The sequence below is a fragment of the Saccopteryx bilineata genome, chromosome 1, assembly GCF_036850765.1.
Source record: "Saccopteryx bilineata isolate mSacBil1 chromosome 1, mSacBil1_pri_phased_curated, whole genome shotgun sequence".
Classification (NCBI taxonomy): Eukaryota; Metazoa; Chordata; class Mammalia; order Chiroptera; family Emballonuridae; genus Saccopteryx; species Saccopteryx bilineata.
In genome coordinates, this window is record NC_089490.1 from 86,701,879 (window position 1) to 86,773,812 (window position 71,934).

General features: G+C 44.1%; 1 protein-coding gene, 1 long non-coding RNA gene and 1 other non-coding gene across 3 annotated transcripts in view; 2 read left to right on the forward strand and 1 right to left on the reverse strand.

The window, feature by feature from the left end:
* Positions 1-15,843: 15,843 nt before the first annotated feature.
* On the reverse strand, positions 15,844-18,256 carry MCHR1 (melanin concentrating hormone receptor 1). The gene is made up of 2 exons (XM_066253076.1): positions 18,160-18,256; positions 15,844-16,889 (listed from the first exon to the last, which is right to left on the reverse strand). The coding sequence occupies exons 1-2, from the start codon at positions 18,239-18,241 to the stop codon at positions 15,922-15,924; spliced, it is 1,050 nt and encodes a 349-aa protein (XP_066109173.1). The 5' UTR covers positions 18,242-18,256; the 3' UTR covers positions 15,844-15,921.
* A 21,940-nt stretch (positions 18,257-40,196) lies between these two features.
* On the forward strand, positions 40,197-40,387 carry LOC136321455 (U2 spliceosomal RNA). The gene has a single exon (XR_010728685.1). It is a non-coding gene; the product is annotated as a U2 spliceosomal RNA (small nuclear RNA).
* Positions 40,388-46,867: 6,480 nt separating this feature from the next.
* LOC136324431 (uncharacterized) overlaps positions 46,868-71,934 on the forward strand; it is an 85,536-nt gene continuing 60,469 nt past the window's right edge. Inside the window, exon 1 of the long non-coding RNA XR_010729093.1 lies at positions 46,868-47,009. This is a non-coding gene — a long non-coding RNA (uncharacterized lncRNA). The remainder of the gene's footprint in view (positions 47,010-71,934) is intronic.

Here is a 71,934-nt window from a genome sequence, read left to right on the forward strand (position 1 = left end):
CCTTCCCATATCCCAGCACCTAACATAGTTCTTGACATATAACAGGTACTTAATGTTTACTTAAAGATTGTTTCTTGTTTGTTTGGGAACCATGAGATTCCCCAGAGAGGTGGCAAGCCCATCACTAGATGACCTCCTCCTGATGGCCAGGGATAGACATATCCCTTTCTAATCTATTCTGCTTTGTCTTTGTCTCAAGCAAACTGTTCTGAGGGACCTTCAAAAATATCTTTATAAGTGTTATCATTTTCCATCAAAAAAGCAAATCATGCTTTTAAAAAGGGAATTTGAACATTGCAACAACTTTGAAAAATGAAAATTCTTCATAGCCTGCCATTCCAAGTGTGGTTCTGGTTTGGCTTACCTGGGAACTTGTCAGAAATGCTGCGTCTTAGGCATCTCCCACCTTGACCTGCTGAATCCGCACTTGCATTTAACAGGATCCCACTGTGACTCACCTACAGCCACCTGAAAGTTCAAAGAGCTGGCCACAGCCCTCCTCCTCAACCCCAGATAAGAAAACAAGTGTCACCAGTTTGGTGGGCATGTGAGAGCTTTTTTAAAAGTATACTCTTCTGCCTGACCAGGCGGTGGCGCAGTGGATAGAGCATCGGACTGGGATGCTGAGGACCCAGGTTTGAGACCCTGAGGTCGCCAGCTTGAGTGCAGGCTCATCTGGCTTGAGCAAAAAACTCACCAGCTTGGACCCAAGGTCGCTGGCTCGAGCAAGGGGTTACTCGGTCTGCTGAAGGCAGAGGCACATATGAGAAAGCAATCAATGAACAACTAAGGTGTCGCAACGAAAAACTGATGATTGATGCTTCTCATTTCTCTTTGTTCCTGTCTGTCTGTCTGTCCCTGACTATCCCTCTTTCTGACTCTTTCTCTGTCCCTGTAATAAATGAATAAATAAATAAATAAATAAATAAAAAGTGTACTCTTCTAATCTCTTTCAGTAATTCAAGTCATTCAGCAGGAAGCCAGTAATGACCTCATTATCTTGTCTGTCTGCTTCTACTCTTGTCCCCTCTCCAACCCAATCCCCAATAGCCTAGTGATGGTCCTAAACATAAGCAAAATCAAGTCACTCTCCGACCTAGAATCCTTGGGTGCCTTTCCATTGTTCTGTGAAAACGACCTACTTCCTCTTCACTGCACCTGTCACCCACCCTTTCCTTCTCGCTCCTCACTCTTGACACATTGACCTTTTCTCTTGTCCACCTCTGGGTCTTTGCAACCTCTGCTCCTGTGCCTGGGTCCCCTTTCCTCCCACTCCCCTGGTTGGTTCATATTCATCCTCAGTTCTCAGCTTAAATGTCACCTCTTTAGAGGCACAACAGGAAATAGGGAAGCAGGACCTTGCCTTCCAGTGTTCTAGGCGTCTTTCACTGTCTGTGATTAGGACTGTCTCCTGAAGGAGTGCAAGCCCCATGAAGACAGGAACTATACTGCCTCATTCCCGCCCTCTTCTACCTCAAAGCCGGGTACAGTGCCTGTATATGGCAGGTTAACACTCTGTGTACGTCTGTTAAATGAATGCCTGCTTCCTGGAGATCAGACATATTAATATCATCACTGTTTTTATTAGCTTGTTGAAATTATAAAAATAATAGATGCTAATTATATTTTTAAAAATAAAAGTAACATTATTTTTCCCCCCTCAATTTCTTTCAACTGCAAAAATAACTACTGATAACAGCTGGTTTTGTCTCCTTCCAAAATTGTATAACCCTTAAAAACACACACACAGATAAGATCGTGTTATAAGTACTAATTCTATTCTGCAACTTGCTTTTTTTTAAATTGTGGTAAGTAGTGGATAGACCCTCCACCTGGAATGCTGGGGTCACTGGTTTGAAATCCTGGGCTTGCCTGGTCAAAGTACAGATGACAAGCAACCAATAGACAACTAAAGTGAAACAACTATGAGTTGCTGTGCACTCCCCTTCCTTTCTCTCTAAAACTAATAAATAAAATCTTTTTTAAAAATTGTGGTAAAGCCTGGCCAGGCAGTGGCGCAGTGGATAGAGCATCGGACTGGGATGCAGAGGACCCAGGTTCGAGACCCCGAGGTCTCCAGCTTGAGTGCGGACTCATCTGGTTTGAGCAAGGCTCACCAGCTTGGACCCAAGGTCGCAGGCTCGAGCAAGGGGTTACTCGGTCTGCTGAAGGCCCACGGTCAAGGTACATATGAGAAAGCAATCAATGAACAACTAAGGTGTCGCAATGAAAAACTGATGATTGATGCTTCTCATCTCTCTCCGTTCCTGTCTGTCTGTCCCTGTCTATCCCTCTCTCTGACTCTCTCGCTGTCTCTGTAAAAAAAAAAAATTGTGGTCAAATATGCATAATATAAAAGTTACCCTCTTAATCATTTTTAAGTATATAGTTTGGTAATGTTAAGTATACACACATTGTTATACATCCAATCCCCAGAATTTTCTCCATCTTGCAAAACTGCAACTCTATACCCATTAAAAAACACTTCCCAATTCTCCCTATCCTGAGTCCCTGGCAACCACTATCCTACTTCCTATTTCTATAAATTTGAACAACTTGTTTATTATTATTATTATTATTGATTGGATTTTTAGAACAAGAAGAAGGGAGAGGAGGGGAAGAAAGAGAGAGAAAAAGAAAGAGAGAAAAAGAAAGAAAGAAAGAAACATCAATTTGTTGTTCCACTTATTATGCATTCATTGGTTGTTTCTTGTATGGGGCCTGACTGGGGATTGAACCTGCAACTGTGGCTTATTGGGACGATGTTCTAACCAACTGAACTACTTGTCCAGGGCTGAACAACTTGGTTTTGAACTTTACAATACATCTTTCCATATGGGCTCCTCCAATTTAACCCTTTATTACATTAGCTATATGTGTCTCACAGTTGCTACAGCTGATATTTAACCCTATTAGTGATATGAAGATTGTTTCCAGTGTTTTGCTGTTACAAATGATGCTATAATGCCAGAATTAAATCCCTAGAACTGTAAGGTCAGAGAGTGGCCCTTCCATTTTGCCAAATTGCTGCTTAGAGAAGTACTAGTTGACCCTCCCACTCACAAACGATGAGAAGGCTCTTTTCCCTGCACATGACCAAATGTAAACCAAGTAAATCCCAGCCCACAGAGACAGATGGGACTGGCCTGAATGGGGGTCATTGATTCCCTTCTGAGCACGTTTTACTGGGAGAAGCCTAGGAGGTGAGCAGGTGGTGAGCTGGAGGAATCGAGTTGCTATATAGGTACACAGGAGGAAGTCTCATTCAAAAGCTATATGATGAGGGGACTTGGAAGGAGCTCGTTGCTGTGGCAACCCCATTCCCCTGCTGCCAAGAGCAGGCTTTCTTCTTTCTTCTGTACCTGGCAGGAGCTCCTCTCCCCTCAACATTACTTGAGAATAAAAGATAGAGTTTGTCATTCTTTTATTGAGGTCGGTGCATGGTTTCTGACAGTGACCACCCTGTCACTGACACAATGTGATTCCCTCAGGAGCTGGCTGAGTCCCATCCCTGCAGCACATAGATGAATCTGGGTATCTCACCTAAAACACCGATGCAGTGGACCCCAACAACCTGTGCTGAGGTGCTAGGGAAGCCAAGTTCCCCAAGAAGACTGTTCTGTTTCCTTCTCAAGAAAAGATTTTTCTAGGCCTGACCTGTGGTGGTGCAGTAGATAAAGCATTAACCTGAAACACTTAGGTCGCTGGTTCAAAACCCTGCACTTGTCTGGTCAAGGCATGTATGTATATCTGCTCCTCCCCCTTTCTCTTTCTCTCTGTCTTCTATAAAATAAATTAAAAAAAAGAAAAAGTTTTCTAGATTTTTGTCAGGCACCTATGGGAAGCAACCAATGAGTGCACAAATAAGTGGAACAACAAATGACTGCTTCCCCTTCCCCTCCCCTCTTCCTCTTGCTTTTTCTCTCTCTCTTTCTCTCTCTAAAATTCAATCAATAAAAATAATTAAAAAAAAAAAAGAAGAAGAAGAAGAATGCCAAAGATGAAAGTCAGGAAGGCTCTCTTGAGTGGGCCTCTTGAATCAGTCCCTGGTTCCTCCAGGGCATTCAACCCTGAAAATGCTGATTGCTAGAGCTGAGGGAGATACAGCAGATGAATGGGCTGAATTAAATTATTATTATTTTTTTTTTGTGAGACAGAGAGAGATAGGAAGGGAGAGAGATGAGAAGCATCAACTCATAGTTGTGGCAATTTAGTTGTTCATTGATTGCTTCTCATACGTTTCCTTGACTGGGGCGGGGGGTGCTCCAGCTAAGCCATTGACCACAGGATCATATTGATGATCCCATGCTCGAGCCGGTGACCCCAAGCTCAAGCTGGCGATCTCGGGGTTTTGAACCTGGGACCTCAGAGTCCCAGGTCGATGCTCTATCTGCTGTGCTACCACTGGTAAGGCACATAGAAAATTATTATCCCCGTTGTTATAACAATAAAATCTGAGGTCTTGAAGCTTAACTGATTTGCTGAAGATCTCAGTGCAGGAATGTGAACAGTGCTCTGCCTGGGTCCCAAGGTTATGCTCCATCACCATCGCCACCACCCGGAGATAATTTGGCAATGTGAACTAGACAAATAAGGGACGGTCCCTTCTCTTGGATGTGATGGCACCCAACTCTAAATCTCCCTCTAAGCAACGAGGTCTGTGGGGACTTGACCCAACAGCATTACCTGGTCCCTTCACCTGACATTCTCCTTCTCCTTGACTTCTACCTGCCTCCTGTAATGAGGTAGTGAGCTGCAGGGAAAACATGGGATGTGCAGGGCAAAATCCATACTAGCTGTGGATCCTGACCTTGTCTGACCCACAGCCTCAAAACTGAACTATGGGAAACCAGTGCCTCTGGGTTTGTTTCTTGTAAGAAAACCTAGCACTGTTGGTAGGATTAAGTGAACCCAGGGGAAGGATCCAGGACGTGACCTTTCTATTAAACTCAAACAGCCCAGCCGCTAGGAAGCTTTTTCTGCTTTTTCTTATACAGACTCTCCTGTGGGAAGGTACATCCCTTAGCCTCCGGGGTATATGACAGGATTGATTTGTACCCTTGGATTTGATTTTTCTACCTCCTCTCTCAGAGGCAGCCATCCCTGGAGCCATTCCCAGGAGGCTCTGGTCCCACTCTCAAAAATGTAGTCTCCATATTCCAGACTCCCAGGAGCCCCTTTTGCAAGCCCACTGGCAGGCTTCAGGAAGGTTGCCCTGGGCACTCTGTGCTTCCCAGCCTTTGTGAGTACTGCCTGGGTAACAGTGGCATGAGCAGCAGGAGCACAGATTAACACTCAAGGAAAAATGCAAAGACATGTTGCTTCTCTTTTTCCTATGACTGGTCTGATAAACCCCTGACCCACTGCCAGGCAGTGGGAAAAAAACCTAATTTGCCTAGTCAAGGTACTACAGCAGGGGTCGGGAACCTCTGGCTTGCAAGCCAGATGTGGCTCTTTTGATGGCTGCATCTGGCTCGCAGACAAATCTTTAATAAAAAAAATGTTAAAAATATAAAACATTCTCATGTATTACAATCCATTCATTTCCTACCACTCATGTTCATGGTTGCCGGTGGCTGGAGCCAATCACAGCTGTCCTCCGGGACAACAACAAATTTCTATTGGATAATGTAAACGTACATGGGTCGTTGTGAGGTCAGGAAGTAAACTTTCCTCCTTTTAATCAAGTAGTCAGCTAGCTAATTGCAGAAACCCTTTTGACAAAGAAGACGGCTAAAAGAAAAAAAGATGAGGAATATCGTACTTTTCAGCAGGAATGGACAGAGGAATTCGCTTTTGGGGAGAGAGCAGGTTCTGCAGTGAGTCTAATATACAATGATAAAATTGCATCGATGAAACGGTCAAATGTAAAGCAGCACCTTGACACACGCCATACTACATTTGCATTGAAATATCCAGCAGGGAACAGCAGGAAGAAAGCATGTCAAGAGCTACTGTGCAGAGTGCAAGCTAGTCAGCAGCAACTCCATGTTTGGACCCAAAAAGGTGACTGTAATTCAGCTAGCTTTGCTGGTGCTTTAGCAATTGTGAGAAATGGAAAGCCATTCACAGATGGGGAATATGCCAAAACATTCATGCTTGATGTTGCCAATGAACTTTTTGACGATTTTTCGGAAAAAGACAAGATAATCAAACAAATAAAAGATATGCCTTTATAGGCAAGAACTGTTCACGATTGTACCATCATGATGGCAAATCAAATTGAGGCAACACAAGTAAAGGACATAAATGCAGCACCATTCTTTTCTCTCGCTTTGGATAAGTCAACAGACATAAGCCATTTATCCCAGTTCAGCGTGATTGCAAGGTATGCTGTCGGTGACACACTACATGAGGGAAGTCTTGCTGTTTTGCCTATGAAAGAGACAAGAGGGGAGGATTTATTCAAGTCTTTCACTGAGTTGGCTAAAGAAAAAAATCTACAGATGGATAGACTTATTTTGGTGTGTACTGATGGTGCTCGTGCATGGTGGGGAAAAACAGAGAATTCGTAGCGCTTCTTCGTGAATATGAAGAGACCCATCTTAAGTTCACTGCATCCTACATCAGGAGGCGCTTTGTGCTCAGATGTGTGGTGAGCAGTTTGGTGAGGTGTTGTCGTTGGTCATTTGGGTGGTCAACTTTATTGTTGCCTGAGCTTTAAATGGTCACCAGTTTAAAACACTGCTGGATGAAGTTGGGAATAATTATCCTGGTCTGCTTCTGCACAGTAATGTGTGTTGGTTGTCAAGAGGGAAGGTGCTCAGCCGTTTCGCGGTTTGTCTGAGCGAAATCCGGACTTTTCTTGAAATGAAAAACGTCGAGCATCCTGAATTAGCTAACACTGAGTGGCTCCTGAAGTTCTACTATCTCGTGGACATGACTGAACATCTGAACCAGCTCAATGTGAAAATGCAAGGCGTTAGAAATACAGTCTTATCCCTTCAACAAGCAGTGTTTGCATTTGAAAACAAGCTAGAACTTTTCATCATTGACATTGAAACAGGTCGTTTACTACACTTTGAAAAATGGGGAGAGTTTAAAGATCCATACACAGCAAGTGACCCTGCTCAACATCTTGATCTCCAGCAGCTAGTAGGCTTCACATCTAATCTCCTACAGTCATTCAAAGCACACTTTGGAGAATTTCGTGAGTGCACTCGTCTTTTTAAGTTCATCACCCATCCACATGAGTGTGCAGTGGACAGCGCTGACCTGAGTTACATTCCCAGTGTCTCTGTCAGAGATTTTGAGCTACAAGCTGCTGACCTGAAGGCCTCAGACATGTTGGTGAATAAGTTCAAGTCACTGAATGAAGATTTGGAAAGACTTGCACGACAGCAAGCAGAGTAGGCGAGCAAACACAAGTGAGGAGAAATGAAAAAACTTCAACCCAGGCCCTGGCCGGTTGGCTCAGTGGTAGAGCGTTGGCCTGGCGTGCAGAAGTCCCGGGTTCGATTCCTGGCCAGGGCACATAGGAGAAGCACCCATTTGCTTCTCACCCCCCCCCTCCTTCCTCTCTGTCTCTCTCTTCCCCTCCCGCAGCCGAGGCTCCATTGGAGCAGAGATGGCCCGGGCGCTGGGGATGGCTCCTTGGCCTCTGCCCCAGGCGCTAGAGTAGCTCTGGTCACGGCAGAGCGACACCCCGGAGGGGCAGAGCATCGCCCCCTGGTGGGCAGAGCGTCGCCCCTGGTGGGCGTGCTGGGTGGATCCCGGTCGGGCGCATGCGGGAGTCTGTCTGACTGTCTCTCCCCGTTTCCAGCTTCAGAAAAATACAAAAAAAAAAACAAAAACAACACTTCAATCCATGGATCAGCTGATTGTCAAACTTGGAATGCGCTTCCTGTCACATTCCACACACTGCAGCGTGTGAGTATTGCAGTACTGGCAATGTTTGGCTCTACGTATGCATGTGAGCAGTCTTTCTCACATCTAAAGGACGTTAAGACCATCCTACAATCACATTTAATGGATAGAAGTCTCAACGCCTGCATGTAGCTTAACCTCACCACGTATCAACCAGACTACAAAGCCATCAGCAAAACCATGCAGCACCAGAAGTCGCATTAATGGTAAGAAGTACTTTATTTATCATTGGTTAGCAACAGCATAACAACGTTATTAAAAAGAATTCAGAGACTTACTGTACTTTAAAAGTGTTGGTCTTACATAAAATGCACACATTTACTTGTATTTAGTGTTAAACATATTGTATGGCTCTCACGGAATTACATTTTAAAATATGTGGCATTCATGGCTCTCTCAGCCAAAAAGGTTCCCGACCCCTGCACTACAGCATCTTCCAGTTTAAATGGCCTCTCTTAGATGACTCAGTCTCTGTAGAGTAAATACTCAGTCCTTTAAATTTTCTCTCCTTCTTACTGCCTCTCTCCAAGTCCACTGAGTGGTCACTCGTGGGCTGCTGACACCCAGTGCTGGAACAATTCCTCAGGTATGTGGGCCCACAGAGGGTGGTCTTTTTGCCTGACCTGAGGCCAAAGCCCTCCATGCCCTCGGACTCCATGTCCCCTCTCCAGATCCCAGAGGAACTTCAGAATCCCCTGCAGTGGCAGGGAGCAGGGCCATTTATCTAGCCATTTCCTCACCTCGTTGCTGCGCATATGCCCTGCTGACTTATGGACGCAGAGTCTAGCCCAACATGGGTCTTCTACTAGGTTTTCAAATAGGAAAGAGGGCCAAGGCTCCAGTGCTTTAGGCTGTCTCCTCCACCCTTCTCACAAGTCCTTCCCTCAGCCCTTGGCCTGAAGGAGGAGATGAAGACCAGGTGTGGGGTGACCTGTGTCTCCTGCCTCTGCCTTCTTTCATGGTTGTCCTGAAGGAAGGCATTGCATCATATCCTGAGTTCCTTCCACTGAAGGCTAATAACAAAATTTAGCGAACTAGTCCAGCAGGCCTGGCTCTTGATAAGTTGATGTGTGTTTATATAATTTATTTATTTATTCCTTCTTCTTCCTTTTTTTTTTTTTTTAAAGAGAGTAAAAGAAAGGGGGAGGAGCAGGAAGCATCAACTCTCATATGTGCCTTGACCAGGCAAGCCCAGGGTTTCGAACCAGCAACCTCAGCACTCTCAGTTGACACTTTATCCACTGTGCCACCAACGGTTAGTATATTGATGTGTGTTCAAATTATTTAGAAAATCCTTTTCTCTTCAGGTCAATACTGGCTTTCAAGGCAATTACCTTGTTTACAGAAGGAATTTTTTTTTTTTGATGTCCAAAGCTGAGTTGTGCTCCTTTACTTTGCATTTTCCATCCTCTCCCAGGAAACAGTTGCCTCTGGCAGAAGAAGAGGGAGGTTACTTAGAAATGGAGTAAAAAGAGGAAAGCACATTAACTGGTTCAACACATATGCTCCCCAGTCTATGCACTTATGACTAGACATGTTTGAAGGTCCTTCTAGCTCTGAAATTTGGTGAATTCTGTCTTTTCAATCTTGTCAGTGCAGGAGCTACCCCTTTTATGAGCACTTTTGTCTTGTTTTTAAAGATCTTAATTTTTATTTATTTATTTTATTTATTTATTTTTTTACAGAGCTAGAGAGAGAGTCAGAGAGAAGGATAGATGGGGACAGACAGACAGGAACGGAGAGAGATGAGAAGCATCAATCATTAGTTTTTCGTTGTGCGTTGCAACACCTTAGTTGTTCATTGATTGCTTTCTCATATGTGCCTTGACCGTGGGCCTTCAGCAGACCGAGTAACCCCTTGCTCGAGCCAGTGACCTTGGGTCCAAGCTGGTAAGCTTTGCTCAAACCAGATGAGCCAGCGCTCAAGCTGGCGACCTTGGGGTCTCGAACCTCGGTCTTTCACATCCCAGTTCGATGCTCTGTCCACTGTGCCACCGCCTGGTCAGGCTAAAGATTTTTAAATTGATTAGAGAGTGCCCTGGCCTGATGGCTCAGTTGGTTAGAGCATTGTCCTAAAGTGCAGAGGTTGTCAGTTTGATCCCTGGTCAGGGCACATAAAGGAACAGATCGATGTTCCTATCTCTCTTTCTCCCTCTCTCTCTCATTTCTTCTCTTGCTAAAATCAATAAATAAAAAGTAAAAAAAAAATGATATGAGAGAGAAAGAGAAACATCAACGTATTGCTCCACTTATTTATGCATTCATGGGTTGATTCTTGTATGTGCCCTGACCAAGGATGAAACCTGCAACACTGGTGTATCAGGGATGACACTCCAACCAACTGAGCTACCCAGCCAGGGCTAAAGACCTTTTCTTTAAGTGCATTGTTTTAGTTACTGCCATAGCTCCCCTCCCTTTATAGTCAAGCTTCCTGGAAAAGATGCTCCTCCTATTAAGAAACCAACAAGGTCAACCAACAACCTCTTTATTTCTAAATCCAAGGCACCTTGTGGTAGTTTCCTAGGACTGCCATAACAAAGAACCACAAGCTTGGTAGCTTTTAATAGCAACAACAAAAAAAAAATTAAGAGAAATTTATTCTCTCATAGATCTTGTGAAGGCTATATATCCAAAATTGGCTGTTTTGCTCTGACAATGGTCATTGTGCCCGCACACTTGGTCACAGTCCTCTAGGGTCTGATATCTGACTTTGCCTTCAGATACCTAGATTTCACATCTCGGGATTGCTTCATTACAATGGGTCTTTCCTCGGGCACCTGGGGAGGAGGTTATAAACCCTCTAAACTTATTTGTAGTATTTTATATGCATAAACCAATGTGCATTTAGAATGGGGAGTTGTCCAGAGTGTTCATCAGATTTGAGGTTAAAAGTTCTTTCCTGTGCAATCACTGGCTTAACAGCAAAACCCTTAACAGCAATCACTGGTTTCCTTGCTGTCATCTAAATCTTCCTTGATCCTTCTTGCCTGCCCCTTTGCCCATTCTGTTTACCATGCCACCTCTGTAACTGTTGAAACCTTACCTGGTGTGATATTATTGTTTTTCTCTGCCCATCATCCTTCTCTCTACTTAAGGTAATATAAATTCTCTTCTTCTCTTAGGAACTAACACACACACACACACACACACACACACACACACACACACTGAGGCTGTTTAGGCCCCATTAGGATGAACACATGACACATACTAGTTAATAAGAGTGTCTTATTTCCTTAGTTTTCATGCTAGGCTAAGCTGGCTGGAAATGGGAAGGTATATAACTCACACAGTACCAATAAGAGGCTTTTTTAGGTTTTAAAAAAGATGGGGGAAAGATGGCAAGACAGAAGTCCTGGCTAATTCATAGAGCTGCCAGTGAGGACAATGCAATTTCACATACCTGCTAGTGGCCACTTTTGCTACCATATGGGAGGACATCCCTTGAGAAGGACGCCCACAGAGGGGAAAGCTGAACCAAGCAATGGAGAAAGACAGAGTGTCCTGATGGCAGAGTTCGAGCCCTTGGATCCAATCATGACTTAAAGCCTTACCTAGCCCTGAGCTTTTCCACTTGATAGGCCAATACATTCTCCTTTCTTGCTCAAATCTGTTGGAGTTGGATTTCTATAATTTACAACCAGAAAAATCTTTTACCAGTTTCCTCAGTCAACTCAGGCTGCTGTAATAAAACACTGTAAACAACAGACCTTCAGTGGTGTGTGCAGATAGAATGAGAAGCAAGCTCTCTGTTGTCTCTTCCTGGAAGCCACTAATCTCATCATGAGGGCCCTCTCCTTATGAAGTTATCTTTTTTTTCCTCTGTTTTATTTTTTTAAAGATTTTATTTATTTATTTTAAAGAGGGGGAAGAGAGAGAGAGAGAGAGAAGGGGAGAGGAGGAGGAAGCATTAAATCCCATATGTGCCTTGACCAGGCAAACCCAGGGTTTTGAACCAGTGACGTCAGCATTCTAGGTCTACGCTTTATCCACTGCACCACCACAGGTCAGGATAACAATGTTATCTAACCCTAATAAATTCCCAAAGACTCTGTTATCAAATACTATCATATTGAGGGTTAGGTCAGAGCTGACTCAACAGCACATCATATACATGTTCGTAGCAACATTCCCAATAGCTACATGGTGGAGAAAGCCTAAATGTCAGATGAGTGGATAAACAAAAGGTAGTATATACAATGGAATATTATCCAGCTTTAGAAGGGAATGAAATTTGATAGGTGCTACAGTGTGGCTGAACCTTGAAGACATTATGCTAATTGAAATAAGCCAGATACAAAGGGACAAATACTGTATGGTTCTACTTCTGTGAGGTTTCTAGAAGTAGTCAAATTTATAGAGACAGAAAGTGGAATGGTGGTTGTCAGGGGCTGGTGGAGAGTAGAGAATGAAAGGAGTTCATGTTTAATGGTTGTAGAGTTTCAGTTTTGGGAGAGAGAAAAATTCTGGAGATGAGTAGTGGTGATGGTTGCACAATAATGTGATTTACTTAATGCCACCAAATTGTACGACTGAAAATGATTAAAATCATAAATTTTATGTTATATAATTATATGTGTCTTTTTATTGTGGTAAAATACACATAATATAAAATTTACCATCCTGATTATTTTTAAGTGTTTAGCTTAGTTGTTATGTATTTTACCACAATAAAAAATGAATAAAATTTAAAAAATTCTTATTTATTGATTTTAGCAAGAAAGGAAGGGAGAGGGAGAGAGATAGAAACATATATCTGTTCCTGTTTGTGCCCTGACCAGGCATTGAACCAGCAACCTCTGTACTTTGGGATGATGCTCCAGCCAACTGAGCTATCCAGCCAGGGCAAAAATAGAATTAAAACCTATGATATAGGAAAAAAAAACAAGCCAAAATATCACAGCTAGTCTCTTTACTCATCATTATTTCTCTAGTGACTATCAAGGCTTTCCAAGCATTCATTTGTGAGATTGTAAATCCCTCAGCTGTGGAATCTTTCTATAGTAGGGATTTGAGGGACATAATCCTCACAGTTGGAGAGAAAATATCTTCTGGGAAGCAGACGAGGGAGAGGAAGCTGTATGTGAACATACAGGGTGATGATTTGAGGGGGCCTATGTGAGAGACAGTATTTGTCAGAGGAGGAAAGGGAGAAAGAAGCAGAGATAAATTGTATGGTATTTGTTCCCTTCTTGCACTCTATCTGGATCCCACAGCAGCTCCCCACAGCACCCCAAAGTTCCCACTATCCAAACCCCCTTGGTTGAATGAGGAGGACAGGAAAATTCCATTCATTCCTCAGACCCACCTACCAGCCTGACAATATTCTCCATTCCACCAACAATATCAGGAAGATGGTCTACCAACCTACCAGCAACCCACCCCTCCCCTCTGTACACACTGCTTCTTATCCAGTGGCACCTCAAATGCGTTCAGGTTACTGTGGCATCAGGCTGGGGACAGTTCCTCTACCCCCAGTATAGCCTCCTTGCCCCTCTTCTCCTTGACTTCTCCATCTCTCCTCTAATCTGCTCCCCTCTGCTCTGCTTACATCACCACCCCCTCCCTTTTCTGGCTCAGCCCACTTTGCTTTCATTTCAGGTTTCATTAATGAAGTTGGGAGCTGAAAGAAGGGGTATTCCCCTCTAAGAGTTGCTGGGCTTTCAGCACTGCTGTATGCTCACTCACCTATGGAGCTGTTGTCTTGGTCACTTCTATTTCCTGGGAGAGGCTACCTCACCGATTTCTTCTCCCAGATTCCTGGGGCTGGGGGTTGGAGGTAGACCGCTGGGCAAGTCTTTCATAGGCAAACCAGATTCAGGAAACACTCCAGTGGATAGGAGTTGCCTCAAGGTTCCCGTAAGAATATTTCTTCTTTTGTTGGGTGTGCATCTAAAATATATTTGGAGTTTACCTGTGGCAGCTAAAGACACTACTGTTAGTGAGTAAGGAAAAGGAACCATCACTTCTTTGCTGGGTGGAGGGGAACTCAAGCTAAGCAATACTATTGCTGATAATGATGATAAAAGAGCTCCCAGGACTCAAAATAGCTGCCCCAAAGTCTGCAGAACAGGCTACCTGCTGCAACTCTGCAAAACAAACAAACAAACAAAGAAAGAAACAAACAAAATCACCCGCAAGAAGAGGCCATGCAGCTACACCTGCTTTAAGGATACATTCGGACACGTTGGAGGCTCAGAGGTTCACGATTATCTCATCAACGTATACTGAGTGGTTCACTGAGAACTTCTGGCTCCCCGCTCCTTGCTCCTTTCAGTGAAGCAGTTGAGAAGCAGCAGCCTTGGCTGCCGCCCAGCGGTTGTCTGTAATCTTCCTGCTCAACATGGCTCACACTAGATTTTAGTAAGCTGCAAGAGGCAGGCTCAGGCTGCCCTAGAAGCCAACCCTGCGACCAGTGACTCAGCAGGGAGGTGGTGTTGGGATTTGAGGCCTGAGGGGCCAGCACTGGTGAAAACCTTGTGCTTTTGAGCAGAAGACAGGAAGCTGAGTTCTGAGAACAAACCCAGTAGCAGAATTGCAATCTAATGAATTCACAGTAATTTTATTGTCACCAAATCCTCTCTGTGGGTTTAGATAAGCAGATCCCCTGTTTTCTGTTTCCTAAAATGTAGCCTGGACCAAGATCTAGATTCCAAAGCCAAGTGATCCCTTTTTCCTTTTTGCCACCTTCCTTCACCCCTCACCCAAGCCCAAGAAGTTATACAAGAGCAGCTGGAGAGATGTGGGTGGAGATTATCCTTTATTCGTTTTTATTTCAGAGAGGAAGGGACAGAACACAAAGATGGTGCCAACACACCAGGCATCAGAATGACCCCTGCACATGCAGGGCACTGACGGGCATTCTCTCTGGATCTGGTGATTAACAAATGTGCCCCATTATGACAATGTGCCCATAGCTGCACAAACCCCCTTGTTTCTCCCTATTTCTTTTTTTATTTCAAGACCCCACCCACCCCAGTTAGCTTTGTCATTCTCAGTTGGCTTTCCTAGCAAATTGGGCTTTATCTCCTGTAGGTTCAACACTCCCCTCACCCTCAGATAATAAACATGCATCCCCTAGAAAGATAGGGAAATTGACAGGATGCTGGAACAGGGAGAGAGGGCATGCTTCATTTCTCATCATCCTCCAGCTTAGGAGGAAGACTGCCTTCCATCCTACCAATGAGACGGAAAGGGCTTGGGGGCCGCCCCACCTTCCCCATCTCCCCAAGGCCTGTGTCATTCTGTGCGGCCCCCTGCTCACACCCTGGTCCTGCTTGATTTTAAACAAACCTCTTCTCTTGGGAAAAAGACATTTGGGAGCTAGCCGATGCAGGAATCTACTGAACATGTAAATCAAAATTTTCTTTGTGCTCAGTTTCTGTTCAACCCAAAGGTCCCATCCCGCTCTCTCAACGGAGTTTCTGATGCTTGAAGCCCCCTCCCGGCTTGGAGCCTTCCCAGCAATTGTGGGCCCTGTGGCAGGTGTTTGGTGGCAGCAACCCCTCACCACCCAGTCTCCCTGCATTCTTCCCAGAGCGGTCTTGGGTTTTGGGGGGTTTTTTTTGGTTTTTTATTTTTATTTTTGTATTTTTCTGAAGCTGGAAACGGGGAGAGACAGTCAGACAGACTTCTGCATGCGCCCGACCGGGATCCACCCGGCACGCCCACCAGGGGGCGACGCTCTGCCCACCAGGGGGCGATGCTCTGCCCCTCCAGGGCATTGCTCTGTTGCGACCAGAGCCACTCTAGCGCCTGGAGCAGAGGCCGAGGAGCCATCCCCAGTGCCCAGGCCATCTTTGCTCCAATGGAGCCTCGCTGTGGGAGGGGAAGAGAGAGACAGAGAGGAAGGAGAGGGGGAGGGGTGGAGAAGCAGATGGGCGCTTCTCCTGTGTGCCCTGGCCAGGAATCGAACCCGGGACTTCTGCATGCCAGGCCGACGCTCTACCACTGAGCCAACCAGCCAGGGCCCGGTCTTGGGTTTTTATCAACATCTCTCCCCATGGTCTGTTGTGGTGTCCTGACTTGGTGGTGCCCAGGGTGGCAGGGGAAGTGTCAGGTGCCCTTGCTTTCTGTCCTCTCCTCATCGTTGCTAACAGCCCGAAGCTGTCCCTGGGCTGCAGGCTTCACCGACAGGACTAAGCGTTTGCGGAAAGTCTCGCAGAGCACGATGTACACAAAGGGGTTGAGGCAGCTGTTGGCATAGCCCAAGCTGATGGCCGCATTGTAAAGGTAGACAAAGGTGAGCGTCGGGCGACTGATGGACAGCTGGGTCAGCTGTAGCACGTAGTAGGGTGCCCAGCACACAAAGAAGACGAGACAGATGGCAATGGCCGTGCGGGTCACCCTCTTTGTCCGCAGCCGGATGCTGCGTTGAGAGGCAGGAGCCACGGAGGACGTCATGCGCTGCAGGATCCTCACATATGCGGCTGTGATGACCACAAAGGGCAAGGCAAAGGCCAGGAAAAACTGATACAAGGTGAACCAGTAGAGGTCAGTGTCCGGGTTGGGCAGGCGGATGCCACAGCCCACGGTGCCCCCCTGGAAGGGGATGAGCCTGGCGTAGAGCCACACGGGGGTGATGCTGATAAAGGAGAGGGCCCACAGGAGGCAGATCACCAAGGTGGCCACAGAAGGCTTCCGGAACTTGGTGGAGGAGATGGGGTGGACAGTGGCCAGGTAGCGGTCTATAGCCATGGCAGTCAGAATGTAGGTGCTGGTGAACTGACTGTTGGCGTCCATGGCTGTGATGAGGGTGCACATGGTCTCTCCAAAGTGCCAGACACCATTGCCCATGAGCTGGTGGATCATGAAGGGCATGCCCAGAAGGAAGAGGAGGTCCACTACTGAGAGGTTGATGATGAAGATGTCTGGGACGTTGCTGCACCAGTGCAGCTTGGACTTCTTTACCACTGCGAAGATGACTGTGGAGTTCCCCACGATACCCAAGAGGCAGATGGTGCCAAACACTGAAGGCATGATGATGTTGATGTAGGAGACACTCCCTGAGCGAGGAGGCGGCCCTGGGGACCAAAGGGGCAAGTGTTAATCACTAGACACAGACTCTGCTCTTAAACGGCTGACATCCTACTGGCACTCTTGGCTTCCAGTGACACTCCAGTTTACCTCTTCATCCTCCCTGCCATTCCAGAAAGGGTCCACCATTCATCCGGAATTCTTTTCTACTATTCTCCCTCCCCACACTGCTGCTAGCCAAGCCTGTCCCCTTGCCCTCCTCCACCAGTTCCCTGGTCAATCCTACTGGGTTCTAATGTACCACTTATTAGTCAAAGGACCCACTCCATTGCCTATTGCATTGTTTCCGAAGACACGGAGTCAACAAGCACAGCTGTCTGCAGAGAATTATTCTGTGGGCTTCACCAGGAAACCGCATTTAAATAGCCAGAAGGACATGAAAATGTGTGTGTGTATGTGTGTATGTATGTGTATGCACGTGGGCGCGTGCATGTACTTTCTCTTTTCCTATTTGCAGCTCTGATCATTTCATTTTGGAAATTGCTGGTTGGAGCTGTGCACTGATTCCTGGGCGTCTCTGTGGGCAACTGTCTTGTGAAAGCTTCTGCCAGTCAGGCCCGCAGCCCACCCCTCTCCTATGTTCTTATCAGGATTTCCTTGGCCCTACGGCTTCTGAGCCTGGGCTTCCCAGGGAGCAGAAACTGAAGCTGTGTGTTGCAGCTCAGCCACTTGAGAATTTTCTTCACACAAACCTTTCCTCTTTTTCCTTCTTTCCCTTCTCCCTCAAAGCTAGAATTCCAAGGCATCTCTGCTCTGGAAATGTCAGGCAGCTTCAGTCATCAAGAAAGTTAATCCCTGTGAATTACCCCTTCTCACAGCCTTTTCCAGAGTGAGGGGGGCAGTCAGGATGGTTCAAATCCCTGAACCGTAAGTAGTTGGAGTAAAAAACCAAGAGGGTTGGTGAATGAGGGAGCCCCCAGTTGCCTCCCCACATTCTATCCTCCAGCTTCTCTTGCTAGCTTTTCCAGCCTGCAATTTTTCCTGCAAAGCGTATTTGGAACTCATTAGCAAGCCTTCACCTCCACTGGCCACCATCCCTTGCCACTTCGGAACTTGCCTTTACTCCAGCCCCTCCTGCCCCTGCCTGCCCCACCCCCTTCTCTCCTTCCCCTCGGAGCAAAGCAGACTGCAGATCTTGTCCTCCAAGAACTGTAATAAACTTTCCCAGGCAGTTTGGCTCAGAGGTGAAATCTTCCCATTTACCACCCCCAGCGCTGAGGAAGGAGGCTCCACTCCAACACCCCTCAACCCACTCACCTGCCGAGGTAAGGTTATCCGGGCCATCCGAGGTGTTGCTGGCGTTAGGACCAGTGGGCAGCTGCAAGGCGTCCAGGTCCATCCTGCCAGTGCCTGTCGCCTGCTGGCCCGCCCGCCCACGCAGGCTGCGGCAGCCTCCAGCGCGTGCCCGCCCTGTCCTGGGGCACAAGCCCTGCCCTCCGGAAGGGGGTCTTCCTGGGCAGCCTGGCAGCCTCTGCTGCCTTCAAGTCCCACTGCTCTTCCCACTCCCTCCTTCCCGGTTCCCACTGACATCACCTAGATACATTAACATTCAGAGGCAGATGAACATTAACCTCTTCAGTCCCGCGATGCAGCTCCCACTTCTGACTGTCTGCAGAGCCAGCGGCCCTGGCGCATCCTGGAGGGAACGGGTCAGGCAACCCCAGCAGGGAGGGGCTTCCTTCCCACTGGCTCAGGGCTGGGTCTCCTGTGCTCACACGGGGTGCTACTTGCCTCATGTGAGGTGTCTGCAAAGGCCAATGGGCTGCCTCCCACTGGAGGAAAGACAGAGCTGGGCCTGTCCCCCTAACCCCAGGTCAAGGTGTCTGAGCCATCTGGAGTGGACAGTATGACTGTTCACAGAGCTTGGGAATGGAAGGCTTGGATTACAGCACACTTGCCCCACAGGCCTTCTGCATGCATCCGCAGCCCCTTCCTAGAACCCCCATGGACTCCAGCAGTCTTGCTGGTGAGACTGCCAGTGTCCTTTGGAAGCCGAGGAGTTGCTGGCTGCTGAGGTCTTTGGCTCTCAGAGGTGACTTAGGGTGTTCCATGCTGATGATGGCCAGAATCTCAGGGACCAGGAGGGGATAAACTCCTGTCTGCACAAGATCAGCATGAACTAAACTCACAGCAGTTTTATTTTTCTAAATGCTCTGAGTTCCTTGGGGTTCTTACCTGGAATTCCTTGAGACAAATTTCAGAGATCATCAACCAGGAGCAGCTTTAGAGGGCAAAGCATGGAGTGAATTCTCTGCAGAGGCATCCAGTGGCTCGCCTCCAGGATCCCTCACAGCCAAGAGTTGCCACCACACTCACTGCCAGTCAGGAGCTGGGGTTCAAGGTAACCATGGTCAGATCTCCACACATTTCTTCAATCTTATTTATTTATTTGCTTCATCCGACAAATATTCGTTTAGCACTTACTACTTGCCAAACACTGTTCTAGATTCTGTAGTGAAAAAACAACAACAACCCAATAAAGTCCTGGAGGGCCCATCCTCATGGAGATTACATTCAAACTGAAGAGGAGACAGAAAACATGCCAAAATATGAAAAAGACAAATTATGGCCCTGGCTAGATGGCTGAATCACTTGGTTCGTTAGAGCAACATCTGGATATGCAAAAGTTGCAGGTTCGATCTACAGTCAGGGCACATACAGTAACAGATTGATGTTCCCGTGTCTCACTTTCTCTCTCTTTTTCCTGTCTCTTTAAAAACAATAAATAATTTTCTTTAAAAAAGAAGAAAAAGACAAGTTATAATGTTGGTGATCAGTGCTATAAAAAACTTAAAGCAGAGTGAGGGCCCAGGGAATAGCCAGGAGGTGGAGGTTGCTATTTTACATGGAAAGGCCTCTTTGAGAAGTGTTTTATTTTGTTTTAATTGTTTTTTAAGACTTTATTTATTCATTTAGAGAGAGAGAGAGAAAGCAAGGTGGGGGGTGGGGCAGGAAGCATCAACTTCCATATGTGCCTAAACCAGGCAAGCCCAGGGTTTAGAACCGCCAACCTCAGCATCCCAGGTCGGTGTTTTATCCACTGCACCACAACAGGTCAGGCTCTGAGAGGTATTTTGAGAAGAATCCTGAAGGAAGTGAAGAACATGTTTGGAAATATCTGGAGGAAGAATATTCTAGGCAACAGATATAGCCAGTGCATAGGCCCTGAGGTAGGAGTATGCTGGGTGTCTCTGACGATAAACCAGTGTGCCTATAGGATAGCAAAGAAAAAATTAACAAGAGATGACATCAGAGAGGAAGGGTGGGTTCTGTCAGGCATTGTCAGTCATTGTAAGGACTTCGGCTTTTCCTCTAGGGGAAATGGTAGTCACTGGAGGGTTTTCAGCTGAGGAGGTATATGATCACATGTTTAAGATCAGTCTGCTTCCTGACAACAATGAAAACTAATTGAAAAATATACTTTAGCTTGGGTTCCTTTAAAAACAGAGGCTGAGACAAAGACTTATGTCCACATGGCTTTTCTGAGAGATGACACAAAGAGCAGGCATGAGGGAGCAGGGGCAATGAGACAGCAAAGGAGAAAAGTTAACATAAAGGTTTATTGTCAGTGTTCCTGCTGTGGGCAGCAGGAGCTTGAGTTTACCAGGCTCCTTAAAGACCACAGACTATTCCTCAGAATCATTTCCTCAGTTACCCTATTCCCCAGTGGTTGAAGGTTGCCCCTGGGGTGTTAAGTTGGCACATCTGGGTGCCTGGGTGGAGCAGGCTTTGATCGGATCGCATCAAGATTCAATGGGTAGCTTACAAGAGAAGCAAGAGGCTGTCAGCACCAGTGAATGTTGTGCTAGAGCTCCGAGGGCTCTGGCAGCATTGAAATTCAGAGCAGAAGGCAAACAGACACAAAATGCACACTTGAGGCAAGACAAGATTGGCACAAGAGCTTACCCACAACCACCTGCTGCTCCTGGAGCTGAAGAGGTGGCTGAGGGAAATGTGACACAGGTCACCAGAAACATCCAGAATAGAAAACTATTGCAATTATCCAATTGAAAGATGATGGGAGGTGGGGCTGGAGAGAAATGGTGGGTTTCTATACATTATGTGGAGACCAGAGGATCTGCTGAAGAATTGGATGGAAAATGTATGAGAGAAAAAGGCACCAGAGATAATTCCCAAGTTTTGGGCCCAAGCAACTGAAAGAATGGAGTTGTCACTTACTGAGATAGGGAAGTCTGTGGGAGGCAGAGATTTAGAGGAGAAATGAAGAGTTCTGTTTTGGATATGTGACATTTGAGATGCCTATCAACACCTGAGTGGAAATGTGTAGTAGTTGGATATGAGTTAGAAGTTCAAAGGAGAGGTCATGCCTGGAGACATTAAATTAAATTGATGACACTGGATGAGCTTGTCTAGGGAGTGAGGGTGAGTTGTAAGGACTTCGACCAGGGCCATTCCAGAGTTGACATGTTTGGAAAATGAGCCTCATGGCCCACTATTTCCTCCTCATCCACCTGACATAGTTTCCTCATATCCATCCATTCAGCCATCCATTCATCCAGCCAGCCAGCCATCCTTCCAACAAGTCATTCTTGAGCCCCTGCTATCTACCAGGCACTGTGCTTGGCTCTGTAGATATAGGGAATAAAAACAAGTGCTGGACATCAAGTAGCTTACACTAAAGTGGGAGAGGTAGGTAATAACAAGCAAGTTAATAAGTAAAGAAGATGTCCTATTAAAAAAAAAAAAAGAAGATATTCTATTTAAGATTTAGAGCCAGACAAGTCCAGGTAACTTAATCATGCAAGGATTTAGGTGTTTATGAAAGCACAGCTCCAGAATTATGCCACCCCTGACATCATCTGCACTCTGCCTGGATAGAGGAATTTAAACCACAACAGTGAGTGCAGCAAGGGAATCTGGGAAGGGTAGGCTTTAGCTTCCCAACCTTTGCATGCTAGATGGGGGCTGGAAGGGTGACCACGGAGCCACAGTGTCAACCACACAAGCTGATTACTCCTTGTCTTAAGGGTCACCAAGGGAACCAATGAGGGGATGGGAGTGACTGGGATCCTTTAGAGAGGAGAGTTAGGATGTCCTCTTTGAGGAAGTGTTCAGATGGAATCCTCAGCATCCATTTCACTACAGATGATTAATTTAAACTAATCACAGCAATCTCATTTCCCTTGCCAGTGACTGTTTTAGAAATGCCCATGTCTAATGGATGCCCACATACACATCTTCAAATCCTGTTGTTCTTTCCTAGTTTATATTCCATCTATTGCTTCAATGACCCACTCTACACAGTCCTCCATTGAGTTCAGATACACAGGTACAGTGCTGTGTCTCAGGCCTGCACCATGTGCCTTTTACCCTTTGTCCTGGGTCCTCTCCATTGCCGTCACAACTTAGAATGTGGGAACCCACAAAATGTTCATATGTGAGCAACTTACAAGTGCAGGGCGAGTTAGTACTCCTTAGGGAAACCTTTGACCAATGAGGGATGAAGCCACAGAAAGATGTTTTTCCCTTTGTTCCTCAGGGCACTTCTCATATTACTTCTCAGTGGTCCCATGGGATAGAGCCATTGGTCACTGGTAGTGGCGGCCAACTCAAAATCATTACTCCCAGCTTCTCTGCTTTGCTCCTTTATCCTCACTCATGAGTCCTAGAATTGCACATCCCAGTAAATGACCCAAACACACTTTGGCTCTGTTTCCTGGGAACCCAAAGCTAAGGTAGCGTGTGATCCATTCCTCCCAACAACAGGAAAGGGGAGTAGTATTGGGATGGCAGGCAGTTGGCAAAGTTTTCTTTGTTCTTACAAAGAGGACACAGGAAAAGCTGTTCGTCTTGGCCTCCTCTGAACTTACTTGTGTCTGAGCCTGATGATGTGATGCCTGGAACACTTCAGCCATTTCTCTTACTTGCAGCAGGTGAAAATCTCCTCGCTGATTGAGTCAGGAGGACACGGAACACGCTCGAATGGAAAAGTGGAGGAGCTTTTAGTAAAGGGCCTATTTTCCACGGTTGAGGCACAGTTAAGGGAAATGAGAAGGATGGTGTGGCTGGGCCCTGGTGAGGCTGCTCTACAGCCTGAGGACTAAGAGGAAGGGCGCTGTCTCAGGAGCTGTAGCCTCAGGAGAAGGAGGCTGCCAATCCGTAGCAACCTGGCAGGGAAGGAGCCAGAAAGAAATAAGCTGACCTCACTCTCATCTTGCCTTCTGGTCTCTGCTTGCTGGTGCTGTCCAGGGGCCCAGAGCAGGGTGGGTAAAGGTGGAAAGTGGATTTCAAAGGTGCAAATAGAAAATCAGTCCACTAAGCCCAGGGGATGCAGTTAAGCTGAGACGAGGTATTTAATGTATATCATTTTGTTATTAATCCTTGAAACAACTAGGTATTTAAGGATCCTCCTTTGATAGGTTCAGTTGTCTGGGAGCAGAGGCTGGAATGGAGAGAGGCATGTAAAACGTTTATTATGGAGTAAACTCCGGGAAAGGAGGAAGGGACATGCATTGGGAAAGGGGAGGGGCCATAGATAGTGGCATAGGCCTGGCAAGGGCTCTACAGCCATGTGGAAATTCTGGGCACAGCAGTGCAGCATTGGGGGTAACAGTAAGGCCCTTGTCTACCTGCCCAATAGGTGGCCAGAAGCTACTCAAAGAGTATGAGTCCAGCTGGAAAGCTGAGGCCAAGCCTGAAGGGACCAGGCTGTCAGTTGAACCACAGTCCTTGCAGCTGAACAGCAAGTCCTTTCTTGCCTGACCAGGCGGTGGCGCAGTGGATAGAGTATCGGACTGGGATGCGGAGGATCCAGGTTCGAGACCCTGAGGTTGCCAGCTTGAGCGCAGGCTCATCTGGTTTGAGCGAAGCTCACTGGCTTGGACCCAAGGTCACTGGCTCAAGCAAGGGGTTACTCAGTCTGCTGTAGCCCCATGGTCAAGGCACATATGCGAAAGCAATCAATGAACAACTAGGGTGTTGCAATGAAAAACTGATGATTGATGCTTCTCATCTCTCTCCGTTCCTGTCTGTCTGTCCCTATCTATCCCTCTCTCTGACTCTCTCTCTGTCTCTGTAAAAAAAAAAAAAAAAGTCCTTTCTTGAAGAGAAATCAGTGGTGCATCAGCACCTTGGCTGCAGCGTGGTCCCTGCAGTTACAGGAGGAACCAGGCCACCAGCTTGTGGTTTACTTTCTTTCTCTACACAAAGGGCTAATGATGCAGCTCAAAGGTTTTGGGTGAATGTGCAGAGACTACATAACAGGCTGTTCCTGGCTTTGCAAAGAGACATGTGGAGAGCCACAATGCAGCATCCTCCCTAGCAGATGTTCCCAGCTTTAACTATCCTCATTCTTCTCCCATTGAACATGGTGCAAGCAAGATAGTCCAGCCTATTCCTGCAGGCTACAGCTTACCGCAAAGCCAGGTGCTGAGATTCAGAGCTTTACAGTCAATATCACCGACCCCTCCCCACCCCACAAGGCCATGCTGTCAGCAAGCTCTTCCTGAGAATGGAATCTTTGACTTACTCTCCTCCAAACCATCTGGCTCTTGCTCTGTGGCTTAGCCTTGACCAGCAGGGTCATGAGGAAGACCAAACCTATATAAAACAATAAACCCTTTTCTCCCCAGCCATGTGCCCTAATGTGCCACTCACCAGGCCTCCCCAAGGGTTTGGTGTAGCTCCCTGACTCTCGGCTTTTGATATCTACCTGTCCTATAATTTTCAGGACTTGGCTGCTATCTCCACATTTTTTTGTTTGTGTTTTTAAATTTTTATGTATTGGTTGATTTTAGACAGAGAGAGTTAGAGGGGAGGGAGAGAGAGAGAGAAAGAGAGAGAAAGAGAGAGAGATTTGTTTTCTTCTACTTATTTATGCATTTATTGGTTGTCTCCCTTATGTGCCCTGACTAGAGATTGAACCTGCAACCTTGGCATATCGAGATGATGCTCCAACCAACTGAGCTATCAGGCCAGGGCTGTCTCTATGTTTTGAGGCTCACTGGAGGGTCAATGTTTCAGATTCCCACTTGTTCCTCACTATTGCCTTGCCTCTTCCACTACATCCTCCACCAAACAGCAGGAGTATTCTTAAGACAAATCTCAACATCCTACGCCACTGTTGAAAACACTTTAGGAGTTTCCAGTGGCTTTCAAAATAAAATTAATTTAATAACTTACCAGAATGTACTGGACATGACATTTTTATCATTACCCAGAAGGTGACACCCCAGAAAACCCAGGCCTTGACTAATTTTTTGGGAGTAGAAGTACCAGCACCTCTAAACAGCCCCAGGTGGGAGTGGCTGGTAGGAGAGCAACAGTTGTAGAGGATTTTCTTATTTAAATGGATTGTGCAGACCCTAGGGCTGCAGAAATCAAGTACCAGCTTTGAATTTCCAGAGGAAAGTGAGCATTATTATTATAATAAGCAGAGCCAGTGGAGTTACCAGGATGTCTAACCTGCAGAGACTGATGTGGCTAATTGATCATGGAGTCTCTAAACCAAAACATATGAGCTGCCTACCCGCTAAATTTCTACTTGATTTTGTAGATCTGAAAAAAACCAACACTTCAGGTCTGGTAAACATAGGTCTGACTTTAGCCACAATGAGTGACAGCATAGTCCCTGCACGGATCCCAAGCCTGACTCAGTCACTAATCTGAATCCTGAAAGGAAGTGGAAGCTAGCCCTGGCCAGATAGCTCAGTTGGTTAGAGCATCATCCCAAACTGCAGAGATTGCCAGTTTGATCCCTGGTCAGGGCACATACAGGAACAGATAGATCTATGTTCCTCTCTCTCTCTCTCTCTCTCTCTCTCTCTCTCTCTCTCTCTTTCCCTCTCTCTCCCTGTCTCACTAAAATCAATGGATAAAAATTTGAAAAGAAAAAAAAAAGTGGAAGCTGGGTAGTACTCTCAAGAAGGGGATGTAATAACATGGTAAATATATACAGTCAACCCTTAGTATCCACCAGGGATGGTTCCAGAAGCCCTGCAGATAGCATAATTGAAGGATGCTCAGTCCCTTATGTAAAATAGTGAAGAACAATGCACACAGTTGGCCCTCCACATCTGTGGATTTGCAGCTATGGTTTGAAAATACTGCTTTGATCTGCAGTTGGTTCAATCCTCTAATGTGAACCCTGGGCATCTAGAGGGGAGACAGTATGTTTATTGAAAACTATCTGTGTATAGAGAACTAAGCAGTTCAAACCCATGTTGTTCAAGGGTCAACTGTATTGTGAATCTGCCTCCAGCCTTCTCCAGAGGAACCTGAGGCCATCTCTCAGGGTAACTATGCACGATGAAAAGATGAATATTCAGACCTTCTGGTGATCGCTAGGCAATGGCTCTGGCTAATAGGAATTCCCGAGGACCCAAAACTCTGCTGGTCTCAACTGGTCAGAGTGGGAGTTCATGTAGGTCAAACAATAAATGGAGTTTGAAGAGAATGACTTCACAATGGGCCATGTGGATCTTCAGACTTATTTATCTACCTGCTCTGATAGATAGCCAGGTCTGGTAGAATTACTGTATTGGCTCTTGGACAGGCAGAGTAAGGGGTCTGATGATGAGAAGAGTCAAATAGAAACCCCTCATGATCAGGTGATAAATCAACAGCAACACTGAACCCCTCTGGAGAGTTGGAGAGATTAATAATGTCACCAAGGTCTGACCAGGTGGTGGCGCAGTAGATAGAGCATTGGACTATGACATGGAGGACTCAGGTTCGAAACCCTGAGGTTGCCGGCTTGAGCATGGGATTATAGAAGTGACCTCATGGTCGCTAGCTTGCAGCCCAAATATCACTGGCTTGAGCCCAAGGTCACTGCCTTGAACAAAGGGTCACTTGCTCTGCTGTAGTCCCTGGGTCAAGGCACATATGAGAAAGCAATCTTGCAAAAAACAAAATAAAATAAAAGGCACTGGCAGGTTGGTTCAGTGGTAGAGTGTCGGCCTGGTGTATGGATGTCCCAGGTTTGATTCCTGAGCAGGGCACACAGGAGAAATGACCATCTGCTTCTCCACCCTTCCCCCTCTCCCTTCTCTATATCTCTCTCTTCCCTTCCTGCAGCCAAAGCTCCATTGGAGCAAGTTGGCCAGGGGCTGAGAATGGCTCCATGGCCTCCGCCTCAGGCACTAGAATGGCTTTGGTTGCAACAGAGCATTGCCCCTTAGTGGGCTTGCTGGGTGGATCCCGGTCAGGCTTATGTGGGAGTCTGTCTCTCTGACTCCCCACTTCTCACTTCAGAAAAATAAAAAATAAAAAAATAAAAAAACACAAAAAGGCCCTGGCCGGTTGGCTCAGCGGTAGAGCGTTGGCCTGGCGTGCAGGGGACCCGGGTTCGATTCCCGGCCAGGGCACATAGGAGAAGCGCCCATTTGCTTCTCCACTCCCCCTCCTTCCTCTCTGTCTCTCTCTTCCCCTCCCGCAGCCAAGGCTCCATTGGAGCAAAGATGGCCCGGGCGCTGGGGATGGCTCCTTGGCCTCTGCCCCAGGCGCTGAATTGGCTCTGGTCGCGGCCCGGAGGGGCAGAGCATCGCCCCCTGGTGGGCAGAGCGTTGCCCCTGGTGGGCGTGCCGGGTGGATCCCGGTCGGGCGCATGCGGGAGTCTGTCTGACTGTCTCTCCCCGTTTCCAGCTTCAGAAAAATACAAAAAAAAAAAAAAATACAAAAAACCCCATCAAGGCCTTCAAAGAGGCAGAAGTGGTGACTTTATCACATTTCTACCCCACTCTTAGTTTGGCCAGTGGAGAAGGCAGACGGGCCTGAGACAATGACAGTGGGTTACCATAAACCTCATTACATGGTGACTCCAATAGCAGCCACTATTTTTTCTTTATTCCAAGAAGCAGAAGAGACTAGAAACCCCGGCTGTATTTGCAAGGGTCATCAGTGACCCTTGCTATCTTGCATTAGGACTTGATTATCTCTTTTGACAGCTCTTTAGTTCTCAAACTTGGAGCACGACATCATTACACAAACATTATGTTAGTGCACTAGGTTGATGACATCATGTTGCTAGGGCCTGAAGGGCCGAAAGGATTGGGTGCCTAAGGTGTGATATAAGTGTTGTGAAAATATAGGCCTGACATCTCAGGAAAGGCTTTGGGGTTCACTATTCTGAACATGTAATCAGTTTTCCTCCAAAGAAAAGAACAGCTTACATAACATCCCCTACCATAACAGAGGCACTCCCAGAGACACACAACTGGAAAGGGGGCAACAATTCCCCAGAGGAAGGGGAGCAGTGTGGTGCCAGGATCGCAAAACCAAGGGGAGGCTCTGACTGGGTAGCTCGGTTGGTTGGAGCATTGTCCCAATATGCCCATAAACTGAATGAATAAATAAAATATAGTCTATCTATACAATGGAATATTTTTCAGCCATAAAAAAAAAATGAAGTAGCCTGACCTGTGGTGGCGCAGTAGATAAAGTGTCGACCTGGAAATGCTGAGGTCGCTGGTTCGAAACCCTGGGTTTGCCTGGTCAAGGCACATATGGGAGTTGATGCTTCCAGCTCCTCCCCCCTTCTTTCTCTCTGTCTCTCCTTCTCCTCTCTAAAATGAATTAAAAAAAAAACTTAAAAAAAATAAATGAAGTACGGTGTATGCTACAACATGAATGAACCTTGGAATCATTAAGCTAGGAGAAAGAAGCCAGACATTCAAAGAACACATATCTTATGATTCTATCTATATGAAATGCTCAGAATAGGCAAATCTACAGAAGTACAAGGTAGATTAGTGAATGCCTAGTTCTAGAAGGAAGGTAGGGGTGGGGTAAAGGTAGTGATTGCTAATGAGTGAGAGTCCTTTTATGGAGTGATGAAAATATTCTGACATTTATTATGTGATAGTTTCACTACTCTGTGAATATAATAAAATAATCAGCTCTGGCCAGATAGCTCGGTTGGTTGGAGCAGCGTCTGGAAGCACAGAGGTTGCTGGTTAGATCCCTGGTCAGGGCACATACAGGAACACCATTGATGCCCCTGTTGTGGTAGGGGATGTTATGTAAGCTGTTCTTTTCTTTGGAGGGAAACTGATGACATGTTCAGAACAGTGAACCCCAAAGCCTTTCCCGAGATGTCAGGCCTATATTTTCACAACACTTATATCACACCTAAGGCACCCAATCTTTCTCTCCTCCTTCCTCTCTTGCTGAAATTAATAAATAAAAAAATTTAAAAGATACATTAAAAATCATTTAATTGTATACTTTAAAAGGCTATGCTTTTTGATATGTGAATTATAACTCAAAAAACCTGTTTTTGAAAGGCAGTGTGGGGAGATAGAGAGAGGAAGCATTGAGAAATGCACAGTCTACTCTCCAGTCCTTCCAGTCCGCAGGGCACACATCTTCCTTCTGCCTTCCTTTTTGCCCTGCCTCCTGGGAAGCTCATCTAACTACATGTTGCCAACCATTCGCAGGATCTTGGGGCTGCCCATTGGGAGCCACCTGGAACACTCTTTGCTGAAAGGGACTTCCTGGAAATATCTCTGACATCTGAACTGCAGCGTGAAGTTGTGTTTCTGCTGAGTTTGCTGACGATGTTGGCATCAGCAACATGGGTGAGTTTACACCTTGGCTCTGCTGCTGACTTGCTGTGTCATCCAGTACGTCCCCCACCTGCTCGGGGCCTAATGGTAACTGGAGTAAAGCGAGCCTTCCTTGAGGTTCTCCTTATTATTTTTGTTTGTTTTTGAGGCACACTTATAGTAACTAACATTTGTGCAGACATTTTATACACATGCTTTATATCAGCTGACCCCATGAGACAGATATGATCTGCAGTGACAGATGTGGAAACAGTGGCTAAGAGAGTGGGGTGACTTTTCCAGAGCCACTTGGCTGGCACAGTCGAGCTTTTCTGATGGCAAAGTCTGCATTTGTCCCTCTCCGCAGGGTTCCCTTGTGATGACACTTTCTTTCTATTTCCAAAATGCCCACTCAAGAAAACAAGTTTCAGTTAAAGCACCATCCCAATATACCAAAGTTGTGGGTTCAACCCCTGGTCAGTTCATATACAAGAATCAATCACTGAATGGTCTCTCTCTCTCTCTCTCTCTCTCTCTCTATATATATATATATATATATATATATATATATATATATATATATATCTCAAAATTACAAAATAAAAAGTTTCAGTTGGTCTCAACCCCTGTGTTTGCAGCCTTTGGAAATGGCTCCTCTCCGGCCATCCCTCTTTGGCCATTCACCTGCTGGTGGCCTCTTCCCTGCTTCAGTTCTGCAGCATCTGGGTCCCGATTTCACCCAACCACACAGGGCTGTGACAGTGGGTAAATATTTGCAGAAAGGACTGGTGTGGAGCAGAATAAGAATCCAGTTCTTTTTAGAAGAACTTTAAGCCCCCCCTTTTTTATTAAGGCACACAGTACTATTCATGATTTGGCCTCTGCCCACCACCCACTATGCCCACCCCATGCCCAGTGTTATACTTAAATATCTCAATGTGTCCAGAAAGCACTGCAAGCTCCTACAACTCTTACACTGAGTCACCTCTTGGGTCTTTCTTTGCTTGGCCGCTTCCTAAGCTGTTCTTCAAGATGCAGCAGAATGACCCTCTCCTCCAGGAAGCTCCCCCTGCCTTCCCTTCTGCTCCCTATTTCACCTTCCACCAAATACCCAGCATGGCACCCACTACAGCAGATGCTGTTGGCACCTCCCGGGTAGCTCTATAGGATCAGTGCGCCCAGCTTCCAGGTGACTCACAGCTACCCCAGCTGTCCCTTTGCGTGGAGGATTGCCCTTGGCTGACAAGAGCCTCCTTGCCAGGAAAGTTGTCATCCATAAGCCTTCAGCCAAAGCCTGAAACAGAAGTGGAAAAGGCCATCAGGGAAGCTGCTCTGGCGTGCAACTGAGCTCCAGAGCCCAAAGATCCCCACCCTCTGGGCTAGGCGGAGGTGAGACTTGACCTGAGACCTCCTACTGGCAATTTCTCCTTAAATGACTGGCTTTATTCCTCCCTCAGGAATGCTTTCCACCTGGTCCCTGCAATCACATTGTATTGTAATTAAAGATTCCCTTACTGTCTCCCACACTAGATTCTGCAGGCAGGGATCATCACATCCTGTTTATTTTTGTGTCCACACCTCTCAGCCGGGATCCCAGCAGAGAGGAGGTGTTCTGTGTTGAATTCCATCCAGCTCCTGAGTGGTTGTGAAAAGCACCCCATGAGATTCTGCACCATCCATCCCCTTTCTGTTTCCATCTCCCTCATTTCCTCTCCTCTGCTTTCTGATCCCCTCCTAACTTGGCCTCCCTCCTCTGTTCCTCCCCTCTGCTCTCTTCCCCAGTGACAGAATCCCTCTGTTCTGCTGCTTGCAACTTACATTTGAAGGTGAAACATTGGCAGCGCTGGAATAAGGACTCAAAGAAATGGCTGTGCTAGCCACAGGGCAGACCTCACTGGCAGAGCTGGGGGCTGGGGGCTGTGGCAGCTGTGAGCACACCCTCAGGGACTGGGCAGCATGGGACCTTCAGCAGAAAGCACCTACTGCAGCCTTTTCCAATCACTGCTCTTGACTTTCCCTAACTGGTTCATTCGGTACATCCTAACTTCATAAACGCTTTAGGAGCCCCAGTGTTCCCACTCTTTCTCATTCATTCCCACCCACTCACAACCAACCCACGCCCCAGGAGGAACGTCTTGCTTCAAAGACTTATTAACTTTCTGGGCAGCATCCAGCTCACGTAGGAGCTGAGTCAGTGTCATCCCAGACAGCAGAGAGGCAGGTGCACAATGCTGACTCAGACAGAGCTGGGGCAACTTAGCAGAGGCCCTCTCTGTCTGCACAGAGTAGGCAGAGGAACAGGGATCAAAGCTAGCCTCCAAGAAGCTCACTCTGAGCTAATGCTCCAAGGGGCTAATCTCATCTAATTCCACACAGCCAGCCTGTATGTCACATCTATTGTTTTTGCTGCCCCTACCTAGTCTCCTCATTTTCCTAGGCTTCCAGCAAAAGAATTTAGCACTAGTGTCCAGGGGTGTCAGAGACAATGAAAGCCACTGAAGCTCAGGTTAAAAATTCTGGGACAAAGACCCTCATTCCTTTTTGCTGGACTTGAAAACAGAGAGGATAAGTGGGTTAGAGCTTCTGGCTCCAACTTGTGACCATGTGAAACCTGAGACTAACGCCATCCCTAGAGAAGAGAGAAAAATGGCCAGAAACTAGTCCTGATTCTCTCCTGGAGTTCTGGATCCAGCCATACCTGAAGCTGCATAATACAAAGACTTATGGATTTCTGTGGCTGAATAGACCCATTTTGCTCCATCAGTCTGGGTTTTCTGTCACAGTTGAAGTAATTCTAATCAAACCAGAATTTGCTACCATATTTAACTAATCCTAAAATACACATTTCCCCCCAGTTTTAACAACTCTGATGTTAGGAGTGTATCTTGTCTTCAATGGCATCATGATGGAATCACAATTGTTTGGAAATTTGAGATATTAAGCACAGCTGTTCATTGTCTTTAACTGAATTAGGTACCCTGCTGGTACTGCATGTATTGAATTTAGTGCTATTTAAAAGATCTTCAGGAAAATCATGTTGTGACTTATCTTTTAGATAAAAAGTGATAATATAGAGAAAGGCAGGGAGACAGGAGCAACAGGGAGTAAAATTCGTATTAGTGAAGCAAAGTTTTCTCTTTAGGGAATGACTACGCTTTTCTAAAAAGCAACAGCAAGTGCTTTGCAGAAACTAAGATAGGAAGATAAACCAAAAGCAGAACTTGTATTAGATATTGTTCCTAAAATATGGGTAGAAAGATTATTCATATGCCAAACAATGCAACTGAAGGCAGGAGAAACTGCGAATCCCATGAGGGGATGAGAGGAATTTCAAAGCAATGAGAGCTGCTATGACTGGTTTATGGCTTGTCCAGGACTGTTGTTAAGAGGTATTGCGGTAATGCAGTTGTTGTATTGTCTTAGAGGTGCATTTTATGACCATGGGAATACATTGTCACTCTCATGTCCCGAAAGTGCTCTTAAAGTCACTTGCTCAAGGTCATAGGCTCATTACCATCAGATTTAGGTCACAGCTTTAAGTTCTTTATTGCAATTCTCTGTAACTGCCCCAACTCCTCATAAAGCATGAAACACACCATGGTGTGGGGAAATAGAGACCAAAGGTGAGAAGGGGAAGCAGAGACCTCTGGCCTGGGGCCTCTGGAAAGGAAGCAACACACTTAGAGGGGACTGTAGCTAGAAGTCCAGGTACTGACCCATAGCAATGGGAGTGGTGGCCCCCAACAGCACTACCCACCACTTTGTGTGAGTGGATACACAAAGGCAGTGAGAACTCAGGAGATACCTGAGGGAGAACTTCCACTCTCCCACTTCATGTCATGTCAAAGGTAGCTGAGTCCCACAGCAGGCAGAGGTGGAGGTTTATTTGCAATAGGACCAGTTAGCGCTAACTTACACATGACAAGACTGAAACTCTGGGGATGGGGCACTCAGTAAATTACCTAAGGTTGCCAGGCCTTGAGACGATGCCTGTCTTTCTACCACCCAGTTGCCCACCTCCCTTTGTTGTGTTTCTTGTGAAGTCTGTTTTATTCCTGCCTTCACAAGTCATATTTTGTTCACCTGCAAGGAGCTAGTAACTATTAGTGTAATATAATCATTTAGGTTAAGTCTAATCAGCTTTTTTACTGCTGCTGATTTTTTCCACATTGTATTTTTCTAAGATGGGGGAGGGGGGGAAGTGCAGCATTGAGTATCCCTGTCCATTCAGGCAAGAAAAAATAATTACTTCAGAATGAATGGGTGGGACAGCAGCACAGAAAGGCAGGGCATAAAATGAGAATGAACAGACTATAACTACACACAAAAATATGGCCTAGGCCTGACCTATGGTGGCGCAGTGGATAAAGCATCGACCTGGAATGCTGAGGTTGCTGGTTTGAAACCCTGGGCCTGCCTGGTAAAGGCACATATGGGAGTTGATGCTTCCTGCTCCCTCCCTTCTCTCTTTCTCTTTCTCCCCTTTCTAAAATGAATACAAAATTATATATATATATATATATATATATATATATATATATATATATATATCTTAATCTCACCAACACAGTTTTGAGCAAAACTAATCTCTGCTATCACATATCAATTTGGAGGTACCTTAGGGTGGTAGTGAATGGAAGGGGGCATAAGAGGGACTTTTGGGGTTCTTGTGCTGTTCTCTTTCTTGATCTGGGTGCTGGTTAACATGTGTGTTCCATTTGTGAAAATTCTTCAAGCTGTACACTTATGGTAAGTGCACTTTTCTGTACACTTCTGAAGTATATATACTTTAATAATAGATAATAGAACAAAACCAAAAATAGATATATTATGAAGTTAAATTTAAAATATGCCTAAACAAGAGTCTTAAGAAAATTTTTTGCCTAGTGTAGGCCTCTGGTTACTCAAGCAGGGGATGCTCTCTCTTCTAGGAAGGTTGTTTGGTGCAAAAGTCTGAAAAGCCTCACTTCCATTTTCCCATGGTGAGGCTTGAGCCGCCACCTTCTGCAGTCCTCCACCTGGCTGCTGTGCCAGTTAGTGTTCATGGGACTAGGGAGAAGCAAGTGAGACATGGTAGGGCAAGTGCAGGGTCAGATCCCATCTGTCTGTATTTTAAATTTTGATATATTGTTCATCATAAGGTTTAGGGGGGGCATTAATCTTGACTTTTTGAAATACTGCTTTGAAATGTACACATCTTGATATTGTGTGTGTTTGTGTGTGGGGGGTGATGTCCACTTAAACTGTGTTTGATTGTTCTTACCCTGGATTATGACAGCCTGACCAGCTTTTATGTAAGATAAAAAGTATTCTAGTTTTAATTAATTAGTTTGAGAGAGAAAGAAACATTAATTTTTGTTGCTTCACCCATTCATGCATTCATTGGTTGACTTTATTTTTTAGATTTTTTATTTTTAGAGAGAGAGGAGAGAGAGAGAGAAGGAAGGAGCAGGAAGCATCAACTCCCATATGTGTCTTGACCAGGCAAGCCCGGGATTTTGAACTGGCAACCTCAGCATTCCCAGATCAATGCTTTATCAACTGCGCCACCACAGGTCAGACATTAAAAAAATTTTTTAAAAATAGATTTTTAGAGAGAGGGGAGGGAAGAGAGAGAAACATTGATTTGTTGTTCCACTTACAAATATTGATCGACTTACGACCTATGCAACTTACGACCATCGACTTTACGACCACCATCGCTAGCCACGACTACTCCATGTCTGGCAGCACAAGCGTTGCCCAGCTGGGCATACGACAGTGCGGACCAGCTTCCGGAAGCACTACCATCTCCGCGTGCACCATTTCAACTGTTATCCCAGACTCGGTACAGCAATTTGTGTTTTGGGTCTTGGATATTTTTCATCAAACCTCTCCCAAGATGTCTACCAAGAGGAAATTGTCTTTGCAAATATTAAACCAGTTGTACTGGTAATGCAGTGTTTTACTTAAACCTGACGAATGTAAAAATAAGAAACAAAATGGTGTAGAGATGATACAAATGGCATAAAATGAACAAAGAAAATTATGATATATAACAATAATGAAAGAAAATTATGATAAAATATGACTTAAAGATTTTTATAACATCATTTCACAGTACTGTACATATAGCCTACTCAACTTACGATCAAATCGTGTTATGACTGGTCTGTCAGAACCAATCGTGGTCATAAGTCGAGCACTAGCTGTATTCATGCTGTCACTGATTATTTCTTTTTCTTTTTTTTTTTTTTAGCAAGAGAGACAGGTAGGGACAGACAGACAGGAAGGGAGAGAGATGAGAAGCATCAACTCTTTGTTGTGGCTCCTTAGTTGTTTATTGATTGCTTTCTCATATGTGCCTTGACCAGGGGACTTCAGCTGAGCCAGTGACCCCTTGCTCAAGCCAGTGACCTTGGGCTTCAAGCTAGCAACCATGGGGTCATGTCTGTGATCCCATGTTCAAGCTAGCGACCCCATGCTGAAGCTGGTGACCTCGGGGTTTTAAACTTGGGTCCTCTGTGTCCCAGTTTGATGCTCTATCCACTGTGCCATGACCCACTGTAGCATGTACCCATCACCCCAGGCAAAGTTTTCTTTGTCTTAGTTTCTTTCCCCTTTGCCCACCTCCACCTACCCTCCCTCTCCCCCTGGCTATCACCAAACTGTTGTCTGGATCTATGTATTATATATATGTGGGGTGTTTTTTTTGCTTAATCTCTTCACCTACCATCCAGTCTCCAACCCACCTTCTCTATGACAGCTGTGAGTCTGTCCCATATATCCATGTCTCTGTATCTGTGTTGTTCTTCAGTTCAATTTGTTTATTAGATTTCTTTTTTTTTTCTTTACAGGGACAGAGAGAGAGAGAGGGATAGATAGGGACAGACAGACAGGAACGGAGAGAGATGAGAAGCATCAATCATCAGTTTTTCGTTGCAACACTAGTTGTTCATTGATTGCTTTCTCATATGTGCCTTGACCACGGACCTTCAGCAGACTGAGTAACCAACCCCTTGCTTGAGCCAGGGACCTTGGGTCTAAGCTGGTGAGCATTTTTAATTTTGCTCAAGCCAGATGAGCCCGCGCTCCAGCTGGCGACCTCGGGGTCTCGAACCTGGGTCCTCGGCATCCCAGTCCAACGCTCTATCCGCTGCGCCACCGCCTGGTCAGGCTGTTCATTAGATTTCTTGGCACATTGGGACAACGCTCCAACCAACTGAACTACTTGGGTATGGCTTTTTGTTTTTTATTTGTTTGTTTGTTTTGTTTTTTAGCGAGTAAGAGACAGAGACAGATAGACAGGAAGGGAGAGAGAGAAGTATCAACTCATAGCTGTGGCACTCTTAGCTGTTCATTGATTGCTTCTCATATGTGCCTTGACTAGGGGATTCCAGCTGAGTCAGTGTCCCCTTGCTCAAGCAGTAACCTTGGGCTCAAGCCAGTGACCATGGGGGTCATGTCTATGAACCCACGCTCAAACCTGTAATCCTGTGCTCAAGCTGGTGAGCCTGTGCTCAAGCTGGTGACCTTGGGGTTTCAGGGTTTCAAACCTGGGTCCTCAGCATCCCAGGTTGACGCTCTATCCACTGAGCCTCCACATAGTCTGGTGGTTTTTACATTAAAAACAAAATCTTTATGCTTCCTGACATTTAAGAACTTTGCGTTGCCTGACCAGGTGGTGGCGCAGTGGATAGAGTGTCGGACTGGGATGCAGAGGACCCAGGTTTGAGACCCCGAGGTCACCAGCTTGAGCGTAGGCTCATCTGATTTGAGCAAAAAGCCCACCAGCTTGAACCCAAGATCGCTGGCTCCAGCAAAGGGTTACTTGGTCTGCTGAAGGCCCGCGGTCAAGGCACATATGAGAAAGCAATCAATGAACAACTAAGGTGTTGCAACGCGCAATGAAAATCTAATGATTGATGTTTCTCATCTCTCTCCATTCCTGTCTGTCCCTGTCTATCCCTCTCTCTGACTCACTCTCTGTCTCAAAACAACAACAACAACAACAAACTTTGTGTTGGGTTCCACCTCTCACAGTTTCCCAGTGTGTTGCCTATTGTTTAGTCCAGTGGTTCTCAAAGTGTGTGCCAGGGTGCACTGGTACATCCTAGATTTACAGGTGTGCCCTATGGTATTCCAGAGAAACATATGCCTGTTGGGGACCAAAAAACAACAGGGTTTTTGGAGTTTAGACTTTTGGGGGATAGAGGTGTGGGGAATTGACTGTAAGCTGACAGTTTGCCCAACGCCCCACCTCACTTGCCTGATTAGGTTGCAAAAGGCTGTTAAGCTGTGGTGCTGGATTGTTTACACTACCCCCCATGTTCCCCAGAAAGACTGGAGGCAAGTTTCTTCTATCCTTTGTTTGGTGTAAAGTTAAGATGATATGTATGGTGGGGGTTTATCTGCACTCAATACAATTAAGAGTAAAAAGAGAGGAATTCTTAAATGTATTGACAAGGAAATGAGAGTTTGCCTTTCAAATATATACCCAAACATTGAAGAAATCGCTAGGACACATCAGGCTCATGTTTCTCATAAACACAAGAATGAAAAAACTTAACACACTCATGCCGGGACCTGCCGAATTTACTAAATCTTACTAAGAATGTATCTATATATATAAAAAGATAAATTTTTGTCTTTTTTTATTTTTTAACCCCTCTTTTTTTACAAATTCTAAAAAACAACTAAAAAAATTTAACATAAAAATGTTTTTTAATGTCAGAATAAATTTAATTTTGTCATATTTTGTTTAATTACCATAAAAGCACACTTGGACTCTATATATTTTTTCTTTAATATTTGACTTAATTATTATAACATATTTCTTAGAAACTTGTATATAGAGCGCCTATGTAGGATTTTAAGTGCACCCCGACTTCAAAAAGTTTGAGAACCACTGGTCTTCTAGTCTAAGAAGTAAAGAAGGAGTTACATGCCTCAACCACGAGGGGGCGCCAAAGAACACATTATAATAGCAGAACTCTTGAGTAAGGGTGTCTTCTGGGAAAGACATTCCTCAGTCTGGATTCTTTTTCTCTGACAAAAACCCATCCATTTTGTGATTCTGTGCCTCTCTATACGTTCCAGTTTTAAGTAGGATCCAAATATACGAGCCAAATTCAATATAGGAGTATACGTGGATTCTATCCCAAAAGAACCCAAATGAGATATTTATATTGGCTGATCAGAAAGCCAAAATAAAATCTTATGGGGGTTTGATTTGGTCAGACTTGTGTTGAACCCTGGCTTCTTTATTGTGGGGAAAGGGCTCTTGATAGAGTGACTAACCTTTTTTTTTTTTTTTTTTTTTTTTTTAGAGAGGGGAGAGAGAGAGAGACAGAAAGGGAGAGAGAGGAGAGAGAGATAGAGAGAGAAGGGAGAAGGAGCTGGAAGCATCAACTCCCATATGTGCCTTGACCAGGCAAGCCCAGGGTTTTGAACCAGTGACCTCAGCATTTCCAGGTCGATGCTTTATCCACTGCGCCACCACAGGTCAGGCGTGACCAACTTTTTTGATTTGACTGGGGCTGTCCTGGTTTTAGCACTGAAAATCGATGCAAACTGGGATCATTGGTCTCCCTACTTGCTTGACCTCAGTTTTTCTGATATGTAAAATAGAAATAGTGTCAGTACCATTGGGAGAATTCAATGAGACAATAATATACATAGTAGCTGATGAATAAAAAACTAGCTTAGATTTTTAAAAATTATTATTTTTTAAAATTTATTTATTCATTTTAAAGACGAGAGAGAGAGAGAAGGGGGGGGGAGTAGGAAGCATCAACTCCCATATGTGCCTTAACAGGGCAAGCCCAGGGTTTTGAACCAGCGACCTCAGTGTTCCAGGTGAATGCTTTATCCACTGCGCTAGGACAGGTCAGGCTTAGTTTTCTTTTTTTTTAAATTTTATTTATTCATTTTTAGAGAGAGAGAGAAGGAGGAGGGAGGAGCAGGAAGCATTAACTCCCATATGTGCCTTGACTAGGCAAGCCCTGGGTTTTGAACTAGAGACCTCAGCATTCCAGGTTGATGCTTTATCCACTGCGTCACCACAGGTCAGGCTTAGTTTTCTAAAAATTAACTTAAAATTAAATTTAAATTATTTATTGATATATATACATACATAAATACATGTATACATATGTGTGTGTGTGTGTGTATATATATACATATATATATAGAGAGAGAGGCATTTATTGTTATTTCACTTGGTTGTGAATTCATTGGTTGCTTCCCGCTTGTGCCCTGACCGAGGGTCGAATCCATAATCTTTGTGTTTTTGGTGGCTCTGACTGAGCTAAACAGCCAAGGCCAAAACCAGCTTAGTTTTGTTATCAAGTAACACTAAAGATTATTGCTGGTGTTAAAACCATTTTATTTTATTTATTTGTGACAGAGACAGAGAGAGACAGAGAGAAGAACAGACAGGAAGGGAGAGAGATGAGAAGCATCAATTCTTCGTTGCGGCACCTTAGTTTCTCAGTGATTGCTGTCTCATATGTGCCTTGACGGGGGGGGGGGCCTACAGCACCGAGTGACCCTTGTTCAAGCCAGTGACCTTGGGTTTAAGCTGGTGAGCCTTGCTCAAATCAGATGAACCCATGCTCAAACTGGTAACCTTGGGGTTTCGAACCTGGGTCCTCCACATCCCAGTCTGATGCTCTATCCACTGCGCCACCACCTGGTCAGGCCTGTTAAAACTATTTTAAATGAGTCCCAGCATTTTTATCTCCCTGATGATGCATTCAATTCAACTCCAAAAATATGTGCTGAATGATTATTATATATCAAGAAATGATCACTTCTCAGCCTTTTAGTTAATATCTGTTTTAGAATAGATATCGTTCTTATCAGTTTAACATCTGATAGGTTCTCTGAGGACAACATATTAAATGGATTTTTGGAGCAAGGAGAAGAAATTAGTTTGCTCTGTCCACAACACACATGGACCCAATATTGCAGTACCTCCTGAGAATGGTACATTTCCTCGGGAACAAAAATACAAAAAGATTGACACTTTTCAAGGATGTTATGATCTTTAGTGGACAGGAAGGGACAAAGTGTTTCTAGAGCATAAGGAAAAAAAGTAATTCAGGTTTATTGCCACTACTACCATAGGTCCTTATTTCCTATGGATGGATAACAGTAGCGATCTCCTAACTTATCTCCTTACTCCCATTTCAGGCTGCTATCCAATCAACTCACTACCAGGTAAATTTTCGGGGGGGGGGGGAGTATTTTTCTGAAGTAAGAAGCGAGGAGGCAGAGAGACAGACTCCCGCATGTACCCAACCAGTATCCACCTGGAATGCCCACGAGGGGGCAATGCGGTGCCCATCTGGGGTGTTGCTCTGTTGCAACCAGAGTCATTCTAGCACCTGAGGTGGAGGCCATGGAGCCATCCTTAGCACCCGGGCCAACTTTGCTTCAATGGAGCTTTGGCCATGAGAGGGGAAGAGAAATCGAGAGAGAAAGGAGGGGGGAAAGGTGGAGAAGTAGATGGGTGCTTCTCCTGTGTACCCTGGCTGGGAATCGAACCTGGGACTTCCACATGTTGGGCCGATGCTCTACCTCTGAGCCAACCAGCCAGAGCCTAAATCTTTTTTTTTTAATTTGAATTTATTGAGGTGACATTGATTAATAAAATTATATAGGTTTCAGGTGTACAATTGTATAATACATCATCAGTAAATTGTATTGTGTGTTTACCACCTGAATTCTCCTTCCATTTATTCCCCCTTTACCCTCTTTTACCTCCTCCTCCCCCCAGTAAATCTTCTTAACATACAGTTTGGATCATGTTTTCAAAAGCTCAATACCAACTTTGCCTTGACATTCTTTACTTTTTACAACACGGCCTCAATCAAACTTTCAACCTTATCTCTCAAACAAGCCAGACAACTCCCTTGCTCAAACATGTCCCATGTTTTCCTTCCTCCATATTACTCACAGTGTTCCCTAATTTGGAGTGCCCTACCTCATTCCTGCCTATAAAATATAAACTCCTTCACGTGGCCTTACTGAGTTTCCCACCAGATATGAGATCTCCCTTCTCCTATTTCATTTCCACTGTCCTTACAGATTTTCATATTTTGTGTCATTTATGGGCCCTGTTTTGGGTTGTGGGCAAGCATTATCAGACGAGATCGGGCATGTTCAGGGTAGTATGGCCGTAGACGGCAAGCATTATCTATTTCACTTTTTTATATTTCCTCTAGTTCAGGAGTCGGGAACCCTTTTGGCTAAGAGAGCCATGAACGCCACATATTTTAAAATGTAATTCCATGAGAGCCATACAACGACCTGTGTACGTTACACATTATCCAATAAAATTTTGGTGTTGTCCTGGAGGACAGCTGTGATTGGCTCCAGCCACCCGCAACCATGAAATGAATGGATTGTAATACATGAGAACGTTTTATATTTTTAACGTTATTATTATTTTTATTAAAGATTTGTCTGCGAGCCAGATACAGCCATCAAAAGAGCCACATCTGGCTCGCGAGCTATAGGTTCCCGACCCCTGCAGCCTAAAAATGTTTACTAGAATGCTTATTTTAGTGTCTATACTCTGGCTTTGTTAGTTTTTTATTTTTCTTTTTTTGTAAGTGATAGGAGGGGAGATAGAGAGACAGACTCCTGAATGTGCCCCAATCGGCATCCATCCGGCAACCCCCATCTAGGGCTGATGCTTTGCCCATCTGGGGCCATGCTTGCAACCAAGCTATTTTTGGTGCCTGTCAGTGCTCAGGGCCAATGAACTCGAACCAATTGAGTCATGGGGGAAGAAGAGTGGTGGAGAAGCAGATGGTTGCTTCTCTTGTGTGCCCTGCCCAGGAATTGAACCTGGGACATCCACACACCAGGCTGACTGACGCTCTACCACTGGGCCAACTAGCCAGGGCTGGATTTGCTAGTTTTCAGCTGTGTGATATTGGGTTGCTTAATAAACCTTTCTAAGTCTCAGTTTCCTCATCTAAAAAATGGGAATCATAATAGCCCCCACCTCAGGGTTTTCCACAAGAGTATAAAATAAGATGCTAAGTTTAGGGTACTTAGTATTGTGTTTGGTACCGTAGGCGCTATGGATTGTCAGAGAAGGAAAAAATTTATTTCGGCAGGAGGAATAGTGGAGGAAGTGGGATATGAGCTGGGATGTGAATAGATAAAAAAGACGTTTATGCCTGACCTGTGGTGGCACAGTGGATAAAGCATCGACCTGGAAATGCTGAGGTCGCTGGTTCGAAACCCTGGGCTTGCCTGGTCAAGGCACATATGGGAGTTGATGCTTCCTGCTCCTCCCCCCCTTCTCTCTCTCCTCTCTGTCTCTCCCCCTCTCTCTCTCCTTTCTAAAATAAATAAATAAATTAAAAAAAAAAAGACATTTAGGCAGAGGGATCAACCTGAACAAAGACATCAGAGGAAACAGGAAAGAGCAGGATTTGCTGGGGACAGAGGAAAAGAACAAGTGGAATATTTTTCCAGGAGTGTAGATTCGCAGGTTGGAAAGGGGGAAATCAGTCTCCAGCAGTTTGCTGAAGGTTTCTGTCATTGGGTCTGCCCCTTTCAGCAATAGCAAGAAAATTAGAAGTGGTGGTCAGTTAGATGGGTGAAGGAATCAAATCAGCATGTTTATTGCAAGTTGCAGCAAATGATGGAAATGGACAAACTGACAACTAGTATTAGCAGGGTTCAATTTAAAATCTTATATTTGTGTTAAATAATTTATAGAAGTTCATCAAAGAGTGAATTTAGCTTAGTATCAATTTGTGGGGGAAAAGCTCTAGAGGAAAGGGGTGCAAAGGATTGATTATAAAGTCAGTTTGAGCCTCTAAATTTGCTAATGCGATTGCCTAGTATAGTAATGGATGTAGGGAGTCAGACCAAGGAAGGCCAAGGTCTCTTGTACTCTATGGTGGTCAGATTGCATCTGAGTATTTTATGGACTCACATTTTGGTTGCAAAGAACAAGAACTCAACTGAAAAGAAAAAGTATTGGCCCATCTGATCCATAGATTCAAAAGGTGCCCCTCCCAGTTTTCTTTAACAGGCCAGTACACCCATTCCCCAGCTGCTGTGAGTATTAGCTGCTAAGTGCCTGCAATTCCAGAGAATTGCACTCAGCTGAAGGGAGCAGCTGCCTTAACCCCCTCATGGCTCACAATGGCTGACTGCTACTGGGTACACATGGGGTATAAGTCTGTGGTGTGTGTGATTTGTGCTCCAGAGCTCTCCACTGTGGATCAGGGCACGGTAAGATCAGGCCAAGCCTTGCTTGGCTCTTTCACTTTCCTTCTTCGCCTGCTCGACTTCCTCCCTTACAGGTTTTTTCTCCCTCAGTGAATTGCTTGTGTCTGTTTCTAAGAACTTTGACCAAGGACACCTACAAAGTCAAATAGCCAGAAGATAGCTAGATTCAGGTTCTCAAAGTCCTTACCTCTTGAGGCCTTTGTCTGCGTCTCAGCTCTGATAGTTTGACTTAGTATTGGCTTTATTCTTTAGCTAATTCTTTCCCATGACTCTCCTTGTAAACTCCAGGTGCACAGCTAGACAGTTCAGCAGCCCCAGGGCAAAGAGAACTTCTTTGTCCCAGTAGTGTCACCAAAGGTTCTAGGATTCATTCTGATTGGACTGCTTTGGGTCACATCCCTTTCCCTAAATCACTCACTATAGATGTTGGTGATGGGGAGGAGGGAACAATGCTTGGTTGGTTAAGACTGGGCCAAGTCCTCCCCAAAGGAAAAAGTGAGTAGTAAAGTCAGAGAGTGGGAAGGAGTGGTTCCCCAGAGAAAATTAGGTTACCCTTATCAGCAGAAAAGGAACATTTGCTGGAAGGATAAAAATAACACATGTCCCTGGTAGATCCTAACAAACTGAAAGATGATTGATCGCATGAAGTCATTATGATAGTGAGGCATATGGAAGCCATCACCTGAGGAATGGTGGCAAGAAAAAGGGACTTCATTCCTATTGATTTGAAAGATGGGTAGAGGGTGTGTGAAAGAGGGCATAATTATCATCTTCAAATATTTGGAATGTTGTCATGATGAAGTGGTATTAGATGTGTTCTGTGAAGCTTTAGGGGAAAACATTAGGATATAGCATCAGAGATTAGTGAAAGGCAGGTCATCCATAAGAAATTATATACAAACACTTTAAAAAAAATTTTATTTATTGATTTTTAGAGAGAGGGGAGAGAGAGAGAGAAAGGGGAGGAGCAGGAAGCATCAACTCCCATATGTGCCTTGACCAGGCAAGCCCAAGGTTTCGAACCGGCAACCTCAGTGTTCCAGGTCGACGCTTTATCCCACTGTGCCACCACAGGTCAGGCCTAAACACTTTAAATATATATATATATAATATATATATATATGATATCATATATATATAGATATATATGTATATGTATATCATATATCACATATATATGATATACATGTAAGTATACCAAAATATATGCTATTTAAATTGTCCCGCAAAAAGTACAGGCCTATTTGAGAGGCGGTGAGTTTACCACGTCTGGGAAGCTGTGAATGGGCATATTTTTCTTCCCTTGACTAATAAAATATGCTTGTGCTTCCTTCTTTACCTTGGCTTTTTCACAAAGGCCATGTCTAGGTAGATCCTACCTGGGTTTTGTCTTGGGGAAATCTCCCCCACCAGCAGTACTTTCTCTGAGCCGTATCTCTGCGCCCTCTTGTTAGTCATGACATGTGGGTTATGGCCTGGCATTACACTCACCTCAGCATGTGCCTTAACTTCCCCCAGTTTGGTGAAGGCGCCTCCAGGGCAGTGACTATCTCATCTTACCTCCTCTGTCTCTTACTCAAGAAATACTGAATAATGTTGAATAATTTTATTGGGACTTTTGTGGAAGGATTCTTGCCTTGGGGGAAGGTGTGTGACTAAAAGGCCACAAGCATCCTGCCCAACTCCTGTGACCACCCCCTCGTGCTAACTTGAAGCTGACGTATAGATGAATAACTGGGAATACCCAGGGCCAGCTCGGCTTTTGCAGCTATTGGAAGGGGTAAGAAGGCACCCTCTACCTCCCTTCTTTGAAGAATAGTGACAATGGGCAGTCCCTGGAGACCTTTGGGGGAGAACAGGGGATCTTAGTAAAATGGATCCTGGAACGTAAAATAAATTGCCCTTTTTCAGTCTTTGTGCCTTCACAAGCTCCTCCCAAAACCTGGAAGAATGCCCTAGCCCCTTCTTCCTCTAGTTTCTGTTATTCCTCCCTTTCCCCTGACTGGTAACTCCACTCCCAGCAAACCTTAGAAAAGTACTTCCTCCTCTTTTCCACCCCACTAAATTGAAGTTATTTCTCATTGCTGGGGGAGGAGGAGCTAACAGCCTGCCTCAACCAAGGTACTTATCACAGTGAATCTTGCTTTACTTGTTTCTTTCTTCCAGTTAGCTTGCATTCTTTCTCCTTGTTGAAGTTATGAACCAGGTCCATGGGTGGGCTCTGTGCCTAACGCAGTAGACTAGCGTGCGCTCATTCCCCCTACCCCACCTTCGCTGCATGAGTGGGTGCCAGAAAGAACAGGATACCAGCGTTTTATATTTTAGAATTTCCAGAGTCATAGGAGTCCATTTAGTGCAGCCTTCCCCTTTACAGATGCTCTTCCTGTGGTATCCTCATACAAGCTTTTGGGTTCATTCAGTCCCTTTCCTTCTCTAAGCCCAAAGCACTTTCTCTGTCGATGATCTCAACATATACCAGGCAGGTAGGGAGGTGTAGGTAGGGTGTCAGTAGCCTCCCTTTTACCGTAGGGTACACTGACTCAGGCGACGGGCCTCAGTAGGGAGAGAGCTGTAACGGGAATTTAGAGTTCCAAGCCAGAGCGAAATTTATTGTGTGTCCTTTTGGGAAATGTGAAAATGAAGTAATCGACTTACTAGCCTCAGGCGAACCCTTTAGCCCGCTATAAGGATCCAAATGGGGATGAGAGAGTGAATGCAGTAGACGAATGGCTGGTGCTGACCCCTTGGCAACTTTGCGAGGTCCAGGCGCGTCCGCCAATCTTCCCCTTGACAGGACCGCCAATGGGCTGCGGCTTCTTTCAGGTCCCGCGTTCCGCCCCTGGTTCTTCGCAGACCTTCTCCCACCTCCTCGCCCCAGCTCCGCCAGTTCCAGACTTCCCTCGGCGATGAGGTCATCTCCTCGCTGCCCACTGGATGTGTCGGGCCGTCAATCACAGGAAGTCCCGCCGCCGTCCACATCACTTTAGTACCCCGACTTTCCTCGCTCTTCCTTAGCCCGCCGGGCTCGGCCTCCACAAGGCCTCTGATTGGCCAGTGCTGCTATCACTCCTGCAGCGGCAGCGTGGAAGGCGGGAGCGGGTGTGGTGGGAGGATCCGCAGCTTCCGTGGCTGAGAAGAGCCGGTGGCGACCGTGTCTGTGGTGTCCGCGGTGGCGGCGAGAACGAACGTCCCATCTTCTCCCCTTCGGCTCCGCTCGCCACATACCCTTCGCTCGCGCCAACTTCTCCGCAGCTCTTGGTGTCCTCGCTGGACGTTAAGCCTCGGGAGGAGACAGGCGCAGAGAGAGCCGGAGCGGAGCGGGGACCGACTCGGAGCTCGGGCCAGGAGGAGAGTGCGGCGGTGAGTGAGAGTCTGGCCAGGGACCCCTCCCCCACCGCGCCCCGCCCCGCTGGAGCATCCTCTCACCTCACAGCCGGGTCACGGGCACCCTCAGGGTTCGGGCAGGGGGGGCCTCGCGCCCTGCCCCCCTGCGGGTTCTGGCGCCCCCGCCGCTCCTCTTCGCCCCTCCTGGCCCAGGTCGCTGAGCCAGGGCGCGGCCGTGCACCTGTGCGCTGCCTGGCCAGGCTGCGCCTGTGGGGAGACACTGAGGTCCCTGTCTCCGTTGCGCCCCGGGAGTATTGTGACTGCAGGTACTGGGTGTCAGGTGCTTTTTTCTAGATCTTATGCAAACCTTCAGGACCCATGTGCAACCCCAGGATTCCCAGGCAAGGGAGGCTCACCTGGACTTGTTGATGCCTGTGTAGCGGCGAATGCCTCCAGGTGTGAGGGCTCTGGCAGGTTGGAAACTTGACAGCGAAGAACTTGACTCTCTTAGAAAGTGTCTGTCAGGGCGCTTTGATTACGGCCCCCACCCTGGCTGGTGCCATGAGGAAGCACTGATACTGTGGTGGGGCTGGAGCTTTCCAGTCGGATGCACACCTGCCATTTGCCAGCTGTGCAGTTTTCGGCCTCCGTTTCCTCATTGAAAAATGGGGATAATATCTATCACATGGGTTGTAATAAGTAGACAACGACTGGTAGACTAGTTTGTATTTAAGGACCATTCCAACTTGACTTTGTCAGGATTTCTCCTTTTTCTCACTATTATGTGCTGTAACTAAAGGGCAGTTGGTGGACGGTTAACTGCCTACCAGCCTGTACTTGGTATGAAGTGTGTGTATATATGAATGTGAAACACACCACTTAAATGTAATATGAAATTACACCTAGCGTTATGTGTTTTTCCGTACACTTAAATCCATAAGATGTCTGAAATATCCCCAAGTTGCTAGTTTTTGAGATCTTTTTCAGATCTTTCCTACCTGAAGCCAGAGCCTGAAACATAATCTTTTATTTTCGATAAGTCTGCATTTAAAATCTATAAAAGCCCAAAGAAACCCCTCCAAATCTCACTGATTCAGTTTTACTGTTGAAAAGCAGCCATCTCCCAGGGGTGAGGTGGTACAGCCAGCTGGCCCACAGCCCCATGACTGCAGGGTGGGGAACTTTTGGCTGAAAGTTATTAAATTAAGTTTTGCCTAATGTCGTTTGCATTTTTCATAGTGAATCAAAGGGCTTTACCATACTCAGTTTCTTTTTTTTTTTTTTGCTTGTACTTTTTTTTTAATATATATTTTTTATTTATTCATTATGGCGAGGGGAGAGAGAGTGAGAGAGAGAAGGGGGGAGGAGCAGGAAGCATCAACTCCCATATGTGCCTTGACCAGGCAAGCCCAGGGTTTTGAACCGGCAACCTCAGCGTTTCCAGGTTGACGCTTTATCCACTGCGCCACCACAGGTCAGGCCACGATACTCAGTTTCTTAATGAACCAATTTAGAAAAAAACCATTACTGTTTTTTTTTTTCAGAAACACATGCAAAGAAAAAACTGACTGTGCCTTAGTTCTATCATTTGCTTCAGTTCTTAATAACTATTATGAACCTCTGTTTTAAAAAGCATCCAAAAGTCTCATCCATTAGGTTAATTTAGTTTTATTTTTTAGAAAGAGAGGAAAGGGGAGAGATGAGAAGCATCAGCTCATAATTGTAGCACTATAGTTGTTCACTGATTGCTTCTCATACTTGGCTTGACTGGGGGGCTCCCGCTGAGTCAGTGACCTTGGGCTTCAGGCCAGCGACTATGGGATCATGTTGATCCCATGCTCAAGCTGGTAAGCCTGCGCTTAAGCTGTTGACCTCCGGGTTTTGAACCTGGGACATAAGTGTCCCAGGTCGACGCTCTATCCATTGTGCCACCACTAGTCAGACTAGGATAATTTTTTTTTATTCATTTTTTAGAAAGGAGAGAGAGAGGAGAGAGAGACAGAGAGAGAAAGGGGGGAGGAGCAGGAAGCATCAACTCCCATATGTGCCTAAACCCAGGGTTTTGAACCGGCGACTTCAGCATTTCCAGGTCGACGCTTTATCCACTGCGCCACCACAGGTCAGGCCTGGATAATTTTTGAATTTAGAGTAAAATTGTATGATGGAAGAGTATATGTATCTCATAATCCAAAAGTATTTATTGCAGACTTTCCATGTCCTTAGTACACTGTCAAATGGTATGAGGAAGGGATTCAAAAGAAATATAAAACAGCACTTCAGTCCATAAAGGGCAAAAACAGTTTGGATGGGTCACCAAGTAGGAATTATGGGTACTCCTTAAGTAGTGACTTCATTCACTCATTCATTTATTCATTCAACAAACTTTTGTTCTATGCCTGTAATATGCCAGGTGTTTTTCTAAAAACTGAGGTTATCAAGATAAATGACATATGGTCCCTGCTCCTGAGGAACTCACAGTCAAATGAGAGAAGCAGAAAGTTACAGATCATTGTAACACACTGAAATAAACTTTTTTTTTTTTTTTTTTTTTATATTTCTGAAGCTGGAAACAGGGAGAGACAGTCAGACAGACTCCCGCATGCGCCCGACCGGGATCCACCCGGCACGCCCACCATGGGGCGACGCTCTGTCCACCAGGGGGCGATGTTCTGCCCATCCTGGGCGTCGCCATGTTGCGACCAGAGCCACTCTAGCGCCTGGGGCGGAGGCCACAGAGCCATCCCCAGCGCCCGGGCCATCTTTGCTCCAATGGAGCCTTGGCTGCGGGAGGGGAAGAGAGAGACAGAGAGGAAGGCGCAGCGGAGGGGTGGAGAAGCAAATGGGCGCTTCTCCTGTGTGCCCTGGCCGGGAATCGAACCCGGGTCGGTCCTCCGCACGCTAGGCCGACGCTCTACTGCTGAGCCAACCGGCCAGGGCAATAAACTTTTAATATAAGCCCAGAATTGTATGGGAGAGTCCAGGGAGCTTTACTTTGTATTTCAAAGAGAAGATCATGTTTGAGCTGAATCTTAACTCATTGATGAAGGAGGCAAAGACCATTCCAAACAGAAGTAACTGAGCTTGGAAAGATTTCATAACATTCTTCTGACCACAGGTATAAGTCCTAGGGAAGAGGAAGGTAGATGACATTTGTTGATGCCTACTATGTATTAGGCATTAAGTTAGGCTTTTAAAATTTTTTTTCTTCTTGTTTTTCCAAGTGAGAGGAGGGGAGATAGATTCCCACATGCGTCCCAGCAGGGATCCACCCAGTAACCCCTGTCTGGGGCCGATGCTCTGCCCATCTGGGGCCATGCTTGCAACTGAGCTATTTTTAGCACCTGAGGCAGTGGCTCCACAGAGCCATCCTCAGTACCTGGGGCCAATGCACCGGAATCAATTAAGCCATGGCTGCAGGAGGAGAATGGGGGTGGGGTAGAGGAGGGGTGGAGAACCTGACAGTTGCTTCTCCTGTGTGCCCTGACCTGAAATTGAACCGGGGACATCCATGCACTGGGCCAACACTCTACCACTGAGTCAAACGGCCAGGGCAAGTTAGGCTTATAATGTATTACTTAATCCTCACAATAACTGTATGAGGTAGATTTTCTCTCCACTTTATGATAAGGAAACTGAAGCTCAGGATAGTTAAATAATTTGTCTAAGGCTAGTGACAGAGCCAGGACTTGAATATGCTCTTTTCTTTTTAACACTGTTTTATAGAAGTAAATATGAATGAGATGAGAAAGTTCAACTTATGTGTCATTTTATTACATCTATTACAATTACTTTCTGTGAAATACTTATATTTGATTTAAAGTTGCTAAAGCTTATATAATAAATAAAGTCTATTTTTATCAAATGGTATTTATTTTATGGTTATAAATGTGGCATTTTTTAGAAAGTGTGGCCCATGGAAACATTCAGTAAAAATGGAAGGCACCGATTGATACATACAAATTCTATATGGAGACTTTACAAAATGGACTTTTCTTGAGCCTGCATCTTAAATATTAAAGTATACAAAGTTAAGAATATCAGACATATGACCAATTAAATAGTAAAAGGAGTAAAATATATAGATTTGAATAATTATTTTTTACAAAAGGGAAATTATAATTTTTGAAGTTATATTAACAAAGATTATTGTATTATGTTTAGAGAGACCGCTATGGCAAGAGCATATACTTAATTGTAAGCTCTGCAAGGGCAAGGATTTTTTTTTAATTCCAAGCTTCAGTAGCAATTCTTGGGACATAAAAGATGCTCAGTAAATATTTGTTGAACAAAAGATGAGCATGAACAAATATATATTTACAGTGAGTAGTGTATTTATGAGTATGAGTGCTAGGGTTGATAGTTAGAATTGATTGACATTAAATGGAATATTTTCATCTGCTGAGGGAAACTTTGTAAGGTTATATTTCAGAAGGTCTTTGAAAGGGAAAAGGGAAGAAAGACATTTGATCGATTATAGATTATAGATATTAGGTGTGGGGAGTAATTTATAAATGGTTTCATTTAGGAAGAAAAGGAACATTGAACAAAGGGAATGGGCCACTGACAATTCAGCATATTTAGGGTATTTCTAAGGTCTTACTGGAATTTTGAGAATCAAGGAAAACAGTCTTTGCTTTCAAGGAGCTTACAGTTTTGTAAAGTAGTATGTTAGCTAAGCTATTGCGTAACAACTTACCCTAAAGTTAGTGTTTAAGGCAGTTAACATTATCTCTCACAATTTTTTGTGAGTCAGATATTTGGAAGTAGCTTGGTTGAGTGGTTCAGGCTTAGTGTCTCAAAAGATGGCAGTAATATGTCATCTAGGGTTACAGTCATCTGAAAACTTGACTAAGGATGGCAGATCATCTTCCAGAGTGGCTACTCAGTGGCTAGCAAGTTGGTACAGGCTGTTGGTGGGAGGTCTCAGTTCTCCATGTGGGCCTCTATAGAGAGCTACAGCTAGTGCTCGACTTACGACCACGATTGGTTCCGACAGACCGGTTGTAACATAATTTGGTTGTAAGTTGAGTAGGCTATATGTACAGTACTGTGAAATGATGTTATAAAAATCTTTAAGTCATATTTTATCATAATTTTCTTTCATTATTGTTATATATCATAATTTTCTTTGTTCATTTTATGCCATTTGTATCATCTCTACACCATTTTGTTTCTTATTTTTACATTCATCAGGTTTAAGTAAAACACTGCATTACCAGAACAACTGGTTTAATATTTGCAAAGACAATTTCCTCTTGGTAGACATCTTGGGAGGGGTTTGATGAAAAATATCCAAGACCCAAAACACAAATTGCTGTACCGAGTCTGGGATAACAGTTGAAATGGTGCACGTGGAGATGGTAGTGCTGCCGGAAGCTGGTCCGCACTGTCTTATGCCCAGCTGGGCAATGCTTGCGCTGCCAGATGCGGAGCAGTCGTGGCTAGTGATTGTTGTCGTAAAGTCAAATGGTCGTAAGTTGCAGAGGTCATAAGTTGATCAATATTTGTACTTGAATGCCTTCGGTAGGCTTCACTCAGAGCAAATAATCCAAGAGACCAGGTTGCATTGTCTTTTATGACTTAGCTGCAGAAGTAACATACCATCTTTTCTCCAGTATTCTATTAGTCACATGTTGTGGGAAGGGTTTACACAGGGAAGTGAATACCAGGAGCATTAGGGGCTGTCTTGGAGGCTGGCTGTCACAGTGGGTAGCATAGAAACATAAATATTGGAAGAAGGTACAAAGTGCTGGAACATGAGGGGGAAAGAATCAGAGGAAGGAAAGGTTACTTTTGGGGAGATGAGAGAATTGAGGATTTAATTTTTTTAACAGATAATAATTCACATATATTTGCTGAATGCTTCCTGTATGTGTGCCTTCCACATGGTCAGCTAATATGTGGACATGAACACTGAATTAGGGTCATTTGAAGTGATTTGAGTGTTGTAGGTTAGCATTTAAACTAAGGATAGATATTTGATCTTGGTAAGATAAGGGTGGAGTAATTTTTCTAATATTGAAGAGAACAGTAACTTATAAGAATGATAGACAAGCAGTTGCAGAGTGCAAGAAGTGAAGAGCATAGGAACTAGATTTTCTGGGTTCATATCCTACCTCTACCACTAGCTAGTTATGTGACCTTGAGTTTGTTGTGACTGCGATACTCTTACTTTATCTTCTTAGTGGCTTACTAATTGTAAAATGGGGATAATAATGTTGCTTGCTTTGTGTTGCTACTGTGAGGATCAGCTAAGTAAAATTATGCCACATCCTTGGAATAGCATACATGGTACATGCATCATCATCATCATTACTAATTTTAGCAGTAGCATAGAACATGGGTGACTGAAGGTGGAGTCAGATGAATGAATGTAGAATTATGTGAGTATTCAGAAAGAGACATTGAAATGCCAATCATTGCTCCTTCAGTATCATTATTTTTAGTTCAAGTACCTATGTTTAATAATATTTATTTCACAAGGTGGAGTGAACAAATGATTTTTTTTTTAACTGAACTTCATAATTAAAACAAGACCTTAGGAGGTGTACAGTTGCCTGTTAAGGGCATATCATACCCTCTTGTTGTCCCTCTTTACAATTACTAAACCCTCTCTTTGCAGATTGGGTTTAGCCAGAAGCAGTACTTAAAGTTGCATATGCTTCAAAAAAGCTTAGAAGTAGAACTAGGGCCCATAATAAAAATACCTGGAATGAGGACTCTGTGATTAAGTCATAAAAGAATCTGCAGAGATTCTTTATTTAAAAATTAAATATTAAAAAAAAAATTTTTATTAAGTGTGAGGCTGGGAGGCAGAGACAGACTCCTGCATGTGCCGTAACTGGGATCCACCTGGCTAGCCCCCTCCCCAGCGATACTCTGCTGATCTGGGACCTCTGCTCCATTGCTCAGCAACCAAGCTATTTTAGCACCTGAGGTGAGGCCATGGAACCATCCTCAGCTCCTGGGGCCAACTTGCTCAAAATGTTTGAGCCATAGATGCGGGAGGGGAAGAGGGGAGGGGGAGAGAGAGGAAAGGTGGGAAGGGTAGAGAAGCAGATGTCACTTCTCCTGTGTGCCCTGACTGGGAATTGAACTTGGGACTTGCTCATGCTGGGCTGACACTCTACTGCCAAGCCAACTGGCCAGGGCCCAGAGATTCTTAAAAGTACTGTATCACTTCTACGAAGAGTCAAGATCATTGAATTCCATGTTGCTGCAGGTGTTAAAGCAGAAGTTGGATGATCTGCCAAAGTGCATTGGGTGGAGCTAATTGTTTAACATTTATTTTTCCATTTTTTGAGAGAGTGAAAGAGGGGAAAGGGGATCAACTTAGTTGACCCTCACTGTAGCAATACAATTCATTCTCCTTAGTTTTTCCGTTTAGTTGTGTGCTATTGGTTGCTTTTCTCTTTTTATTTTAGAGAGAGGAGAGAGAGAAGGGTGGGAGAGTAGCAGGAAGCATCAACTCATAGTAGTTGCTTCTTCTATGTGCCTTGACTGGGCAAGCCTGGGGTTTTGAACTGGTGACCTCAGCATTTCAGGTTGCCACTTTATCCACCATGTTACCACAGGTCAGGCATTGGTTGCTTCTCTTGCGTGCCCTGACCAGGGATTGGACCCACGACCTCGGTGTGTAGGAAGGATACTCTATCAACTGAGGCACCAGACCAGGGTGTTGTTATGTTTTCTTTAGTTCTGTGGTTTAGTGATTCAAGTCCAATTTTCATTGTTTAGTTGAACAAAGGCACTGAGAAATTAAATGGTTTGAGGTTCCACAACAGTCTGGTAGCTGAGCCTAGGTCAAGTCTTCACCCTGTATTTAAGGTTGGCGCATGTAGCTATAATAAAACATCTGTAGACTCCTTCGAAGACTGAGTGCTGTGGAAATTTTTCTTTTCTGTGGATACCATATATATTATATATTTTAACCATTTATTTTATTGAGAGGAAGGGAGAGAGGAAGACGGGAATACAGTATTGAGCTGTTCTGTATGTGCCCTGACTGGGGATTTAACTGGCAACCTCTGTTGGATACCACATTTTTACTTTTGTGGTGTATGTGATTCATTTGCTTCCTTACTCACTCTTGTTCATATGCATTTAGAATTCATTCTCTCTGTATAAGTGAGTGCTAATAATGAGTATTTTGGATAGATCATTTTGAAATCTGGAGTGTGTCTTCTATTACTGAATTTTTGATGGGGGGCTACTTATAGGTTTTTTACCTCTAAAATTGTGAGAATTATGGGTGACTCTGGTTCTTTATAAATGAAATCTTTATTTAATTTATTGATTTTAGAGAGAGAGGGAGAGAGAGAGAGAGAGAAACATAGATTTGTTGTTCCACTTATTTATGTAGTTGATTTTTGTATGTGCTCTGATGGGGGACCGAGCCTTGGTGTATGAGGATGATACCCTAACCAAGTTACCTGGCCAGGGCCTTTTTATAATTATTTTAAAGATCTTTTTTCTTGATTTTACAGAGAGGGGTGAGGTGAGAAGCATCAACTCATATTTGTTTCACTTTAGTTGTTCATTACTTGCTTGTGACTTATCATATGTGCCTTGACTGGGCAAGCCCAGAGTTTCGAACTGGTGGCTTTAGCATTCCAGATCAATGCTCTGTCTGCTGTGCCACCACAGGCTAGGCTATAAATTTTTTTATTTTAGTTGGTATACAGTATTACTTATATTAGTTTCAGGTGTACAATACAGTGATTTGACATTTTTATACCTTACAATGTGATCACCCCAGTAAATTCTAGTAATCATCTGTCATCATCTAAACTTTTTTTAATTGATTTTAATTTATTGTGTTTACATACATTCTAGTGTTGCCCCGAATGCACCCCCTCTCCCTCGTATTCCCCTCAACATCTCTTTGACCCCCTCCCCATAGCGCCCTCACCCCTTCCCTTCAGGTTTATCCCATCCTATCATCCCCTTTCCCTCTGTCCTCTTATCCTCTGGTCCCTTTGATTTCTCTTCTGTCTCAATTCCGTTCCTCAGTTCACTTTGTTCATTGGATTCCTCAAACGAGTGAGGTCATATGATATTTTTCTTTTTTTGCCTGGCTTATTTCGCTTAACATAATAGTTTCCAGATCCATCCATGTTGTCGCAAAAGGTAGGATTTCCTTCTTTTTCATGGTCTCATAGTATTCCATTGTATATATGTACCATAGCTTTTAAATCCATATCACCATCTAAACTTATCACACTATTATTTACTATATGTAACTTTGGCATTTTTGAAAAACCTTTGTTCTGGTATCAAAAGTTAAAATATGATAGATGTAATTTGAAAAAATTCCAAACACTCCAGTACAAGAGAGTAAAATAACTAGTGAGGTAACATATCAAGTTTAAGGGCATGAACAGAGTTAGGTTATGACAGTTATCAGCTGTATAACCATGGGCTCACTACTGAACCACCTTGTGACTCAGTTTCCTCATCTGTAAAATGGAATTAATTCTTACAGCATGAGGTTGTTGTAAGAATTATGGAGAAATGTAAGGGGAAGTAACAGCGGCATTGCCATGGTGCTACCTTGTTAATCTTCACCAGCTCTGTGAAGTATATAGTAGTACTATTTTGCAGGTCAGGAAAGATAAGCTTGGAAAAACGAACTATTGGTAAGATCACACTCAAGATTTGAACCCAGTCTGTCTTTGAATTAAAAGATGCTGACTCCCTATATTAAAATGTATGAAGTGCCTAACTGCCTCTAGTAAATGTCTGTTCCTGTTCACTTTCTTTTGCATAGTTGGTGAGAAATGCCAATATAGTGAGAATTCTTGATGGTAATAATCAAAATATTTGCAGTATTCCTTGTATGTAGCCTGTTTTTTTTTTTTTTTTTTTGAGAGAGAGAGAGACAAAGGGACAGATAGGGACAGATAGACAGGAAGGGATAGAGATGAGAAGCATGAATTCTTTGTTGCAGCACCTTAGTTGCTCATTGATTGCTTTCTCATATGTGCCTTGATCAGGGGGCTCCAGCTGAGCCAGTGACCCTCTTGCTCAAGCCAGCAACCTTGGGCTTCCAGCCAGCTACTGAGGGATCATGTGTTGATCCCACACTCAAGTAAAGGACCCTATGCTCAAGCTGGTAAGCCCGTGTTCAAGCCAGCGACCTCGGGGTTTTGAACCTGAGTCTTCTGCATCCCAGGCTGATGCTCTATCCACTGTGTCACTGCCTGGTCAGGCTCTTGTATGTACCTTGTTGCCATTCCTGAAATGGAAAGCTACAACAGTGACTTCATATTTTAAGTTGCTCAGTGGGCATAGTATAATGTCTAAATTAAACTTTTTAAATCATGTTTCAGTAACTGTAAATGGTGTAAGTGATGCCATAGTCTCCTTTTTTAAAAAAAGTATTGATTTTAGAGACAAGAAGGAAAGAGAGAAACAGTGATTTATTGTCTCACTTATTTATGCATTCATTGGCTGGTTCTTTTTATTTAATTAATTTATTTTTAAAGATTTATTGATTTTAGAGAGAGGAGAGAGAGAGGGGAGGGGCAGGAGGAAGCATCAACTCGCAGTATTTCCTTCTCATATGTGCCTTGACTGGGCAAACCTGGGGTTTTGAACTGGCAACCTCAAAATTCCAGGTTGATGCCCTATCTGCTATGCCACCACAGGTCAGGCTCAATGGTTGGTTCTTTTTTTAAAAATTTAATTAATTTATTTTAAGTGAGAAGAGGGGAGATAGTGAGACAGACTCCTGCACGTGTCCTGACCGGGATCCACCTGGCAACCCCTGTCTGGGGCCGATGCTCGAATCAGTCGAGCTGTTTATAGTGCCTGAGGCTGATGTGTATGGACCAACCAAGCTATCCTCTGTGTCTGGGGCCACACACAGACCAATTGAGCCACAGGCTGAAAGAGGAGAGAGAGAGAGAGAGTGGGGAGAGGAAGGGGAAGAGAAGCAGATGGTCACTTCTCATGTGTGTCCTGGCTGGGGATCAAACCTAGGATGTCCACATGTCAGGCTGATACTCTATTCACTGAGCCAACTGGCCAGGGCCAGGTTGATTCTTGTATGTGCCCTGACTAGGGATTGAACCACAATGTTGATGTATAAGGACGACACTCTTAACCAACTGAGCCCCTAGCCCGGGCCCCGGTCTTAATCACAGTGAATTTGTACTTATTTTCACTACCACAAAATTTACAGGAACTTTGAGAGTTGTTCTCTTCTAATTCTTTAGGCCAGGGGTCCCAAACTATTTACACAGGGGGCCAGTTTATTGTCCCTCAGACCGTTGGAGGGCCGGACTATAAAAAAAACTATGGGCCCTGGCCGGTTGGCTTAGTGGTAGAGCGTCGGCCTGGCGTGCAGAAGTCCCGGGTTCGATTCCCGGCCAGGGCATACAGGAGAGGCGCCCATCTGCTTCTCCACCCCTCCCCCTCTCCTTCCTTTCTGTCTCTCTCTTCCCCTCCCGCAGCTGAAGCTCCATTGGAGCAAAGATGGCCCGGGCGCTGGGGATGGCTCCTTGGCCTCTGCCCCAGGCACTAGAGTGGCTCTGGTCGTGGCAGAGCGACGCCCCGGAGGGCCAGAGCGTCGCCCCCTTGTGGGCATGCCAGGTGGAGCCCGGTCGGGCGCATGCGGGAGTCTGTCTGACTGTCTCTCCCCGTTTCTAGCTTCAGAAAAAAAAAAAATACAAAAACAACCACAAAAAACAAAAAACTATGAACAAATCCCTATGCACACTGCACATATTTTAAAGTAAAAAACCAAAACGGGAACAAATACAATATTTAAAATAAAGAACAAGTAAATTTAAATCAACAAACTGACTGACCAGTATTTCAATGGAAACTGGGTTATGAGATGGTCAATGTCCGGTTCCATATTTGTCACTGCTAGCCGTAACAAGTTATATGACACGCTTCTGGAACCGTGACGCGTGCTGTCCTGTGTCACCAGAAGTAGTACTGTACGTGAGTGATGCTGCGCTTTGGCATCGCTCCCTGACCACCAATGAAAGAGGTGCCCCTTCCGGAAGTGTGGTGGGGGCCAGATAAATGGCCTCAGGGAGCGCATGCGGCCCGCAGGCCGTAGTTTGGGGACCCCTGCTTTAGGCTATACCATGTCACATTTTGGTATAAGAGTGGTGGTGTCATGGTTGTGAAACTGGCTTTATTGCTGATTTTATATTTTGTTATATGTGGGAGATTATATCTATATCTATCTATCTATGTATATATATTAAATTGATTTTAGAGGGACAGAGAGAGGAAGGGGGAGAGAGAGAGCAAAGCATTTATTTGTTGTTCTACTTAGCTGTGTGTCGCTTCCCATATGTACCCTGACTGGGGATTGAACCCACAAACTTGGCATATCTGGACGGTGCTCAAAACAACTGAGCTTCCCGACCAGGGCTTGATCTACTTAATGAAAAATCACTTGAACTAAAAGCTTTATTTTAGGAGCCTTTCACTCTTTAATTCTAACATTCCAGGTTAATGCCTAAGGTCATGGCATTGAGGCAAAGATGTAGTATTTTAAATTTGATTTTATAGATTTAGTGAATCATTTCATATTATCTTGTTAATGTTTCCTTTTGTTTAGATTTTTTTTTTCAAGGGGAATGGGAATTGGGAACCAAGAATATAATGAGATTATAGACTAATGATGATTTGAAATTAAATACATTTAAAAATTTATTTTTTACTCATTAGAAGTTCATAGATGGTATGGTTCACTTGCATAATAACTATCATGAATCTATGTATATATTGAGTCAAACAGTTATTTAATAATTTTCTAAATCAGTTAACTGTGTAGCATGATTGTCCTGTTTTTAAAAATAATCTTTGACTTTTACCTGAAAACTGATTCTGAAGATGAACCTGGCAGAAACTGTGTGAAAACTGGACATGATCTGTACAATTTGGACAAATTATTTATGACATTTTATTTTCAATATGTTTAATAACCTGTTGGGTGCCTAAATAAAACTGAGTTAATTATAGTGTAACCTTTTGTTCTATTTGGAAGTGTTAAGGGGTTTTGAGTACCCTCCAAAGTTCACCTTCATCAAGTGAGTTTAAAAAACTCTTTTTAGAACAGGGATCCTCAGAACTTGACCTGTATGACCTCTTCTGATCACTGTTTTGTTTTAAAAAAGCATAGTAGATTTCCCTACTGTATGGAGATAGTAGTAATGTGTTTTGGAGTTGAATGCACCTGTTTTCAGTCCTGGCTCTACTGTTCACTGACTGTAATCTCGACAAGGGTATTAATCTTTCTGAATCTCTTATTTCCTCATAAGATAGTTGTGAGATAAATACATAAAATTACATGTGAAGTGTTTAGCACATAATAGGTATTCTATGCATGTTCTTTTTTCACTTTAGTTGTTCACTGTTTGCTTCTCATGCCTGTTCATTTTCTATGTACCCAGAAACTTTCTTTTTTTTTGTTCTTTTCTTTTTTGGTGACAGAGACAGATATGGACAGACAGACAGGAAGGGAGAGCGATGAGAAGCATGAACTCTTCATTGTGGCACCCTAGTTGTCCATTGATCGCTTTCCAATATGTGCCTTGACCAGGGGGCTACAGCAGACTGAGTGACCCCTTGCTCAAGCCAGTGACCTTGGGTTCAAGCTGGTGAGCTGTGCTCAAACCAGATGAGCCTGCACTCAAGCTGGTGACCCCGGGGTTTCGAACCTGGGTCCTCCGTGACCAGTCCGATGCTCTATCCACTGTGCCACCCCCTGGTCAGGCTACATGGCTTACTTCTTTTTTCTGATCATTGCTCAGATGTCTCCTTATTAGAGATACCATCATATATAAAAAAGCCACCTTACTTCTCATTTTCAGACGTTTCCTGTTTCCTTTATCCTGCTTCATTTTCTCCACAGAACTTATCACTTGACATTTATTTTTTGTTTTCTTCAAGTAGATGATGATCTTTACAAGGGGAGGAGACTTTGTTTATTGCTGTATCCTCAGCACCAAAAAGTACTTGGCATGTAGTAGGTTTTTTTTAAGTTTAAACGTTGTTGTTTTTTTGTTTTTTTTTTGTATTTTTCTGAAGCTGGAAACGGGGAGAGACAGTCAGACAGACTCCCGCATGCGCCTGACCGGGATCCACCCGGCACGCCCACCAGGGGTGATGCTCTGCCCACCAGGGGGCGATGCTCTGCCCCTCCAGGGCCTCGCTCTGCCGCGACCAGAGCCACTCTAGCGCCTGGGGCAGAGGCCAAGGAGCCATCCTCAGCGCCCGGGCCATCTTTGCTCCAATGGAGCCTTGGCTGTGGGAGGGGAAGAGAGAGACAGAGAGGAAGGAGGGGGTCAGGGTGGAGAAGCAAATGGGCGCTTCTCCTATGTGCCCTGGCCGGGAATCAAACCCGGGTTCCCCGGCACGCCAGGCCGATGCTCTACCGCTTAGCCAACCAGCCAGGGCAAGTTTAAACGTTTTTTGAAAAAAATTTTTGTGATTTTAGCAAGAGAAGGGAAGAGAAAGAAAGAGATGGGAACATTGATCTGTTCCTGTATGTGCTCTGACTGGGCATTGAATTGGCAACCTCTATACTTTGGAATGATATTCTAACCAACTGAGCTATTTGGCCAGTGCTGTAGGGTTTTTGTTTGTTTGTTTTTGAGACAGAGACAAGCAGACAGGCAGGAAGGAAGAGCGATGAGAAGCATCAGTTCTTTGTTGTAGCACTTTGGTTGTTCATTGATTGCTTTCTCATATGTGCCATGACTGGATGGCTCTAGCCAAGCCAGTGACCCCTTTCTCAAGCTAGAGACCTTGGGCTTCAAGCCAGTGTCCATGAAGTCATGTCTAGAATTCCATGGTCAGGCCAGTGACCCTGTGCTGAAGCTGAATGAGCTCATGCTAAGCCAGCAACTTCAGGGTTTCGAGCCTGGGTCATCTGCGTCCCAGGCCAACACTCTCTCTAGTGTGCCACTGCCTGGTCAGGCTGTAGTAGGTTCTTTATAAATATTTTTAATGGATTAATGACTGAAGGAATGGACATTTTAATTTTTCTTACTTTATCTCTCAAATGGTATTTAATATAATTGATCACTTTCTTTCTTAAATGATTTTAAGATTTTTGGGGTTTTTTTTGAGGGAGACAGACAGGAAGAGAGAAAGATGAGAAGCATGACTCATAGTTGCATCACTTTAGTTGTCCATTGATTGCTCTTTATATGTGCCTTGAATGGGGGGGGGGGGCTGAGCCAGTGAACCCTTGCTCCAGCCAGCGACCGTGGGCAGAAGCCAGTGACTTTTTGGCTCAAGCCAGTGATCATAGGATCATGTCGATGATTCCACACTCAAGCCAGTGACCCTGCGCTCCGGCTGGTGAGCCTGTGCTCAAACCAATGAGCCTGTGCTCAAGCTGGTGACCTTGGGGTTTTGAACCTGGGACCTCAGTGTCCCAGGTTGACACTCTATTCATGGCGCCCCCACAGGTCAGGCATCTTGAACCATTTTATATTCTTAGTATGACATTATTCTCTGAGTTTTTTCACCTAATACTTTGTCCATTTCTATAATATCTCCTGTCATTCTATACTTAGAAGTAGATTTAAGAAAGGTATATAAGACCTTTACACTGAATATCAGAACACATTGCTGAGAGAAGTTAAAAAAGACCTAAATAAGTAGAGATGTGTGTATGTGTATATATATACACACACACACACACACACCATGTTCATGGTTCAAAAGACACAATAATGTTAAGCTGTTCAATCTAACCAAGATAATCTGAAGATTCAGTGGGTTTACAATAAAAATTTCAGCACAGTAAACTTTTGTGAAAATTGACATGCTGAATCTGAAATTTTCAAGGAGTGTGATTGGTGGTAGTGCAGTGGATAAAGCATCAACCCAGAATGCTGAGGTTGCTGGCTCTGAGCATGAGCTTGTTCATACAATTCTAAAGCTCATGAGCTGAGTCCCCCCAATATGTTGCTAGAATGAAAAGCCCAAAGTTGCTGGCTTGAGGAAGGGGGACATTGGCTTGGCCCCAGTCAGGTCACTTATGAGAAGCAATCAATGCACAACTAAAGTGAAAGCAACTATGAGTTGATGCTATTCACCTTCTCTCTCCCTTCCTGTCTCTTTCACAAAACAAATAAACAAAAACAGAACAATCTAAAATTTACATGGAAATTTAAAGGACCTAGAATAGCTAAAACAATTTAGAAGCAGAAGAACAAATTTGGAAGAATTAAAGTACTTGATTTCAAGATATTATTAAAACTAGAATAATCATGATAGTGTGGTATTGGTATAAAAATAGATATGGATCATTGAAATACAATAGGAAGTACTGAAATAGACACAAGTATGGCCAGTTGATTGTTCAGTGAAGGCTCAAATGTAATTCAGAAAGGGAAAGGATAGTCTTTTCAACAAATGCTGCTGGGACAGTTGGATATTTGTATGTAAAGAAATGAATCTCACCTGACCAGGCAGTGGTGCAATGTATAGAGCATCAACCTGGGATGCTGAGAACCAGGTTTGACACTCTGAGGTGAGCATGGACTCAGTAGCTGTGTGCAGGGTCACTGACTTGAGCATGGGATCATACACATGACCCCATGGTCTCAAGCTTGAGCCCAAAATTGCTGGCTTGAACCCAAGGTTGCTGGCTTGAGCAAGGGGTCATTGGCTCAGCTGGAGCTCTCCCTGGTCAAGGCACATATGAGAAAGCAATCATAAAGTGCAGCAACTATGAGTTGATACTTCTCATCTCTCTCCCTTCCCATCTCTCTCTCTCTCTCTCTAAAAAAAAAGAACTCTCAGTCCTTAATTCACACTATTCAAAAAATTAATTTGAAGTGGTTTGTAGACCTAAACATACAGACTAAAACCATAAAAGTTGCAGAAGAAATTGTAAGAGAAAATCTTTGCAACCTTAGGGGTAGGCAAAGATTTTTTAGGGTATAAAAAGCATTAACTATAGAAGAAAAAGTTGAAAAATTGGACCTTTTCAAAAGTAAAATATTCTTCAAAAGACACTAAGACCATGAAAACATAAGCCACCAACTGGGAAGAGATATTTATACACACACTATGTATATATATTAAAGGACTTATATCCAGAATATGTTAAAAAATGTTGAAACTCAGTAATATGACAAATTGCACAGTTAAAAATGAACAAAAGATTTGAATAGACATTTTACAGAAGAAAATATATATATTTTTATTTTTTTATTTTTATTTATTCATGTTAGAGAAGAGAGAGAGAGATAGAGAGAGGAGGGGGGAGGAGCAGGAAGCGTCAACTCCCATATGTGCCTTGACTGGGCAAGCCCAGGGTTTTGAACTAACGACATCAGTGTTCCAGGTCGACGCTTGATCCACTGCGCCACCACAGGTCAGGCGAAAATATATTTGAAAGTTCAAAAAGCATATGAAGGCCCTGGCCGGTTGGCTCAGCGGTAGAGCGTCGGCCTAGCGTGCGGAGGACCCGGGTTCGATTCCCGGCCAGGGCACACAGGAGAAGCGCCCATTTGCTTCTCCACCCCTCCGCCGCGCTTTCCTCTCTGTCTCTCTCTTCCCCTCCCGCAGCCAAGGCTCCATTGGAGCAAAGATGGCCCGGGCGCTGGGGATGGCTCTGTGGCCTCTGCCCCAGGCGCTAGAGTGGCTCTGGTCGCAACATGGCGACGCCCAGGATGGGCAGATTATCGCCCCCTGGTGGGCAGAGCGTTGCCCCTGGTGGGCGTGCCGGGTGGATCCCGGTCGGGCGCATGCGGGAGTCTGTCTGACTGTCTCTCCCCATTTCCAGCTTCAGAAAAAATGAAAACAAACAAACAAAAAAAACAAACATATGAAAAGATTCTCAACCAGGGGAATTTCACATCCTCACCAATATTTAGAATTACCCATTTAAAAAATTTTAGATATTCTAGTGGGAATGATGTCTTCCTTTACAGTTAGTCTCTTAGGGATGAGTGGACTGACTTAATTTGATTGCTAGAAGCAAATTGCTTCTTGGTCTTGTAGTCTATAGCTGTATTCTGTCTTCATTAGTCACCAGGGGAATACAAATTAAAACCACAATGAGATTCTACTTCATTTCCACTAGAATACCTAAAATTTTAAAAGTGGGTAATTCCAAGTATTGGTGAGGATATGAAACAACCACTTTGAAAAACAATTGGTCAGTTTCTTACCAGCTTAAACACATACTTATCATGCAACCCAACAGTCCTGCTCATTGGTATTTACTACCTAAGAGAAATGAAAGCATATATTCACAAGAAGACCACATTAGTGTTCATAGCAGCTTTATTCACAATAGCCAAAAAAATTGGAAACAACTCATGCCATTAACAGGTGAATAGATAAAAAAGTGTGGATAAACAAAGCAATGAATTATCAACACATGCAACAAGGTAAAAAAACCTTAAAACATTATGTTGAGTGAAAGAATGACGTATAAAAGACAACTTTCTCTATAGTTTCATTTATATTGAAGCTCTGTAACAGGCAAAACTAATTTATAGTAATAGAAATTAGATCAGTGTTGCCTGGGGTAGGAATGGGTGGTGGTGGAAATGGACTAAAAGGACATGAGGGGTAACGGGGATGTTTTATTTTTTTGATTGGGAATAGTTTCTGCATAAAAATGTAGATTTGCCAAAACTCACTGAATTAATTGAAAGTGTATACTTAAAATACATATATTTTACTTTAAGAAAATTATGCATCAAAGTTGACTAAAAATACTGTGTGGGTCAACACTCTGTAGACTACACAAAACATATTTGCATGCCAGCTTTGGTTGAGATCAGTTTCTAACACCTGATCTATACCCTCACACATGTGCATACTATAGGAGTGCATGGCCCCATTAACAGCTCTTCAAATTTCTGTTGAATGAGTGGATGTATGTATAATATGTCTTCCTGCAGCTCCATTGCAAGGAAATAAGCCCATCCTTCATCCTCCTGCATTTTTTTTTCATTTTTCCGAAGCTGGAAACGGGGAGGCAGTCAGACAGACTCCCGCATGCGCCCGACTGGGATCCACCTGGCATGCCCACCAGGGGGCGATGCTCTGCCCCTCTGGAGCGTAGCTCTGTTGCATCCAGAGCCATTCTAGCGCCTGAGGCAGAGGCCACAGAGCCATCCTCAGCGCCCGGGACATCTTTGCTCCAATGGAGCCTTGGCTGCAGGAGGGGAAGAGAGAGACAGAGAGGAAGGAGAGGGGGAGGGGTGGAGAAGCAGATGGGCACCTCTCCTGTGTGCCCTGGCTGGGAATCGAACCCGGGACTCCTGCACACCAGGCTGACGCTCTACCACTGAGCCAACTGGCCAGGGCCTCATCCTCCTGCATTTTTTTAACTTGTCATTTTATGGAGTTAATTTCTTTGGCTTCTCCTGGCAATAGTGTCTTGAGTACAAATTGGGTCATTAATTCTTAAAAATAGTTACTGAACATCTACCATACATAAAACCCTGCCTAAATTAAGTACTTATTAACTGTGAGGAATTACACCAATGGCAGTTGATTATAGCTAGTGCTCGACTTATGACCATGATTGGTTCTGACAGACCAGTCATAACACGATTTGGTCGTAAGTTGAGTAGGCTATAAGTACAGTACTGTGAAATGATGTTATAAAAATCTTTAAGTCATATTTTATCATAATTTTCTTTCATTATTGTTATATATCATAATTTTCTTTGTTCATTTTATGCCATTTGTATCATTTCTACACCATTTTGTTTCTTATTTTTACATTTGTCAGGTTTAAGTAAAACACTACATTACCAGTACAACTGGTTTAATATTTGCAAAGACAATTTCCTCTTGGTAGACATCTTGGGAGAGGTTTGATGAAAAATATCCAAGACCCAAAACACAAATTGCTGTACCGAGTCTGGGATAACAGTTGAAATGGTGCATGCGGAGATGGTAGTGCTTCTGGAAGCTGGTCCGCACTGTCGTATGCCCAGCTGGGCAACGCTTGCGCTGCCAGACATGGAGCAGTCGTGGCTAGCGATGGTGGTCGTAAAGTCGAATGGTCGTAAGTTGCACAGGTCGTAAGTCGATCAATATTTGTATATATATGAAATTTACATTTGACTTATAAAAGCAAAGAGTGAGTAAGGGGTAAGCTCTTATCTGGTTTTTTTTTTGTGTGTGTGTGTGTGACAAACAGAGAGAGACAGAGAGCAGGACATGGGGACAGACAGACAGGAAGGGAGAGAGATGAGAAGCATCAATTCTTTGTTGCGGCACCTTAGTTGTTCATTGATTGCTTTCTCGTATATGCCTTGACCGGGGCTGAGGGGGCTACAGCAGACCAAGTGACCTCTTGCTCAAGCCAGCGACCTTGGGCTCAAGCTGGTGAGCTGCGCTCAAATCATGTGAGCTTGTGCTCAAGCTGGCGACCTCAGGGTTTCGAAACTGGGTCCTCAGTGTCCCAGTCTGACACTCTATCCACTGCACTCCTGCCTGGTCAGGCTGGTTAAGCTCTTCTTAGAATCTGTCCCAGCTACCATTTCTTTAACTTTGCTGTCTGAAAAAATAGCATAGGCTTAATAACAAACTCTGTACATACTAACTTGTCTGGTAAGAGGAAGCAAACATTTCAGAATATCGCCTGGTATAGCTATAGAGATGGTAGATTTCTTCCTTTTCAGGTACAGTCTCTGAGGGATGAATGGACTGACTTAATTTGGTTGCTAGAAGCAAATTACTTCTTGGTCTTGAACTTAGTCTATAGCTGTATACTGTTTTCATTAAACTGGGTTATGGCTAATGGATACTTTAATAGGTCACCAAGCAGAATTACTATTCAATACATTTTTATTTTTATCTTTCTGTATTGATAATTGTTATTTTCCTGACTTTTGATCAGGCTGCCTTGAATTCTCTGAACAGTCTCTTCCTTTCCTTCTCCAAACTCTGTCCTTGTCTAATTTTTAAGTTAGCCTGAGGCTTACCTCCTTTATAGAATAACTCTCCTTCATTAATACAACCTCAAACTTGTTTTCATACTCTCCTCTCCCTGTACTACCATTTACTTAATTATTTTTTCTCATGACCTTTTCTTCCTATAAACATCATATTCATTGGGGGGTAGTAAGTACACTCAATATTTTTCTATGTATCTAATATAAGATCTGTACCAAGGGGTTTAGTAAATAAAAGAATATGGATGGTAATTCTAGCCTGAAGGTGAATATGCAATTCAGAGTCTATAATGGATGAAAGTAGAAATACTTCAGATAACTGTGGACCTCTGTTTTTCTTCTCCACCTTTTCTTGGCACATGCACCTGAAAAGGAAGCCAGGGAGATTAAGAGCTGCTTCTATCTGATAATACCTCAGAAATTTAAGAGGAGGCAGTTCCCACAGCAGCAATCTGAGTCCAGTAAGAGAGCTTAATGAAGTGCCTTTCCCTGTACAGTGGTCAGAGTTTGCTTCTGTGCTGAGATATCAGAGGGCTGAGAGAAACTTAACAGGAATATGGGGACAAGGGAAAAGAAGTGGGCATTGGAATTGCATAGGTGTGTAATCTTGGTGGTTTATTTTAATTTGGAAACATCTATTCTTGTTGACAGGTTGTTCTGGTTGGAGCTGTTTCTACTTATACTCATACTAGAATTAATATTATACTAAAGAAAGAAGACAATAGTTTTATCTGCCTTTCAGAATATACTTTTTCAAATACCTGTTATTGTTGATGGGTTCAGAATCTTGGTTAGTCATTTTCACTAAGGTTAAATTTATAGTATGTACTTTCATTCTCCATTCTTACTAACAGTTCATAAGGGTTTCATTTTCTCCACATTCTTACCAGTGCTTATATTTTTTTTACCTTGATTGATTTTAGAGAGAGAGGAAGGGAGAGAGAGAAAAAGAATCATTCATTTGTTGTTCCATTTAGTTGTGAATTCATCACCTCCTGTATGTGTCCTGACCAGGTATCGAACCTGCAAGCTTGACACTGACTGAGCTAACCAGCCAGAGCCTTTGTTTATTTTTTTAAATAGTTCGTATCCTTTATTTTTATTTATTTATATTTTTGTGACAGAGATAGAGAGAGAGACAGATAGAGGGACAGATAAGGACAGACAGACAGGAAGGGAGAGAGATGAGAAGCATCAATTCTTTGTGTGGCTCCTTAGTCTCCTTAGTTGTTCATTGATTTCTCTCTCACACGTGCCCTGACTGGGGGTGGGGTGGGGTGGGGCTGCAACAGAGCAAGTGACACCTTGCTCAAGCCATTGACCTTGCACTCAAGCCAGTGACCTCGGGCTTTGAACCTGGGGCCTCCGCGTCCCAGTCCAGTGCTTTATTCACTGCGCCACTGCTTGGTCAGGCTATTTTTTTTTTTTAAAGATTTTATTTATTGACCTTACAGAGAAGAGAGGTGGGAGGAGTGAGAAGTATCAACTCATATTGCTTCACTTTAGTTGTTGCTTGCTTGTCATATGTGTCTCGACCGGGCAAGCCCAGTGTTTTGAACAGTGACCTCAAGAGTTCCAGGTTGACGCTCTATTCACTGCGCCACCACAGGCCAAGGTGTTTATTTTTTGATGGTGGCCATCCCAGTTGATGTGAGGTGGTAGTGTTTTATATTTTTAGCGTTTCATGTAATATTGGTAGTATAATGTTGCCTCTGTAGTTATTATTACATTGCTGTTTTTCCCCCACAGTACTTACCAAGTCATACCTGAAGTGATTATTTTATTTTTTAACTGTTACCATAAACTCCGTAAGGACAGAGACCCTGCCCATCTTCATTACTAGTACCTTTATGGCTGAGATAGTACCTGACTTGCTTAGCAAGTGTTTGATGAATGAATGAATGAATGGAAGGTAGAGAGGTAATAGTGTAGGAGTTGAAACCAAGGACTTTGGAATCAGACAGACTTGAGTTTGAATTCTGATTTTCACATTTATAAAATGGGTTTGATAATGTGTTTCTCATAGGATTGGGTGAGATTAAATGATCATAAATATGTAAAATCATTAATACAGCACCTGGCATGTTTTAATTAGCTGATTAAGTAGCAGCTATTATTAGAAATTAGCTGGCTAACAGGGCATCAATAGGTTTGGGGCTTTAAAAACCTCATTCTGTTGCTAATGAGCTATATAATATTGAGCAAGTTTTCTAACCATTTTGGTCTGAGATTTTTCTTCTGTAAAATAAGAGCATTAAGTTAAATGACTCTTATGGGCCCTCCTATGATTTTCATTTGATCCTTATAGTTTTCACTGTACTCCAGCAATCATTGCAACTTCACACCATCTCAATTTTAATTACAGTAGATTGTTAATCCCAGAGTTTGAGTCTCAGAAACATCTAAATGATAGAACTGATTTCAAATAATTTTTTAATTATTTTTTTTATTCATTTTAGAGAGGAGAGAGAAAGGCTGGGGGGAGGCAGGAAACATCAACTCCCATATGTTCCTTGACCAGGCAAGTCCAGGGTTTCAAAATGGCGACCTCAGTGTTCCAAGCCAACACTTTATCCACTGCTCCATCACAAGTCACGCCTCAAATAATTTTTATGTATCTGTTGGCCATTTGTACTGTTCTAGGGAGAAGAATGTTCAGGTCCTCTCCCCATTTTTTTTTTTTTAAGCAAGAGAGGAGTAGACAGGATTTTTGCATCTGTATTTGTTAGAGATACTGGTCTGTAGTTTTCATTTTTTGTGTTATCCTTACCAGGTTTTGGTATCAGGGTTATGTTGACCTCATAAAATGTGTTAGGGAGTATTGCTTTTTCTTCTGTTTTTTTGGAAGGCTTTGAGAAGGATAGGTACCAAGTCTTTAAGTATTTGGTAGAATTCACTAGTATAGCCATCTGGTCATGGACTTTTATTTTTGGGGAGGTTTTTGATAGTTGTTTCTGTTTCCTCACTATTGATCTATTTAGGCTTTCCACTTCTTTGTGACTCAGTCTAGGAAGATTGTATAGTTCTAAGAACTTATCCATTTCTTTTAGATTGTTGAATTTGGTGTCATAAAATCTTTAATAGTATTCCAGTATAATCCTTTGTATATCTATGATGTCTGTGGTAATTTCTTGTCTTTCATTTTGAATTTGTTTATATGAGTCATCTCTTTTTTCCTTAGTGAGTCTAGCCAGGGGTTTGTTAATTTAATTGATCTTTTCAAAGAACCAACATGTTCTTTGAATTAACTTTTTCTATAGATTTTTGGTTCTCTATTATGTTTAGTTCTCTAATAGTTACTATTTTCTTTCTTCTGCTGACTTTGGGTTGCCTTTATTCTTCTTTTTCTAGTTCTTTCAAGATGTAGTGTTAGGTTGTTTACTTGGGATATCTCTTATTTATTTTTCTTTTTTTGTATTTTTCCAAAGTGAGAAGTGGGGTAGGAGGTGGGGGGAGGGGGGAGTCAGACAGACTCCCACATGTACTCGACCGGGATCCACCAGGCATGCCCACCAGGGGGCGATGCTCGACCCCTCTGGGGCATTGTTCCACTGCAATTGGAGCCATTCTAGAGCCTGAGGCGGAGGCCGTGAAGCCATCCTCAGTGCCCGGGCCAACTTTGCTCCAGTGGAGCCTCGGCTGTGGGAGGAGAAGAGAGAGATAGAGAGAAAGGAGAGGGGGAAGGGTAGAGAAGCACATGGGCACTTCTCCTGTGTGCCCTGACTGGGAATCAAACCCGGGACTTCACATGCCGGGCTGATGCTCTACCGCTGAGCCAAGGCCAGGATTTCTCTTATTTCTTGATATAAGCCTGTAATGATATAAACTTCCCTCTTATAGAATGCTTTGCTGCATCCCAGAAGTTTTGATATGTTGTATTGTCATTACTGTTTGTATATATCTTTTTTTTTTTTTAACGAGAGGAGGGGAGACAGAGAGAGTCCTGCATGTGCCCCGACAGGGATCGACCTGGCAATATTTGTCTGAGGTTGACGCTCGAATCATCTGAGCTGTCCTCATTGCCTAGGGCCGACTCTCAAACCAATCAT

Bases quoted from the DNA above. Each gene is read 5' to 3' on its own strand.
- MCHR1 (XM_066253076.1), bottom strand. From the start codon at position 18,241: ATGGACCTGGACGCCTTGCAGCTGCCCACTGGTCCTAACGCCAGCAAC. The intron at 16,890-18,159 runs GTGAGTGGGTTG...TTTGGTCCCCAG, and splicing joins GGATAACCTTACCTCGGCAG to GGCCGCCTCCTCGCTCAGGG.